Source organism: Armigeres subalbatus, chromosome 3 (assembly GCF_024139115.2).
Source record: "Armigeres subalbatus isolate Guangzhou_Male chromosome 3, GZ_Asu_2, whole genome shotgun sequence".
Taxonomy (NCBI): Eukaryota; Metazoa; Arthropoda; class Insecta; order Diptera; family Culicidae; genus Armigeres; species Armigeres subalbatus.
Window position 1 is genome coordinate 289,711,097 of NC_085141.1, and position 72,089 is coordinate 289,783,185.

The window sequence follows — 72,089 nt, forward strand, 5'->3', positions numbered from 1 at the left end:
AATTCTAAATGATCGAACGCATTTTACTGAATGATCGTCAACAACCTTGCTATTAGATTTTTTTTTGTCAAATCCTAGTCCACCTCAATTTCCACAGCATTTTCATTACTTTTTTTCTGTTTTTGTGACTTTTTCGTGAGATCAATCAATGTTTTAATAAATCCAAAGGTCAAAAATTACCAGAAACAACCAAAGTATAAAAAGCTTGAAATCAGTTGCTTACGAGTCTTTTAAAATGTTCGTTAGTCATGTTCGGATTCACACAGAATATGTACGGTATCGTTGAGAATAACCATTCCTTTACATTTTCTCATAGCGGTGCCACACTACAGTATTAGCAATATAGCCGTAATAAGAAAAACATTTATGCTCAATACAGCAAAACTATTTGACATTAACTATTGATAAGATTTTGAAGTTTATTTCATAGTAGTTCAGTACATTCTGGATGAATGGCAACCAACCACGGCAACCGGTATGAATTTAGTTAGGGTACGGCACTATATTCCTAACCGTGTTCTTTTTGGCGCTAAAGAGTTGTATTTATGACAAAATTTTCTTGGATTTAGGACAAATCTGGAATACATTTTGTATTATGATATGTCATTCTAATATATCATCATCATGGTGCCTCGATCTTAACTTGACTGCAGTGATATAATTTTAAACTAATTATTAAGCGATTCTCCAAGAACTGATAAATCCGTAGAATAAACCGAAATAGTCCCCATCCCTAAAACACAAACACAACTTACGCGAATTGCGACAGACCCGTTATTACCAACAAGACCTATTACAGCACTCGGTTGAAGGCACTGGCAGTAAACCATAACGAATCAAATTGCCAAACGAAGGCAGCCACTCGGGTTCATGTGCCAGATTCCACCACGTGTCACATCCTTCGTAGTAACCCCGGCGGTTGGCGTGCGCAAGGCATATCGTCTGGGCCGACCTCGCATTCCGCATTATTCCACGCTACCGTGAACACGTTACACCCGCCGTTCCAACTTTCTGGTGACTACTTGTCCTAGGTGTGTGTGCAAATGTGAGATACAAAGAAAGTATATTCTTAGATTCCGTAAAGCTCAATTGGAAGCAAGTGCTTTGCGGAAGTTATTTATTTGTGCGTTCCCGGCGGCAGCGGAAGTGAACTGGAACTGGTAGCAGGAAGGAGCCAGACGTTTGCTGGTTGTTCTTTTGTTTGTTGGAACCGAATTGCTCAATTCACTACCAGTCATGAATGGGAACGGGTTGGACGTTTTTCCAAGAAGACGATTCTATCGGTGCAGTGAAATAGCAGTGTTATGCTCGAAGAGAAAAGAAAGATGCCACTAGTTAATACCAACATGTGCGCCGATTACCTATTCTACGTTAGCCGGGCGGATATCTTTTCGGTTTATCCCTCGATTCTGCACGAGATTCTGTTACTGGAGGAACTGTTCCGGACAAAAAAGGTTTCCCCCTTCGGATTCACGGTTACGACAGATCAGTTAAGATTGCAATTGCCGAGCGAGTTTGAATGGCAGTTGAAGCAGTACTTCCGATTGCTGGAGCAGCAGAAGAAAATTAACGCGGCAACGGAAAGTGGAATGTGAGTATATGAAGTCGAGCACCATGCGTCTCCATCGAATTGCTCCAATCAGCCAGAAAATATCGTTGGATGTGTTCGCTGTCAAGCATTTCCAAAGGTTCGTGCCTGGCACATTGTCACCAAATGGCAAGCCGATAAAAACAAGAACTAATCATCACACAATTCCAGCAAACACCTACCTAACGTATTAAGTTTTTTTACTAGTCATAAGTTTTCTCACACTGTCGGCGAGTGTCATTATGATTCAAATCGTCTGAGCACAACCTCATAAACCAAGTTTGTGGCGTGATAGGAGCTCGTTGTGTCGGTGTCGAGACGATTATCGCACCGTCGATAAACATCTGCAAGTCATTTTACTTTCTCAGAGATGTGCTGGAAGACCATGCGTTCATAGTAAAAATAGACTGAAATATAATTTAGGAATGGTTAATGGTAAGAACCCGATCAAAAATGCGTAACAAAATTATAACAAGGGGAGTTATTTATTTCACAAAAATATTGTAACAAAATGTGCTATAAATTTTGCTGGTTAGTTGTTAAAATAACAAAAATTATATCAAAAATACCTCTAGCCGTAACATAATTAAAACAGAGGTTGATACCTTCATATCAACATTATAACAAACGTTGATATGATTTTTCTATACACAAATCTACTTTCAAGGTAATTGCCTACATCACGGATAGAAATCTGGTACGCTACCACGCTACCACTACCATCCATAATGTAGGCAATTAACTTTGTTCCAGTTATGTATTAATATCGAGCGGGTTCAAGTTATACTGAAGGTGATTACCTCCGATTTTTTTCCAATGTCTACAAAAAATGTAGGCAATTATTTTGTAAAAATATTTATAACTAATGTTGTTATAATTTTGATATGAAATAAAACCGGCCTAAAACACATTTTTATCGAATTATCTAATTATAACACACGTTGTTTTAAATAACAACAATTGATAGAATTGAGTTATAATTTTGTTATGCATTACTGATCAGGAATGGTTAACACGGCACAACATATGTAAATTACACTTAACGTAAACTATCGGTCATATGAACTACAACGACATTCCAGAAACGTTTTGTGAAAAAGTTATGAATGATGTGGGAATCGATTAATTACCATTTGGATTTACATAATAGATCGTGCTTATGTACATAAAATGCCATGGTCCAATTATATGCATGACCAACATCAATTTACAAATTTTATTCGAATTCGTAGCTAGGTAAGCATCCCTTCAGTTCTGATTTGCGAAGTGTCTCATTCTAATTTTACCACAAAGCGTATTTGAGAAAAGCTCATGGATTTTTTTAACAAATTTTATTTGCTAATTATCTATGCATTCTTTAAGACCAAGCAGCCAAAAGTTCGAATAACAGCATCGGGTGTCGGCACCCCGACGCAACTTTTGACACAAATCAAACGTTTTTGTTTTTTAATGACATGTACTTCACATTTCTTCACTTATTATGACACTGGACACTGTTGACGTGGGGTTTGAGTAAAATGCCTTCAGCGTGTTACAATAGATTTACACATCAGACCCCCGCTGCGTGCACACGCATCCACGGAGAGTCGCCGTCATAACTTCGTTTCGGCCATTTAGGGCCACACATTTTAGCGATCCTGCCAGTCTATTTTTTGGATCCTGTCGCTGATTTTATGAGGTGAGTTGAATTCAAGTGGTTAAATTGTGACGAGTGATACATTTCAGTTTGAAAAATCACAAGACGCGTCTCGAAGACCGTCGGAAAATGGTTTGTGGTTTGCTAAATCACAAGACGCGTCTCGAAGACCGTCGGAAATTTGTGGTGGCCCGTCTGAAAGATCGCTGAAAAAAATGGTTTGTGGTTTGAAGAACATTAAAGACCGCCTGGAAGACCTTAAGAAATTTGCTTGTGGTTTGCAAATTTACAATGCGCGTCTGAAAGATCGGTGGAAATGGTTTGTGGTTTGGTAAACTATAATGCAACGTACACACCAGTCAAGCAGTTCGACGAACATTGACTCCACCCCAAGAAAACGCTTCGGTTGCTGCTTTGTTGGAACGTGTGAAGTTGTTCGAACAACCATTTGACAGTTGGCGGCTCGGTTGGAAAAAATTAAAACGGTTTGATTTTGGTTTGAGTTGTCGGGGGTGGAGTCAAGGTTCGCCGAACATGTTTGAGCATTTGTAGTGAAGTTGCACAAACTCCCATGTATTTTTTGATGGTTGGTGCTCAAGTTGGCGCTTCGGTCGTTCGTGTGTGATATTGTTGGTCGAATAAATTGATTGTTCGTGCCGCTGTTGGGAAAACTTCATGGATGTTTGAATAAACGGGAGGTGGAGTCAATGTTGGTCGAACTGCTTGACCGTGTGTACGTTCCATAAGGCGTGCCTGAAAGGTGGCCGAAAAAATGTATTGTAGTTTGTGAAACTACAAGGTGTGTATGGAAGACCAACGGAAAATGGTTTACGATCTAGAAAATTTCCTGCGAGCATTGATTTTGATTAGTGCTGTCCAATGAGCAGCTCGAAGTAGCTCGAAGTTGTTCTTGTCCTGCTCGTTCTTTTTTGTCAACAAATGGGCATGAGCAGGACAGAAAGAAACTTCGAGCTACTTCAAGCTCTCATTGGACAGCACTATTAAAACAAGTTTAAATTACATGAAGCCACTTGGCAACGTACATGAGACTACCAGTCGAGCTATTATATAACGAAATCTGAGAGAAATGGAGAAATATTCATGAAATTGCTGTACTGTTCGAAACTGTTCAGAAAGCCAATTATATTATCTAGAAGATTATCTTGAAATGTACTGACTAAGTAGCCATAGCGGGATTACCTGTAGGAGCAGATATCTTGGAATTTGAAAAATTAATAAGGTTGTCGGATTTCACAAAGCTTTTCGGAAGTTAGAATTTATTATGCGTAAGAATAGTTTGGAGTTATTGGCTAGCAATACTAGTTGATGGCAAATGGTTGATGGTGTACTATACGCGAAACTAAAAGTTGGATTAAATGTACGGATTTGGAATGGATTTGAATTGGATTCGGATTGGTTTTGTGTTGAATTTGGATTGGTTTTGTATTGGATTTGGATTGGATTGGATTTGGTTTGGATTAGGTTTGGATTTGGGTTGGATTTAAATTGGATTTGGATTGGATTTGGATTGGATTTGGGTTGGATTTGGATTGGATTGGATTGAATTCGGATTGGATTTGGATTGGATTTGTATTGGATTTGTATTGGATTTGGATTGGATTTGGATTGGATTTGGATTGGATTTGGATTTGGATCGGATTTGGATTGGATTTGGATTGAGTTTGGATTGGATTCGGATCGAGTTTGGATATAAATTAGATTTGGATTGGATTAGCATTGGATTTGATTTGGATTGAATTGAGATTAGCATGAATTTTCTTATCTTTATTAGGTTGTTCTTAAATCTTATTAGTAATGAAGGTCAACACCGCTTAGTTTTGGATTGCATTTGGGTAAGATTTGGAATGTTTTTTGGAAGAAATTGTCATTGTATTTGACAAACGAAGGAAGGCATCGTAAATTTGTTGTTCTCTAATCATCCAACGAAAGTATGGATCACGTTTTATCTTTCGCGGCTCACAGTTTGGGAACCCAAACTCTGAATCATTGTGTTAAAACCATGATGTTGAGTCTAGTTTATTATGGTGTGCAGTTTTCAATGGAGTTAACCGGTTGCTCAATTGCAACCGATGTTCACTTTCGTCTCATTTAAATAACCCAGGAGAAAAACAAGCATTGCATCCTATGCTAGAAGATTTTTTTTTGCGTTTTTAATGAGAGAAGAAGGGAAATGTGGGGTTTGAGTAAAATGCCTTCAGCGTGTTACAATAGATTCACACATCAGCGTGTCAATCGGCGAGCAGCAAGCCATGATTTTGCCTCTTCCAGTCAGACCTCCGCGGCGTGCACACGCATCCACGGAGAGTCGCCGTCATAACTTCGTTTCGGCTATTTAGGGGCTGTCCATAAACCATGTAGAATCTTGAAGGGGGAGAGATTTCGAAAAAGTCTACGATAGTCTACGAGGGGGGACGGGGGGATATACCAAAAGTCTACGTAAACCTTTTCATTTTAATTTTTTTAATCGATTTACACAGCAGCTTTGTGCGGAGTTCACTAGTTTGATTTTTTTAGGATTTCCCGTTTTTTTTGCATGACTTCACTGAAATAACCCTTTGCGCTTTTCCATAAAAATATTATGAATTTAACCAGGAAAGTCTTTGTGAAGTTGTGTTGAGCAGGAAAATTCTCCAAAGTATTCTATAAAAACTTTCGATTTTTTTCAAAATCTTCACTTGGATTTTACTGCAGATTCTACTAGAATTTCTTTTAATTTTCGGCAGGAACTTCTTTGCAAACTATGGAAATTATGTCGTACTTCAACGACAATTTACAAAGGAAGCATTTCGGAATATTCAAGAAAAAGTCTATGAAATGCACAAAAGTTATTCTTTGGAACTTATAAAGGGAATTCTCAGAAATTTCCGCCAGAAACTCTTCGGAATATTCACTGGAGATTTTCTGGTAATCGGGGACTTTTTTTGAATTTCGGAAATTATCCGGAATTTTCCCTGGGAATTCTTTGGACATATACATAAACAAAATTATTCGAAATGTCACTGGAAAATTCTTCGTAAATTTCTTTGGCAGTTCTAATGCAAATTCTTTGGAATTATCGATGGAATATTTTCGGAATTTCTAAATAAGTTGTTGAAAACTTCCACGAGAAATTATTTGAATCTCCCACCAAAAACAGTTTGAGTTTCAACAAAAAAAAATATTTGCATTTTTTTAGAGCCTTTCTAATTTTCATGAAAGTTCATTCGAATTTTTTACGAAAAGTTCACAAAAATTTCAACTGAAAATTCTCCATAATTTCCACCAAAAATTATTCGGAAAATATTCTTTGGAATGCCCAAAAGATTTATTTAAATTTCCTCAAGAAATTGCTTCGAATTTGCAAGAGAAATTAAAAAATATCGTAGGAAACCATCCTAATTTCCACGGGAATGTCCGTCCCAACAAACAATTTAAGTTGAATAAGCTAGTTTTTTAGCTGAACAAGCCAAATTGTGGCGAAATAAGCCCTTTATCAGCCTTCAATGCTTATTGGGGTTTGAACTTAAAATTACCTCGGGAAATAATTCTAAATTTTCACGGAAAATTACTCGGAGTTTTTTAACAGGGAAACTTTTGGAATTTAGAAGAAAAATCTTGGGATTTCAACAGATGATTATTCAGCGGGATATTGCATGGAATTTTCAAGAAAAGCATAGGAATTTTCACGGAGAGTTCTTTGGAGCATTTCAAGGTTATCAATTGGGTAATTTTACGAAATTTCAACTCGAAATTTTTCTGAATTCTGAAAATTCTTCGGTTTTCACAATTTTGAACAGGCGCACAGTGGCTAAAATCGTGTTTAGCGCGTTTATTTAATAGTACCTTTATTATGTGATTTAGCGTAATGGCGTTCTCGAGACATTTTATCAGTAAGTCGATGCGCCTCTTTGGAGGTATTCAGCCTTATGATCAATCCCCTTAAAAGTGTAATGAAAAATATTTTTTTTCCACTTTACAACATGGAAGGTATATGTCTTCGCGAGAGTTGAAACAAAAGTTCTCCTGAAAATTTTTGTCGAAGACACCAAGTTCGTTATTTCATTACTTTCGGAGATTTATTGCTTTTTATGCCAACAAGTTTTGAACATGTTCGATGTATAAGCATGGAGGCGCATGGTGCATTGGTTCATCAACTCCTTGTGAGGAGTGATTGATTTCTACCTGACATAGTAGGAAATGGTTTCTGATGAAACATTCCTTACATTCGCTGCACTGGCGGAGACATAGGTGGGGCACTACACGATGCAATCACACCATTGTTCTCATTCATTTTATTTTCATTTTCATTTATTTAGTTAACATCTAAACAGATAACCTTGAATCAACAATTTGACGCCACAATGCACGGTTCGAGGCCGCATCTCTCCATCGTCGGATACGCCCCACGCTCGCCAAGTCGTTCTGCACCTGGTCTGCCCATCTCGCTCGCTGCGCTCCACGCCGTCTCGTACCTGCCGGATCGGAAGCGAACACCATCTTTGCAGGGTTGCTGCCCGGCATTCTTGCAACATGTCCTGCCCATCGTACCCTTCCGGCTTTAGCTACCTTCTGGATACTGGGTTCGCCGTAGAGTTGGGCGAGCTCATGGTTCATTCTTCGCCGCCACACACCGTCTTCTTGCACACCGCCAAAGATGGTCCTAAGCACCCGTCTCTCGAATACTCCGAGTGCTTGCAAGTCCTCCTCGAGCATTGTCCATGTTTCATGTCCGTAGAGGACTACCGGTCTTATTAACGTCTTGTACATGACACATTTGGTGTGGTGGCGAATCTTTTTCGACCGCAGTTTCTTCTGGAGCCCGTAGTAGGCCCGACTTCCACAGATGATGCGCCTTCGTATTTCACGACTAACGTTGTTGTCAGCCGTTAGCAAGGATCCGAGGTAGACGAATTCCTCGACCACCTCGAAGGTATCCCCGTCTATCGTAACACTGCTTCCCAGGCGGGCCCTGTCGCGCTCGGTTCCGCCCACAAGCATGTACTTTGTCTTTGACGCATTCACCACCAGTCCAACTTTTGTTGCTTCACGTTTCAGGCGGGTGTACAGTTCTGCCACCTTTGCAAATGTTCGGCCGACAATGTCCATGTCATCCGCGAAACAAATAAATTGACTGGATCTGTTGAAAATCGTACCTCGGCTGTTACACCCGGCTCTCCGCATGACACCTTCTAGCGCAATGTTGAACAACAGGCACGAAAGTCCATCACCTTGTCTTAGTCCCCGGCGCGATTCGAACGAACTGGAGTGTTCGCCCGAAATCTTCACACAGTTTTGCGCACCATCCACCGTTGCTTTGATCAGTCTGGTAAGCTTCCCAGGGAAGCTGTTCTCGTCCATAATTTTCCATAGCTCTACGCGGTCTATACTGTCGTATGCCGCCTTGAAATCAATGAACAGATGGTGCGTTGGGACCTGGTATTCACGGCATTTTAAAAGGATTTGTCGTACAGTAAAGATCTGGTCCGTTGTCGAGCGGCCGTCAACGAAGCCGGCTTGATAACTTCCCACGAACTCGTTCACTAATGGTGACAGACGACGGAAGATGATCTGGGATATCACTTTGTAGGCGGCATTAAGGATGGTGATCGCTCGAAAGTTCTCACACTCCAGTTTGTCGCCTTTCTTGTAGATGGGGCATATAACCCCTTCCTTCCACTCCTCCGGTAGCTGTTCGGTTTCCCAGATTCTGACTATCAGTTTGTGCAGGCAAGTGGCCAGCTTTTCCGGGCCCATCTTGATGAGCTCAGCTCCAATACCATCCTTACCAGCTGCTTTATTGGTCTTTAGCTGTTGAATGGCATTCTTAACTTCCCTCAAGGTGGGGGCTGGTTGGCTTCCATCGTCCGCTGAACTAACGTAGTCATCTCCTCCGCTGCTTTGACTTTCACTGCCTGTACTCTCAGCGCCATTCAGATGTTCCTCGTAGTGCTGCTTCCACCTTTCGATCACCACACGTTCGTCCGTCAAGATGCTCCCATCCTTATCCCGGCACATTTCGGCTCGCGGCACAAAGCCTTTGCGGGATGCGTTAAGCTTCTGATAGAACTTGCGTGTATCTTGAGAACGGCACAGCTGTTCCATCTCCTCGCACTCCGCTTCTTCCAGGCGGCGTTTCTTCTCCTGAAAAAGGCGGGTCTGCTGTCTCCGCTTCCGTCTAGAACGTTCCATGTTCTGCCGGGTACCTTGCTGCAGCGCGACCGCCCGCGCTGCGTCCTTCTCCTCCAGAATCTGTCTGCACTCTTCGTCGAACCAATCGTTCCGTCGACTTCGACCCATATACCCGACGTTGTTCTCCGCTGCGTCGTTAATGGCTGCTTTGACTGTATTCCAGCAGTCCTCAAGAGGGGCCCCATCGAGCTCACCCTCTTCCGGCAACGCTGCCTCGAGATGCTGCGCGTATGCAGTGGCGACATCAGGTTGCTTCAGTCGCTCTAGGTCGTACCGCGGCGGTCGTCGGTACCGAACATTGTTGATGACGGATAGTTTTGAGAGCGGTTTAACCATCACCAGATAGTGGTCAGAGTCGATGTTAGCGCCACGATATGTCCTGACGTCGATAATGTCGGAGAAGTGCCGTCCATCAATCAGAACGTGGTCGATTTGTGATTCTGTCTGCAGTGGTGATCTCCAGGTGTACCGATACGGGAGGCTGTGTTGGAAGTAGGTGCTACGAATGGCCATATTCTTGGAGGCGGCGAAATCAATTAGTCGTAGGCCGTTTTCGTTCGTCAGCCGGTGAGCGCTGAACTTTCCAATAGTCGGTCTAAACTCCTCCTCTTGGCCAACCTGAGCGTTCAAATCTCCTATGATGATTTTGACGTCGTGGCTTGGGCAGTTGACGTACTCACGTTCCAGCTGCGCGTACAATGCGTCCTTATCATCATCAGTGCTTCCGGAGTGTGGGCTATGGACGTTGATTATGCTTTCATTGATCGGCCACCACCCGATCACGCGCCTTTGCATGCTGTTCCCAGCTCATGTGTGTTGCCGCAGCTCTGGTAGATGGTATGACCATTGTTCTCATAGGCTATTGTTCTTGCGCTTAGTGGTGCCCCACCAAATAACAATAGCTGGCGCCGCCAGTGATTCGCTGACAACTCTACAGTTAAGGTGATTATAGAATGAAGCCCGTGGTGAATTTCAAATTCACCACACGTTTATCTACATACATTTGCAAAAGCCCAAATCTGGCGTAATAGTTTTCGTACAATGCTGAAACTCAAATTATGATTATTCAGCATAACTAAGCAAACGATCTACCACTATTTCAGCCCCATACGCGTTATGGCTTTTTCATCCCGTGCTCTTGAAGAAAATATTGGAAAAGCACGTGGTTTACAAAATGGCCGATTTCTAACTGTATTGTATAATCACCTTAAAGTATTAATTTTAAGTTCATTACAGTGTACTTTGGTATGCATATGAGATTGACTGTCACGATTTGCCCGGTGTCAAGTAGCAGTTAAATGAAATATGACTATAAAATCAAATAAAACTGTTATAACTTTTATTTTAAGTTTTTAAGTCACAAAAGCCACCCAACGGCGTATTTAATATTATCTGAAACTTATTAAACATGCTAAAAATGCAGAAATGAAAATGAAAAAGATATGATGAAAACCCCATTTTAAGGGGTTGTCAGCATAAAACGTAAAAATCTCCAAAAGTAACGGTTTTTCAAAAAACTTTGCTACAACTTTTATGAAGAATCAAACCTTATATGTTGTGAAGTGGAAACAATAAATTTTTCCTTTTCTCTTTTAAGGGGATTGATCAGTAAGCTGAATACCTCCAAAGAAGCGCATTAACTTACTGATTAAAAATGTCTTAAAGACACCATTACGCATTGTTGCATTGCATAATAAAAGAACTATTAAATAATCCCGCTAGAAACCCGATTTTAGCCACTGTGCGGCGTTGAGAATTATAGGTCGGATGCGTGACAGATTTTATCAGTGGCACGCCGATGCAAAAGTGTCAGCGATGGTGGCGCACACCTCTAGGAGGAATTGAATTTAACAGTCATTAAATTGGCTTTGAGATTTGATTTCAGGAGTTATGGACATAGGATTAAATTTGATTTCGTTTCAATTTGATTTTTATTTTGTTGGATTTTGTTCAGTTTGATTTTGTTATGTTTGAAATTCGAATTTTGTTGTAATGTTAACATGGAAATTGAATAGCTGAATTGCTTAAAACGTTGTTTTCCATATTTTTCCAATCACATATGATGTTTTCTAAATTTAAAAAAGTCTACGTAAACTTCAAGGTGGGGGGGAGGGGTTTCGGAAAAGTCTACGAAAGTCTACTAGGAGGGACGGGGGGGGGGTTTGAAAAAGTGAAATTTCGGTCTACGTGGTTTGTGGACAGCCCCTTAGGGCCACACAACTGTGACATTTTTTTTACGAGGATTTTCATTTTTATTAATCTTTTAATCTAATTTTTTAATAAACGTTTATTTAGAAGGCTCATTTCCCGTGAGGCGTTACGGAGCCGAAATCAAATTTAATAATTCTTTCATTTCTTGATTCTTATACATAATGTTAGTTTTGGGGAACCGAAAGACTCGCGGTTTGGTCGAGTTTAGGGAATACAATACTATAGTACAGCCTAACCTATTTGCCACGAGTCATCATCGAACAAACTATGCAAAATTTAGTCCAATGTATCAAATGATGTTTGTTTACAATCAGTATATAATGTAAAAAGTTGGCAGAAATTTCCATTATTCCGAACTCTGGGAGAGAAGCTTGAAGTAAGGCTTCCGAGCCTCTTGAAAGGAGGCTTCCGTGCCTCTTGAAAGGAGGCTTCCGAGCCTCTTGAAAGGAGGCTTCCGAGCCTCTTGAAAGGAGGCTTCCGTAGAAGGATGCTTTCAATCTTCTTGCAACGAAGCAACTTAGCTTTTCGGGAAAAAAAGCCTTCATGTCTCTCAAATGGTGGCTTTCAAACGTGTAGACTCTAAATTTTAGTTCATAAGCATATTCTTAACATTTTGTTTCAATCAGGTAGATTGCGTAGAAGATTTTTAAAATTTGTTCATACGTCATTCTGTCCTTTTGATCTTTTGTCTCTCAGCCTTTCATCCAATGTGCTGATTGTGGAGGGAGGATTCAATAGTCTTTGAGTTATTGATCATCATGCATATTATGTACAAGACAAAATTTAGAAGTAAAAAATATACATATCGTCGTCGGGGGTGCCAATGGGTTAAATGGGGGTGTGAATGGGTCACTGTTTTAACTACTTAGAATGCTTGTAGAATAGATTGAATGTATCTGAGAGCAAGAAAACTAAATTATAAGAGACCTTTTTGATTGATTTTTCTATCCGAGCTCCAGATTGTCGGTGAGAGCGATGACCCATTCTCACCACCTAGACCCATTGTCAGCCCCGGGTAGTCCTCAAGACCTATACTCCAGGAATTCTTGGTTGACCTGGAACGGAATTTGGTTTGTTATATCAAATAGGGCATGCACCATTTAAAAAAATAGATAACAGCTCTTTCTTTACGCTTGTAGATCTTAGGTCCTTGGTTACGCGTGTAGACTCCAGGGAATTCTTCGATGACTGGAAAAGAACAATTATTGAAGGCAAATGACGAATATACAAAGCATCTACTTTGTTCTTTGAGTTTCTTAGAGTGCCTCCTTATAGGCTTAGTTTTGGATGTCAATAATGTTTCAAATTCTTTTTACGTCACGTGACGTAAAAAGGAGGCCGTAAAACGAAGTGACGTATAAAAAACTGCCGTAAAAAGAGGGTTGAGTGTATACAATGAAGTCGATTTGTACCCGGGAGATATGTACCGCATAAAAACAAATTCCACGAACATTTGTTTATCTCGGTTCTTAAGGATCCCAGCCTTTATGAAAAACGGCATAAAAAACGCAAATCCCAAAATCCGTTTCCTACCAGAAAAATAGGACACCAATTTATTTATCTATCGGATTGTTCTCCGAGGTTTCAATACGCGGTTTGAAAAAAATCGAGAGATAAGCAAAAATTGCGCGAATCCGATTTTCGTTGAAGTTGTCATTTCAAGATTTACGCGGTACGTATCCCCCGCGTAAAAATCGACTTGAGTGTAAAATCAAATGTCAGCGATGCGTCAAAATGATGAGAGATGCGTGAATAATCAATCATTTAGGCTCTGTTAAATAATAAAACTCAAATTAAACTTAAAAGTAACAGTTCAATAATTATCGAATAACCCGGTTCGCAAAGCAAGATTATTTTTGACACATATCGATTCATTTTTGATCTCTCTAAACGGATCTAATCGCCCCTCTTCTCTCCCAGCCTAATGTGCCTCCCAGACTACGAGCTATATCACTTGATATAGAATAGCTTGAGGTTCCTAGTACCGACCCTTTTTTTGTAGTACCGGTACTGCGGTACTGAGACGATCAGTACCGGTAGTACCGGGAAAATACCGGTACTGGAGAATTTTTATTATTGTCAGATTTTGAACGATTTTGTAGATTAATGTAGAGAATCGATTTTGTAACAAGAATTTCTTCGCGACTGATATCCAATTTTGTATTATTTTTATATTTTTCATTATTTTGCCAATTATTGTCGAACACCAGCTTTTTGACTAAAGCCAAAATGCAATCTCCTATTTTGAGGAAGATAATGAAACGAGATAGACTTGCATGATATTGCTTCATTATATACTTCAAAAGTTCTGTTTGCTGTATCCATAAAACTATCTGAAAATATTATGCATAGTATATATCTTGCTAAAAAGTCTGACACCTTATGAAGGAAAAGTGTTAGATTGAAGCAGCTGAAGAAATACATACTTCAAAATCGTTGGAAATTCAGTGTTTGTAATCAAACAAATTAATTAACAGAATGAACAGTGATAAATTGATTGACTTTAATTTCAGTATAGAAAATAATTACTTGCATTCCGGCGTTCATGCAATTTTGATCTTTTTATGATGCAAAATATTTCAAAGTGGCTAGTTGTTTATTATGATATGGAAATGCTAATATCATCTTCCAAACTTAGACGTACATGTTCATGATAGAATTAGAGGCGAAAGTATAGAATTGATAGTTCCGTTAGGATACGGCAGGCATGAAGAATGTTTTTATAGAAGTCGATTTGAAAGCGAGCGGAGGGCAATATTTGTGATGGCACATATCACACGACCTTCCTTCATTGTAAATCGTTTAACTTCACGTAGAAGTAACACACACGAAATCATTAATTTAGTGTACTACCCTTGGTGGGGGCATCCATCAATTTAGCTGTTATTGGTCGACGGTACAGCAGCAGTGCCTTTCTCTGCTTTGTTCTCTCCGAGGCACCTAAGTTGGTTGCAACGAGACGGACGCAATGAGAAAACAGAACTGTGCAATAAAAATCCTATTCGACTAGATGCTGATGTCATATTAGCAATGTGAAGCCAGTACTCGTCGATAGAAAATCCTTTCCGCACGCGATGGCATATATGAGCAAATCAAACCACCTTCCTTTTGCCAGTGGAGATATATCAGCTTCCACACTGATATTCTTCCCTCTCTCTTCATACGGGAGCTTGGCAGAAGGAAGGTCGTGTGATATGTGCCATCACAAATATTGCCCTCCGCTCGCTTTCAAATCGACTTGTGAACATGTGCGTCTAAGTTTGGAGGATGATATTAGCATTTCCATATCATTGTAAATCGTTTAACTTCACGTAGAAGTTACACACACAAAATCATTAATTTAGTTGTTTACTATTAGATCCTTCGCGATTATTTATTGGCACTGGGTAACACTCCCAAGTAATTAGCTGGGAAATATTGATCTGCATTTTTAAGACAAAATCATTTAAGAGTGATAAATTTGCTGGACCTTGAATTACGATGCTCTAATCTAAGTTGTGTATTACGCATGAAAATTCTTTGATTCGTTAAATTAAAGGATAATTGAAAATTGTGATTGTTTGATCACATATTACTGGTCGTTTACAATCATTTACTTCCTACTTACTTTATATTTTAATTATTTGCAATATCAAATTGCATATTTCACTGTTTTTATCAGTACCGTAAATACCGGTTCTCATAGGTGTTCAGTACCGGTATTTTCGATACTGAAATTCGCCGGTATTTCCGTCAACCCTAAGCTTGACATCAAAGTTCACATATCTTATATCACCAGTCTGAACGTAGTCTAACGGTTCTGGCAGCACACACTGGAACTGGACGGATGGTCACTCGCCGGTGTGGTGCGATCGAAGCACGTTGTTGTTGGTGTTCGCGCCGCACTCAACCCTGCAGCTGGGCAGAGGGTGGCGGGACAACAGCGTCTGTGTTGGTGGAGGCGCACGATGGATGATGATGGTGATGGGACTGTCGGCGTGGGCGGTGATGCCTGCGCCTGCTGACGATGGATGCCGATGAAGTTGCAAAACTTATCGCTATTTTGCAAAAATCGACGGAAACTTTGCGAATGGCTACCTAATTGTTTCAATTAAGCACCACTTCCACCCAAGCACTCCGATTCACAAAATCTTCGGTGAAAAAAAAACCTATAGGGGAAGGGGGGGCAATATGCCCTAGCTAAGCAAACACTGCTCTATTGTCTTATTTGTAACGCTATTCATGAGTATTTTTACATTATGCATCAGTTAAACAAGATAGCTAGTTGATGCCATTCAAAAATTGTCAAAAATCTCAATAATACTGATAATATTCACATTTCAAAAAAGTGGTGATATTCTGTTGCCGGAAAACTCATGAGGCAAAACGCCTTTTAGCTGGCAGCTCCTAGGGAACAAAGTACCACGCGTCGGCGAATCAGCATTCTAGTATGGATAGTCCGTGGAGACGCAAGTACTTTGTAGGTTATTGCCACTAGGGCGTTTTGCCTCGCCAAAATGTTAGATGTTTCTTCAAAATGTAGAAATTTTCGGTTTTTCCGACCTTCCCATGCACTATTTTGAAACTTTCTTCGCCTATCCTACATAATTTTAGATCTAGTTTTGTTACGGACACCTTAATAAAGGTAAATATGAGGGAAACCACAAAAGGCGTTTTGCATCGGGGGGCGTTTTGGGGCCTCTTCCCCTACTTTAGTGAAAAAAAGGAACGAGAAACCGTACGCCGTACGCGGACTTAAAACTGTCTCGTACGGATGCTCGACGTGGAATTATATTTGAAATCTAACGATTTATCTCATACAATTCTTTGAATATGGGGAGAGAGAAGCCTAGAAAAGTCTTTTAAGTAATTACTAATTATTGTACTGCCAGTGCCCCTTACTATGCTAGATCCAGTGACGAGCTCGGCTGTCTCGTGTCTACAGCTTCTGCCCTATAAGCAGGGCGACTTTGTATTTCTATCTTAGTTATTTCTGTGACGGAACGAGTAGTTTTCCGGCTGTAGCAGTCTTGTAACGCAGCAAAAACAAGTTTACTTCTGCATCCGACGGTTTCGGTAATTTATTTTACCTTTTTCATTAATTACCGAAACCGTCGGATGCAGAAGTAAACTTGTTTTTGCTGCGTTACAAGACTGCTACAGCCGGAAAACTACTCGTTCCGTTACATACCCACAGTCGTCAAGCATTAATTCGTTATTTCTGTGTTTCACGTTCTACCAAAACGATTCCTAATACTAATGACACCTGGTGGTATTCGTACCATGGTACAAGTTGTACCACAGGTGTGTCTCCTTGTACCATGCTGGTACAACGTGGAAAACCATGGTACAATATGTACTAGGGTACATAACCGTTGTATACCACGGTCGTTGTACCACCAGTGTGTCTTTAGTATAATGTTATAACCTTCCACACTAACAATTTCAATAACCTTCCGTGGCACCAATGCGAGGTCGTAGAGTTCTCTGCATCTTTCTTATGTAGGTGTCTCAGGGCTGGTAGCGAGAAATGCCGTTCAAAATAGTGACTTAGTGACCAACGATGACGAAAAAAGTGACCAAAGTGACTTTCAGAAGCAGAAAAAGTGACCAAATAGTGACTTTTAAATGAGCTGAGGTGCATTCGTATTGTCACTGTGTAACTCGTTGTTACGGAGACACGGAGACGTTCGGAGGGAAACTCGTCCTTTTAGTTCAGAGTAAGCTTTAAGCTGAAATTATTTATTTTTACATTTTGTTTAGGTTTTAATAGTTTTAGGTTACTCACAATATCTAGTCTTCTTCGTTCACAAATCCGTCCTCGTGTAACAAGTTTTTACGTTGAAATAAGTGTCCTTCAAACTATTTATTTAATGAGTGTTGAGTGTACAATTTTAATGTGTTTGCAATACTTACGATAGTAATTTATTAATAGAAACTAAGCAAAACTAACTTTTAATTTATTGAATTTCAACGTGTGTCGTGTGTCTAACAATTTGGAATCACAAATGACAACCAAAATTGTCCTAATTTACTGACATTTGCATGACGTCTTCGAAAAGTTACAGTTTCAGTTAACCAGTCTCAACCGTCCTTAATGTGCGTTACCCGGTGACGAGGGGTTTACAACTGTTGCGCACATACCCCTCCCCGTATTGCTGCAAGTTACTTCAGCCATACCTCCAATATTACGCACGTCCAGGACCGCCAGCTTAGTCACCGGCCGTACGCAAATTCCTGCTGAAGTTCTCACATCTGCACTTCTTATTCGTCCGTCTTTTCCAGGGTGCACTCCAACGACGACTCCTCGATTCCAGCTATTTCTCACCTTTTCGTCGAAAGCAATAACTAAATCGCCAACTTGTAGCGGTCGCACCTCGCCGAACCACTTCGTCTGTCTTGCAATAACGGGTACATACTCCTTGATCCACCTTTTCCAGAATCTATCTAGCATTACCTTAACATGGTTCCAATTTGATCGCAGCACCGATTTTTCGTCCTGTGGTGCTACTGCTGGTTGGCATACCCCGTTGGAGCTAAGAAGCAGAAAGTGATTTGGGGTCAGCGCTTCATCCTCTGCAGCTTCCAATGGTAGATACGTGAGGGGGCGTGTGTTCACCATAGACTCAACTTCTGCTAATGTAGTGAGCAGTGTATCTTCATCGGCATTTCTGGGGATCTCCATAGCAGTCAACCCATTTTTTACTGACTTCACCAGCCATGCCCATATGTTTGGAGCGTAGGGGGAGTTTAGCTTCCACTGTGTAACAACATTAGTGAATGACGTTGATAGTTCAGCGTTCATTCGACGAATTTGTTCTCTGAGCTCTTTCCTTGCTCCTTGGAAGTTCGTTCCTTGGTCCGAATATATTTCCAACGGAGCACCACGGCGAGCTATAAATCTTCGGACAGCCATCTTGCACGATTCTGTGGAAAGAGTGAATGCCACCTCCAGGTGAACTGCCCTGGTTGTGAGGCAGGTGAACAGCGCCACCCACCGTTTGACCTTAGCTCGGCCGATTCTCACCGTCAGTGGTCCAAAATAGTCAAGGCCAGTATAAGTGAATGGCTTCACGTATGGCGCAAGTCGCGCCTCCGGGAGTGAACTCATTCGTGGAACCTGTGGAACAGCTTTTTTCACTTTGCCAGTTGACAATTTCTTGCTACTTTCTTCACCAGAGCTCTAAGAGTGGACACGTGGTATTTCTGCCTCACTTCATTGACGATCGTCTCATTATTGGCATGGCCAAACTTGCGATGAACTTCGTCGATGATCAACGCCGTAACGTAGTGCCCTTTGGGCAGAATCACTGGAATTTTACATCGCTTGCTAACCAGGGGCTGCACCAATTCGACCATCCTTTCGTATCCATCAGCTGCAATGTAGGGGCACAACTTGTAGATCTTACTGGTTTTGTCTAACACTTTCGATACACCGGTTGGAGCCTGTTGGTTTGATTTCAGCAACAAGTATTCGCTAGGAAACGCTTCACGCTGGACCGAGCGGAGTATGGTCCATTCTGCTTTCTGCAACTCATAACTGCTTAGAATTCTGGAAATTGGAAAGTGTACTCTGTTTACTGTCTTATGAAGATTGCAGCAGAAACGCAGAACGTATTCTACAGTACGAACTTATATTCCCCATTTGGAGAAGCGCCTAAAACGTATAGTTTCTTGTGACTCATTCTGTTGGTGAACGTAAAGTGATGCTCGCGTTTCTTCATCGGTGGTCCAGTTTTTGTTTTGTTCGGGCCACTCTGATTCATCTTTGTAGAGGAATTCTGGTCCTTGCACCCACCTGCTTCTTTTAGACGCTTTCGGACCATTTCCCCACTTCGTTGCCTCATCCGCTACGTTCCAAGCCGATGGCACCTTTCTCCACTCTGAAACATCGGTGTCTTCCTGAATTTCGCCAATCCTGAACGCCACAAACTGATGAAATCTTCGCTGGTCAGACCGTATCCAGGAAAGCACAGTGTTGGAGTCACTCCAGAATATTTTTCGGCTGATAGAGATAGTATGGCTGTTGGTGATTGACTTCATCAACCTCGTCCCAAGCACTGCGGCTTGTAGTTCCAGTCTAGGCACGGAAAGTTGTTTGAGCGGCGCAACTTTGGTTTTCGATGATACAAGGCTGCAGCGAATGGTGCCACTGTCGACAATACGAAAATAGGAAACAGCGGCATAAGCTGCTATACTGGCATCCACAAATATATGCAGTTCCAAGGTTTCAAGTGCCATTGGATTATAGCCCGGAAAATAGCAACGATCAATACGTATTTGTTTAAGATCACGTAGCGATCGAACCCATAGTTGCCACGCCGGAAAGATGTCATCAGATATGTTTTCATGCCAGTCGGTGTTTGCTCTCCATACGTTCTGCACTAAAACTTTGCCATGAATAACGAAGGTCACCACCAGTCCGAGCGGATCGAAAATGCTCATCACCAAGCAGAGTAGCTCTCTTTTTGTAGGGTAGATACTCCCATCCAGCAGTCGATCAAGGTTAGTTCGAAACTAAACAGCAAAGGAAATACGTCCTCCTGCGGTAATAATATCATGCCTAAAACTCATTCGGCACTGCAGTCCTTACCCATAATGAAGTTTTTTGTCGCTTCCGAAGGCTCCTCGCCAATTTTTTCCAAAACTTCCTTCCGTTGGAGAGCCAGTGACGGAGTTCGAATCCTCCATGCTGATGAATTAACTTCACCTCCTTTGCCAGCCGTGTCGCTTCCTCGACCGTATCGACGCTATCCAGGTAGTCGTCGACATAATGGTTATCAACGACTGCAGTGGCCGCCCTTGGGTACTCAGTTGCGTGTTCACTCGCGTTGATGTTTTTTGCAAACTGTGCAGAGCACGGCGAACAAGTTGCGCCGAATATGGCGACATCCATGACGAATACCTGCATTGGTTCCGTCGGGTTGTTTCGCCAGAGGAAACGTTGAGCTTGTCGATCTTCTGTACGGATGAACACCTGGTGGAACATTTCCTTGATGTCCGCGTTAATGGCCACCTCTCTTTGACGGAATCGGCATAGGACTGTTGGTAGGGACTGCAGCATATCTGGCCCTTTGAGAAGAACTGAGTTCAGCGAAATTCCTTTCACTGAAGCCGCGGCGTCCCATACAATACGCACCTTGTCAGGCTTTTTGGAATTGTGGACTACGCTTAGCGGTAAATACCACACCTGACATGGGACAGCTTGCTTCAATTCATTCATGGTGGCCTTATGAGCATAACCTTTTTCGACATAATCGATCATCTGTTGCCGCACCTTTTCGTACAATTCCGGGTTTTTGGATAGCCGATTCTCGAGGCATCGCAGTCGTTTCTCCGCCATCGGTTTGCTATCAGGAAACGCTACTCTGTCGTATCTCCATAAAAGGCCTGTTTGGAACTTTCCAGATTTCATACGCACCGTAGTTGCTTCCAGGATTTCTCGAGCTCGTTTCTCTGTTTTTGATTCGATGATTGCGTTTGCCTCAACACCTGCTCCCTCGATCGCAAAAAAAGATTTCACCAACTCGTGGATATCTGCATCTGTTGGTTGATGACACACGTGTAAAACTCGATGTGATAATGCAATTTCAAATCCTCCTGACTTCCCGAATACAGTCCAACCCAACCGTGTTCTTGCTGCGACTGGCTCGTCGCCACCACTTTCCCGAAGCTTCAGAGTTGTTTTCAGTTTAGTGTTGTCCAGACCGATGAGTATTCTCGGGATTGCGTCTTTGTAGCTTGATACAGGCAGCCCTTTCAGATGACGAAATTTGGATTGAAGCTCGTCGAAATCCAGCGTCTGCCGAGGAAGGTCTAGGGTTGAGACTGTGTGAACGCCACTCAAAGAATAGCGCATGGAATTATTTCCAGATATCTCCATTTGAACTCGTTTAGAATCATCTTCTGTCCGTGTTACTCCGTTTGTCCACTGCATACAGAGTGGAACCGTCGGCCCAGTAATGCCAAGCTCAGAAGCTATAGAACTTTCCACCAGGGTTGAGTCGGAACCCCCATCTAAGAAAGCAATGGTTTCTGCTGTTTTCCCATTCGCATGAAGAGAAACCGGAATAATACGGAATAAAACCTTCTGATGAGAATGTTGATGAACTGTTACGACTCCAGTGTTTGATGACGAAGAAGCTGCATTTCCCACATTGGTGCCAGGTCGCGGATATCCAGGGTGTAGAAATCTATGGTGGTTTTCCTTACATCCATCTGTTCCGCATGGAGGGGCTTTGCATGGCCACTTGCCGTGGGGATACAAGCATCGCTTGCACAGTTGAGCTTCTTGAACTGTCTTCCATCGATCGTTGATGTTCTTTGCTTTGAAAGTGGGACATTCCTTGGGCTTATGACCGTCCATTTTGCACACAGCGCACGGCCGAACTTTCGGGCTGATTGTCGGCTGTGAGTCGCTCGTCTTTTTGTTACAGCTACTTGCTGCTTCTACTTCAGCGCGCACGGTGTTGACGAACGCTTTTCCTTTCTGCCTATCCAGTTTGGGAATCTCTCCCAAACCGCTAGAGACGCTACTTGCCGCATTGATGATTAAGCTCATGTAGTCAGAAAAGCTGCGAAGATCTGCTTCCACCATCGTTTGTTTATGTAGTGCCCATCCCAGTTTAATGTTTGCTGGCAGCTTGTCCACTAGTTCCTGTAGAAGAATCGGATTTCCCAAATGCATGTGCTGTCCAGATGCGATTAGGTGCGCACACAGATTGCGCACTACTAATCCGAAGTTGACCAATGTTTCCAGCTTCTCTGGCTTCGGCGCTGGAGTGTTCCTGACTTCATTTAGCAGCGAACCGATGATAGCGTCCGGACGACCATACAGAGTGCGAAGCGTTGATATTATCTCCTCCACGTTTGCTGGATGAAGCAGAAAACTATTCACCGCCTTCCGTGCATCTCCTTTCAGACAACTTTGAAGCATCAGCAGATTTTCCCCAGAAGTGTACCCACCCACACATTTGCGTTGATGTTTTAAAACTGCTCCAAACCAATGGCCAATCTGCAGCATTTCCACCAAAGGGTGGACGGTCTTTCGGAACGACGAGACGCGCCGAAAGCTGTTGCGCATTTGGTCCCACATTCACCCCATCTAACGGTTTTCATGGTGGCCCTAACACACTTGATGTTGGATAAACCGAAACGTTCGGGGCCGAACAACCGCTTTGTAATATCCCTGTTGACAACGGTTGAGATGGCGGAATCCTAATTTGATTTCCCATGTGTCCCTGATATACCTGATTACCAGAGTATCCCATCGCGTGTGGTACAGATTGCGACATTGAAGGGTTGGGAATGAAATTCCACAGATTCTGTTGTGTATTTTGCCAATCATTACCCCAGTGTTGATTACTTACCGCACTGACCGAGGGAACATACTGACCAAAACAAGAATTCGCGGCAGCACCTAGCCCTATATGCGATGCACGGTTGTCTGATGTCGTCCGGTGCTGAGCCAGAAAGGGGAACTTCCCCGTCATTCCATTCGTTGTTTGACTTCTCGGCGGTGTGCCTGTTGGTGTAGACTGGTGTGCTGGGGGTGGCAATGATACATTCCAAGGAAACGTAGATGGCTGCACATACGGCACAGATATCGATGGCATTACTGCTGCTTGCGATGTGCGATACTCGGCTGCTGATGTCTGTGGGTGTAGTGGTAGAGTTGATGTGGGCATCATCGCAGTTTGTTTACTATACGATGAGACTGAAGCCGGCGCTATCGTACTACACGATGCTGTAGGTAGTGCGTATGCAACCGTCGTGGATGTTGTTGGTGAGATCACAAACAGACTGTTTTCATGGCTCGTCTGGCGAAACGTAGAAGCTGTGATTGCACTCTCTCGCGTGTTAGTCGACGGAGCGGGTATTGGTTTCCTGCAACACCACATAGTCGACATGTGATTTGTTGGCTGAGTTATTAACGACTGCACTGATAGGGGCTGACTTGGCATGAATGATATTGGGAGCGACGACACACAATTCGATGGAGCAATCAGCGAAAATGTCGGGTGCATTGACTGCATGAGTGGATGTGCTGACTTGGGATGCTGCAGTGGTGATAGGAAGAACCGTGGTAGTTAAGGAGGTGCTTGGGATAGAACTGTGACGTGCCTCTTGCTGTAACGTAAGCCCAGTGGTATTACTACCAGGATTGGTACTTAGGGTTACTGGTGCATTCCGTTCCATCCAGTTGTTTACCTTGCTGGTGCCACTATTTACGCGGCTACGCACACTACGTACATCTCCGTCGTCGCTCAGCTGCGTGTGGAGCAGATTATACTTCAGTTGAATGTGCTCCCTCTCCAAAGCAAGCTTTGCCGCAATCGCCTTTTCTCCGCGTTCCCGCTCCAAGCGTATCGTCATTTCTTGCAGGACCCGTTCTTGATTTTCTCTTTCCTCTCGCAACCTTTCCTGGAGTAGCTTCTCCTCTTCCAAACGTTGCATCTCGAGTTGAATCCTCGCTTCTCGTACACTGTTGGATGTTGATGCCACGGACGGCTCAGGCTGGTTGCATGCCACACACATATAGCTTCGATTTTCGTTCTCGATGCTATCGTTTACGCCGGCGCACATAAAATGAACCCAACGATCGCATACATCGCACTGGACCATCTTTCTATCAGCTTCATTCGGGAGACTGCATACCATACACCGATGCTGTACTGAGTCGGTAGATTGACTCGATCTGAGGTTAGATCTTCCTTTCGGCTCATCACTCGACATGGTTATGAAATATCCGTATAGATATTCTTAAAGTCCTTGTTACGGAGACACGGAGACGTTCGGACCTCTCGAAGGCAAACTCGTCCTTTTAGTTCAGAGTAAGCTTTAAGCTGAAATTATTTATTTTTACTTTTTGTTTAGGTTTTAATAGTTTTAGGTTACTCACAATATCTAGTCTTCTTCGTTCACAAATCCGTCCTCGTGTAACAAGTTTTTACGTTGAAATAAGTGTCCTTCAAACTATTTATTTAATGAGTGTTGAGTGTACAATTTTAATGTGTTTGCAATACTTACGATAGTAATTTATTAATAGAAACTAAGTAGAACTAACTTTTAATTTATTGAATTTCAACGTGTGTCGTGTGTCTAACAATTTGGAATCACAAATGACAACCAAAATTGTCCTAATTTACTGACATTTGCATGACGTCTTCGAAAAGTTACAGTTTCAGTTAACCAGTCTCAACCGTCCTTAATGTGCGTTACCCGGTGACGAGGGGTCCACAACTGTTGCGCACACTCGTAGTAGATCGGAAGGGATATCATGTTTTTTCTTCAAATCCTTATTAGAATGCTATCAGAAATCAAGAAAAGACAAAAATTACAAAAGCATGAGGATTACTACTGCTGGCCGTGTGCATCTTCACCGTAACTAGGGAGAGGATGGATCTTAGCAGGGGGCAACCGACTTGGCGACACCATCATAAATACCACGAAGTTGGATATTGAGGAAGGTATAAGTTGGGACATCCAGAGGCTAGCAATATGACCATGGTAAACCTTATTCAGTAACACACCGATTCTATCACAAACGCCCAAATGGCACTCGCCCGAATTCCATTCGCCCGAATGACAAACGCCCGAATGTAACAGTCGCCCGAAAAGACCATTCGCCTGAATGGACCACTCGCCCGAATGGACCACTCGCCCGAATGGACCACTCGCCCGAATAGGTCATATATTTATGTATACTATAAAAACATGTTATTTTTCCTAATCATATTGTAAGAAAAAATATGCCAATCACCTGGAATACATGAACGTACCAGTTTGTTCAGTTTTTCAATCTTTTCTGCTATTTTAGATGTCTTCTTAGCCTGCAGCGGTCGTAGGGTATCAGTGGTCGCATTTCATTATTCTAGTTGGAACTGTTTTGGAACGCTGTAAAACGGAGGACTTCCTCGTTTCAAAAGCGTATTCCACTTATTATGCCACCCTAACATGTTATTGGAAGTTCGAGGAATACTTTTTAGGGTATTTTCATAGACCGACCATAGTGAAGGGGAGGGTCTCTAGTGGTCTTTTTGTGCGTTGGTTGGCGACCATTCACATCCGCTACGTTAGGCATGAAGGACGTTACGCATTACGGACGTTAGGGATAATGAACGTTAGGCATAATGGTCGTTTGGCATAATTCTACCTTCTTTATGTCATGGGTTGTTCTTTGGGTCATTTATGTATAACGTCCATTATGCCTAATGTTCATTATCCCTAACGTCCGTAATGGGGTGTCCCACCCCATTCACATAATACTTGATTACAAAAAAAACGTTTTTTTGGGCAAGATATTCGAACCTCCTTGAATGCCTTTGTTATATCTTAACATGAAAAAAGTGCTAAGGTAACAAACTTTTTATAGGCAAGTTGAAGTCTGTAATCCTACCCGTATGCCGATTGTTATCCCAATCGCTGATGTTTTCTAAAAACAAACTTTTGGTTGAGGAGAAAGAAACTTGAAACCTGAATTTTTTGAAGACACGTTCCTCAGAATTTATCTCAGTCATCTTGAAATCCAATAGTATATACTCTGGATCTAACATATACTGATAAATTTCATTCCATCAATGTACAAAGGCTGTACCATACGTTCCCGTATTTTAGCATTATTACCAAGGGAACGAATTGACAGTTGTTACCGGCGGGTAACATTTGAACTTTTTTTTCCCTAATTCGAGCGTGAAGATTTTGTTAGATTTGTTTAATCTTCCAAACGGTGGGTTTAAATCTTGCGTTGGGTGGTCGAAACGCAAGCCAAAAAAATGAGCGCCTTGCCCAGTATGAAACGACATTGAAAGGCGGAAATATGGATCGCATGCTTTCTGTGGACAAATGAGTACCAAAAAAAGAGGCTAGAGGCAAAAAACGAAAGCAAGGGACTGGACAGTGAGTCTTCTGGCTTTGAGAGCACGAGAGGTGTTTATGGTGAAAAGTGGTAATTTGTAGCATTGTCCCAAGCCACGAGTTAGTGTATTTCTGACCCCGAATTTTCGGTCGGTCGCCTCGTCGCCTGGGTAGAACCGTGAGCTGCTTCCGAGTTCGGCTACATACCTGGGAGATCGCCAACCGTATTATCGTCCGGCATCTAGTCGGATTCCCGCCCTGTTGGCCCTATTGTCGCCTGGCCACCTGTCGGCCGATACCTCGTCCAGCCGTTGGTCTGTCACATCACCAACGCATCGCAGCCCGTCGGCCGTATTGTTGCCCGATTCTTCATCCGGCCATCCGACTGCCACATCGCCAACGCATCGCCGCCCGTCGGCTGTATTGTCCCCCGGCCACTTGCTGGCCAATTCATCGATCAGCCATCCGACAGCCACCTCACCGAGGCATTGCAGCCCGTCGGTTCTATAATCACCCGGCCGCCCCTTCGTCCGGCCGTCCTGCCACTGCGGAATCGTCAAGCCTCCGTCCGACCGCCTTACCGCATCGTGGCCCTTTTGCTATACCACCGTCCGGCAATCAAATTGCTTGACCATCGCTCGCAATATTCTTCCACCGGCCAACCACAACGCAGTTCGTCAACAAGGCGTTGGCGGCGTCACCGTCCAGCCACACCGATAGCTTTTCTACTCCGCAGCCGACGTACCGGCGTCTGCACCTAGCGGAATATTCGATCGGAAGCCTCCCCTGCTACCCAACCGCCGGCCCTCTAGTCGGCAGCTCCATCGCTCGATCACCCGACGGCTGCATTATTAACACCCACTCGTAAGTGTTTTTTTTTTGTAATAAAAACTTGTATTATCCAATTTCATGGTTAGGTACTTCACGCTTCCGAAAACCTTCCCACACCAGTGACCCTGAGACCCGGAACAAAGAGAGGCCTTTGAGTCCACCCTAGACGGCTGCCGTGGCTAGACCAGCAGCTAGGGGTTTAGGCCAGTTCCTTCTGGAACTGAGCGGTTCCGGGGCCACAAAATTTAGAGTCTTACACAGTGTTGACCTTCACCTATAGTTCCGTGAATTGTGAACACTTGAGCAAATTGTGGTGGAGCAGTTGAGAATGCTCCGTCAATTATCCAAATCTTAGCTTGTGCTTACAACACTGAATGATGTATTGAAGGAAATAGAAAGATCGTCCCATCATTACCATGGATAGTCGATCCCAAGAAAGGTTCTGCGTCCAATGTTGTTATATAGCATCTGTCGATATGCACATATACCGGCGTCACCGGCGTTACATTATACGACGTGGCTCGTTTTGCTTATCTTTAAAACGAATTTAGCTTGAACCTTAATACTTAGGGAAGAAATCAAGTCTTCAATACATTGAGAAAGAACAATGTATGAAGAAAAGAAGGGAGAATTTCTATTTGCGCCTCTTTTTTTGACGATTGGTTTGAATAAATACCCTTGCAACGTTATTTTGCTACAGCTCTATTTATTCCGTCAGGTTTTGATTCATTTCAGGATGTTTGTGGACAGGTGTAAGTGATCAGCATACATAAAACATATTTTAATATCTGATTCTCTCAACAATGCTGAGCGATTGAAACTGACTTTTTTTTCTTTGTGAATGGATTGCAAGACAGTGATGAGTGATGAGTAGATTTTATTTATAATCAATGTTAAATGGGGCTTTACGCTTCATGAAAGTTTTCCGCCGGATTTTGGTCCCTGTACCTTGGGGAAAAAGTCTGCGAGCCGAATCCCCGAGGTGTGGAGCTTCCTTAAAGGGTCAAGTCATTGATTGAATATTATGAAAAAGAAAGAACAAAACGTCGTTGATTTTCTTATTATTTCACATATTGTACGTGGCTTTCCCTATTGGACCGTTAGAAATAGTCGCTCTTTGAACAGTCGTTAAAATCGCCGTTTTCACCTTCACACCAGTTTTCATAGGAAAATCTTTCAAAACTGACAAGTCTGCCACGAGCTTTTTGCTGTTTCCCTTATACTTCTCTTTCTTTTCCGATGTTTTGACATCTGTTTTAATAGACAAGGAGCAAAAAACAAGGTAATCTATAAAACATTTATTGAGCTTGGCAAACCTTGCTGCAAAAGGGAACGTTTGAAATAGGCAAGTGAACAGACCTTCGAGTCCATTGGTCAAGTAAATCCACAATATAAACGAAACGAATATTTAGATACATGTGAGAGACGTGTACAACAAAATATGAGATAAGTATAGGAGATCAAATATAGGGGGAATGACGGCTTTGGCAGATTTTGTTCTATTATTGTCAGCGAGGTTTTCTATACATAATTATGCTGAAAATTTGGCCTAAACATTCTTTGCGTATCAAAGAATATTGTGGCCAAATTTCATAAAATTTGGTCGACAAAAACCCCCTGCCAATAATAGAACAAAACCTGCCAAAGCCGTCTTTCCCCCTATTTCTTTTTTTTAATTACAAAAAATCTTTTCATCAAGTAAGGTGAAGAGTTTATTCTGGCATATAGTCTATTCGGGCGAATGATCCATTCGGGAGAATGGTCTTATCGGGCGAATGGTCTTTTCTGGCGTTTGGTCTATTCGGGCGAATGGAATTGGGGCGTTTGTCATTCGGGCGAATGGAATTCGGGCGAGTGTCATTCGGGCGTTTAATAATGCTACCCTCATAGAATAGTCTTGGCTTGTACCACCTACGAATTCGTGCGAATTGCTCAATAGATCCATAAATTGCTTGGTTGTTTGCATAGCGATCAATCCCTATTTTGAAATCAAATGAATAAATTTCGAAATTAAATATGGAATTGGGATTACAATTCAACCTATTTTTTTTTTTTTTGAAATCCTATCTTATCAGTACAACTGTATGTTACAAGAAAAGCAAAATTTCTAATTTCCACTTGTCCAATGGCCATTCCCAGCCAGCTGAAAACCTCCCTGGACCTGAAGGAGACCACCCTGTGGGAATCGAAAGCGAAATCAATCGAGGATGCATCACCTTTCTCATCGCCATCGCCGGGCGGAGATCTGGCAGCCTACCGCCGTAAGCGTCGCCGCTGCTTCCTGGACAATCCAATCGATTTCTGCAACATCGACGAGTACAATCAGTGGCGCCTGGAGGACATCGCCCGCGCCGGTCGCCTGCTCAAGAAACCACCCCTCGAAGTATCGTTCGACGATGAGTTCGAAATGCGGAAAGTTTTCTCCATGATCTACGACGTGTTTCGGTGTAAGTGGAGTTGTGGGTTGTGGTGTACTAATATGAGTCGAGTTTTTGAAATTGAAACTTTTCAATCTATGAGTTTCATGCTTCGATTTTGATCAATTCCGTAGGCAATTGTGCAATGCCGTTCAAAATTATTCAACCTACATACCGGTATCTATGTGCCACCACCCAATCAATTCAATTGTCAACAAAATGTCTCATATCGTGATTGTAAGTAGGTTTGCCGCATAGTTATTGCCTATCTTTTATGATGGGTCGCACAATCAATCGATGATTTCCATGATTTATGATTCTATTCCTTCCGAAACGGCGCTGTATAGGGCACGGCAGGTATTTCCGTCCATCGTCGTAGGGGCTTAAACCAACGAAAGCAACGTCCACTATAGCAGAACGTTTCTAATGAGCTCACGGTTTGGTACGAATGAGTTTGCCAAAAAGTTGCTCTTTTATTGGTTTTCGAGACTATGACGAAAAGACGAAAATTCCTGCCTTAACCCTTCTCCATTGAGTACAATGGCAATGGCATCTAGCGGTGCACTTAATACGAGAAAGTTAATGGCTATTACTTGAAACTAAACAATTCTTCCGTTCAATTTATTTCAACGCGTAAAGTCAACCAGTCGTCGAATGTTAAATGCACCAACTCAACCGCTTCTTATAGTAATAACTAGATCTGGTTACATAAAAATGTAATTCTTCTTCTATTATTCTTTGTGGGCATTACATCCCCTATACGGGAACATTGCCGCCCGAAAACAGTTCTTAGGCTGGTCCAGAAATTAAAATCAATCATACTCAGCATACTTCTCTTTAGGTCACGTAAACGATGTTCCTTGTAATGAGTGTTTGAAAAGGACTATCATAGAATTGTGCACATAAGAGAAAGGCAAAAGCTTGACATCAACAAACTGGGGCCTCTCAGATGCCTATCAAATAAGTATTTTACATCACATCACTAATAGCCTGGCTAAAATAGAATCGCATTATTGCTTCCGTGTTGAAAATTACCTATACTTAGCTCCACTCTGTTACGAGTCCCCTCCCTAGATTTTCATTCAGTCAATCAAACAACCACGCGTTTATGCTCCAGTGAATCCAGTGAGTATGATGTATTTTTACTCATTCGGCTTTAATACATAGATCACCACTACATGTATCTGAATATAATTGGGGTGTTTCATCCTTCGGCACCTGTTGAATATCCTTCTGCCCTAACTACTGGCTTTTGCGAGCAGAAACCGCCAATAAAAAGGTGAATGAATTATAGTACGATAGAACTGAGAAACAAGGTTGCGGTTTCCAAGTTCAACCACAACCTGTCGATAGGGATCAAATCTTCCTTCCTTCTTTTCTCTTTTCGTGATGTTGTATTGGGTACACGTACAAATTATAATTTACTCCCCAAGTGAAAAGCCAACAAAAGGCGAAGAAAACTATGTTTGGGTGCCCACCAGAAAGGTATTTCGGTAACCGGGTCGGTAACTGAAGTGGAGTAGGTATACTGCAGCACACTACATCAGTCTTGGAAGGAAATTGGAAACGTGATTGTTTGGCGGATTCACGTGGCAAAGAGTAATTGATTGGGTGCATGCAATCATGTGGCGATGTAGTTGCATGGTTATGGGTTGTTATTAATAGATACCACGGATCATGGTGCACCATGCAATGAAAGAAAGGTTGACTGTATTTTTTTATTTTATACTCTTCATACTAATGTTCGGTTTTTGCAATTTCAGTCAAACTTGTCTTACAACAGGCTTTGAAAAATATTCATTTCTATGAGAACTATCCGCAGGTAAGTTTACTTAAAGGTTTCTTACGTAATAAAATCATTATACTCAGTCAACAAGTGTAACAGCAAACTGTTTTGCTTAAAATTTATTAAATCCCGTAGAAAATTGTATTCCGATTGACCTTCTGATAAGACAAATAATTTATCGAAATTGCTATCAGCTTCTTAAAGCAAATCCTAGCTTCATATATGAATCGGGTTTTTATTTTAATTAACTTTTTCTTTTCTGAGCTACAACATATTTTTTCACACTCATAACCCTAAATTTGATGTTAAAATCTATTTTCAAAGAAAAAGCTTATTTTAAAACTTTTTGGAAATTTGACTACTTAGCTCACACATCAACTAACAGTTGGGGCAAGCCAGAGTAAACGCGACGTACAATGCGACGCGACGCGAGAGTGCAATTTGACAGCCTGTTGTATTATTTTGTATTAAGTCTTTGTTTTTATAATAGATTCAAGTTATACAATAATCTCAATACCCATAAAAAACAATTAACGAGAAAAAACAAGTGAGAAGCAGAACAATAAAGTCAAAGTTGATTATAAATTAATAAAATATGCTTTACTCGATTACTTTTGTATATGTAGGGTAAGACGGTATAATATGCCCCCCCTAAGGCAACTCCTTGATAACTTTTTTCTTTTCAACGCAATTTATGCAAACTTTGTGTTATTTGGTAGTCCAGGAAGTCGCAAATGCATTGCCCGTGAGTAGTCATATAAAAATATTACAGAAAACACGTAATAAAGCTTTTTTGAAAAGTCGTGAAAAAATGAATTTTAAAAAGTGCCTGGGCAATACGCCCCACCTCAACCAAAGTCATTTAATAGCCCTTCATTAGTATTTTATCAATCCCATAATAAAAAGGCTACAAATCCTTATGCACTTGACATTAAAAAACCAACATAGGTCCATTAAAGCAGGTATGAATTACATTTCAATATTTTCCATACAATTTTGAAGCAACTGCTGCAGGCTCGCTGCGCTTGTGTCCAGTTGGTAAGGGCATATCGTCCTGCCTACACTGGGGCGTTTTGGCCAGTGAAACATGTTTTCGAAAATCGTTACATTTTTGAAGATGGAAGCAATTTTATATCATATTAACCACTGAGAAAAGTAATTTTGTTGCCCAACTGATTGTTCCAGTGCAAGTTTTGCGGACAGCATGCCAGAGTCGCTCCAGAATGTTCAGCAAACAAACATTAAAAGTTACATCAAAACTGTGACTTTTTGTATTTTGCAAATATTTTCATTGTGTAATACAAAAATATTCTCATATTCACATAGGATGATGGTTTTATAAATATTTATAGGTACCGACTGAATTTGACCCTTAGTTAGTTATAGTTTTCTAGAAATCCAAGGGGGGCGTTTTGGCCAGGTGGGGCGCATTATACCGTCTTACCCTACTTTATCCCCGTGTGACGTTCCATGATGATGGCTATCATATGATGAAAGAGTTTTTGCCACTTTCTTTGAAGTTTAGAGAGAAGTTTAAGTTGATTAGTACCTTGCCTATGATTTCATAGTAATAATATAATCTGAATAAGCAAGATGGCTAAGCGCATTTCCAACATCCAATGTTTGTTGGGAATGCACTTTCGCATGTATTTGAGATGATTTAAAGATTTGAAAATAATACAAAAATTATCGAACGGTATTCCACGTATTCCATACAACACCTTTTTTGCCTTTCTCGTATTTGTATTTCAGCTTGAGCATGAATCAACGCGTGTTTGGCTTCTTCTATACGATATGTACCTCAGAAAGTTTTCGAAGCGGGAACCCGAAATCGTTCGAGTTAAGAATATATTATTTGCGGATGCCGATTTACTGGGTAAGTTTCATCCAATAAGTGCAAAAAGGTTCTCATTCAAATTTTAAGGATTGTGTCAGAAAATATGTGTCAAAAATTTTGTTTTACAAATAATTGGAACTTGATTCGAATTTCAGACATTTTCCTCCTTTTCTTCAAGAAAGAGAAGACCATCTCATAATCGTCATCTTCTCATTCTCCTCATCTTGTCCTAACGAATAAACTGTCAGTTCTTTTCTTCTAAGCGCACAAAATAGATAGCTTTCGTATTGGTGAGTCAGTTTAAAAGACTGCCATAACGACAACCCGTGCCGAAGCCGTCAATGAACGGCGATGTGGATGCTATTTTCGTTGGTTGGTCATCTGTGGGAGAAAAGGTGCCACGATAACCTGTGAAGAACTGAAGCTTGCTTGTGGGACGCTTTGCCCCACAGTACCAGCCGCTGTCGAAACCATTACACTAGTCTTACAATCACCGACCATTACACCATTACACTAGTCTTACAATTGGCGAGACAGTATATGTTCTCGCTTGTAATGAACAACAGCTGTTACCGAAATTACTACACGATTGCATCCAAATCTACCGGCAACAGCCGGCACTGAGAAAAGGGGGACTCTACTTTGTCTTCTTGCTTGGAGCCAGCAGTGTAGAATACCGTTGACCTGCGGAATTTGGTGGAAAGTAGCTTTTGGACGACTGGACGAACTCTATCTGGTGGTGGTGGGTCGTCGACTCGGACACTGTTCGTGCGGTAGACTGAACTGCCAAAATAGTTCGAACGGTATAGTGCCCGCTTCAGCCATGACCGAGTTAATCGGGCTGGTTACGAATGCACCGGAAGCGTAGCGAACCATTGGATAACATGCGGGAGCGAGACTTTGAAGTGTTTCCGGTCCTCCTCGGCTAATTAATCCTATTCCAAAAGTTAGCTTTGTGATGACTAAAGCCGAGCCCACCTGCAGTATATATGTATGTAGAGTCGTGCGGTTGACACTCGGGGGTTTCGCTCCGATCATCTTCAGGATCCTTAGTCGCGACTCACAAGCTTTCTTGGCCATCTTACAGTGCGGTTTGAACGTAAGCGTTCGGTCGAAAGTGACACCTAGGATCCTCAGGCGGTCTTTGGGGTAGGGGATCGAACTATGGTGATGCTCTGCATCGGCTCACGGCGTGCCTTTGGACTACAATAGAAAATTTGCGAATGATATGGCGAATCCAACACTTTTCGCCAACTATCCACTGCCTTGATTGCTGCATGCAGTTTGTAGTGCAAATCTTCCCCTTCGTACTACGAGGAGGATGTCATCTGCATACGGATACTGTCATCAAAAATGTAGAAGATTTCGATTAACTAAACTCAATATGATTCAAGTTTACCGATTAAGAAAAGCTTCAAAACGGAAATCAAACCAGCTTGTCCCTGCAAGACCCTAAAGCCCTTGTGTATTTAGGTGCAGTTCACATTAGTTTGAGGCAGATGTTCTAGGTTCTCCAAATTATTCTGAAATTGAGATCATTTGCTCAACTACGCCTGGTTTCAATCCAAAATCAACCCAGCATGTCCGCACAAGTCCCTAGAGCACTTGCGTATTATGTGCAGTTAATTTTGTGGGGAATATAATGAACCTGAAAAATCATTTGATTTGTTTGGTTACATTGTTTTATAAAGCGATTTCATAATAAAAACCCAACTTAATTCACCGAGTGGTGATACTGCCTTTCTCGCATTTAGACACCATTTAGACAAGACACCAACCTTATATGGCGCTTATATAGTTCGATACCATTTTCTTAATAACTTTTAAACGCAATGCTCGATCGTTATCAAATTCAATAGTGATCAACAAGGGTTGGTCCCCTGTCGAATGCAACTTGTTGCAAGAAAATCGGTTAAGAATTAGTATAGGAAAAAGTGGCTAATTTTTTTCAGTTTTCGTGTGACATGACGAGCCGAGTCGATTGGTATATCTTCTTCTTCTTCTTTTTGGCATTACATCCCCACACTGGGACAGAGCCGCCTCGCAGCTTAGTGTTCATAAAGCATTTCCACAGTTATTAACTGCGAGGTTTCTAAGCCAAGTTACCATTTTGCATTCGTATATCATGAGGCTAGCACGATGATACTTTTATGCCCAAGGAAGTCGAGACAATTTCCAATCCGAAAATTTCCTAGACCGGCACCGGGAATCGAACCCAGCCACCCTCAGCATGGTCTTGCTTTGTAGCCGCGCGTCTTACCGATTGGTATATAACATATTGCAATATAATTATTTTTCAAACATTAAATATAAACACTTAATAACACATTCAACCAATTAAAATAACTGACAATCTCTCTGTGCCCCGAGAGAAACGTCCAATGTGTTACCCATTGCGAGCTATGACGAGGTTTCCTAATAAGATTTTGGTTCATCAGTCAAATCCCGCAAAAGTGTTTTCATTGCGTTTTGCATTTTGTCTACGTCTACAACAGCCAAGTAGTTGTATACAAAGCTCTATTTGGTGTAGGATTCAGATCCTATTTGGCACCTCGATAGAATGTGTGCCATTTGGCATCAGCAATATAAAGTCTGTGTCTGGGAATTCCTCTATTTATAATTTTAATTGCCTATCTTCAGGCCCAAACACAGAACATTCAGAAACGGTACGAACACAATTTCATTCAAACATTTGTCACTTACAGGTAAGATAAAATAAACCGTAACAGTCTCCGACATTTCTATAAAAAGTTCGATGTTGGAGTGAAATGATAGCCTTTCGGTACAACTTTGTTGTACGAGAAAGGCAAAAATAATAAAATAAACTAAAACATTTACAATAGGGGAGGAGAAGACCCCCAACTGTCATCAAGAGAAAAAGTGGACTCATTGAAATTTCACACAGTGTGGTATAGGAAATGAAGTATGTTTTTGTTATAAAACAAAAATTAAAGATGTTTTTAAAAAAAAATCTTGGATTAAGGAATTACAATTTTGAAAGCACACAAAATAGACATGATATCTTGATTTTTATATTTTTTTTTTCGAATAAGCAGTTAACATAGCAGTTAACAGTGGACATAGTTGGAAGAGTACCACGATGGCCGTCAATATGGCACCGGACCCTCTACGGGTCAACCCCACACCTCCCGCACTCCTCTCCCACCAACATTCGAATTCATCGAACAGCTTCGAACAAAAGTTTAATATTCAAATTACTAACCTGTTCACAGCATATTTATTCACTTCCCGTGATAATGAACATGTTTATCCAAAGAGTCCTATTTATTTCGGCTCGAATAATATTCTAAATCAGCAGTTTCGTGTCAATTTATTAGCCGTTCGCGATTTGGTGGGTTTATCACTGCACTTCACTTTTTCTCAAAGGGCACTGAAAAAATCAAGTTTTTTATCACTTCTCCGCACATGAGCAGCCCGAAATGTTGATGGAATGCAAATTAAACATCACTTTTCGAAATCAGTCACTTGTTCAAACCGAAAACCTCATATAAACTGCTATTTTTGCCCGAAAAAAACGATTAAAAACTGACCGCGGAGTGAATGTCAACAACGGCACCGGCAGCAGCAAACTAATAACTAGGGTGGTTCAAAAAATAATTTTGCTCCGCCACGCTCAGTCGAATATGATTTATTATTTGGGTGTCATCCGATGGTTTGGGCTGGTTTGAGTAGAAGCTTACCGTGCACAGGTCGTTTCAGGTTTGTATGACAGTTGATATGGCGAGCTTGAATTTAACATTATTCTGATTCTGGTACTCCGTCATTGGGCGATGGCGAGGGGGGAGACCATATGGATGAAATATTCAAGAGCTTTAACTCCATAGACAATGCATTTTGAATGGTCGTTCCAATAGTTGGGAGTCGATTTTAATCGAGGTTGCGAATCTCAGAAGGCATCAGTGAAACGTGCAATTCAACAAAATATGTACCCAGAATTTGTCTATGATATCTATCGCACCAGGGGCAGATACTTCTAGTCTAGTCTAGTCTACACTATCGCACCAGGGGCAGATGCTTCAAACAAAAAGTGTGACATGGGGGTGAGTGGGGTATAAAATGCTATTTTTGCGTTACTAAATCAATGGATCTTTCCTGCGACGCGGTTTTCGTTCAGTGAAGTCTCTGGAATGTTGCTTTCAACTATGCGGGTTCTCTTTTCGCCAGCGTTTGGAGGGGAGGCACTTTAGCCAGCGTAATAAAAGGAAAAGGTTCAGTTTCCCATACTATTTTTCATATAAACTTGAACCGGCTTGCGCTCAACCAGTTTTTGTTCAAATCGGTTTTTGGAGGACACTCGGAGCATGGGACGGAATCGTGTGAGCGTGGTGGTGCTGGGTCGTTTTTGAAACACCCTACTAAAAGTTTTTGTTTTTATTAATATGACACCAATACTACAACAGTATATGAAATTTGTTATTACACCAATACTTTCAATGTTTTGTTTTGGTACTCAACCCACCTTCACCTTAAGATTGTTAAATTTCTAACCCCACAAACTAAAAATTGTTTGACTAATTTTTTTATAATTTTCTAGAGGCATTTAATCGCCATGTTCTTTATCACACTCACACCATGTCAAATTTCCATGATTCTACTTTTTCTCGAAACATTTCCAGGTGGCAGCACTGATGAAGGAACCGCCCCCATTGTCAATAATAAACAATGATAGCAAATTTGAAATCCAATCATAGTAGGCATGTGATATGACGGCATACTACGAAGCTCTACGAAGCAAATGAAAAAAAATTGAAATTCAATCTCAGTAGGCTTGCATGGGATGCTAATTTTTTCAGACTTTTTCAAACAAATGAAGATCATTCAGTGTACGATTATTGATGCGTAAAGACGCTTTCTAATTTTCACTAGCTATCTTTCTGCTCAAGATTGTACCGAGCTAAAATTTGATTGGCTACGACACACATTAGTATGATGCAGATGTTCTTGGTTCTTCAAACTGCTGTGGATTTGGGATCAATCGGTCTACAAGGTCAACTACGCCTGGTTTCAAACCGAAATAAACCCACAATTTAAACACAAGTCCCAAGAGCCCTTGCGTCTTATGTGAAGTCCAAATAAGTTTGATGCAAATGTCCAAGGTTCAATAAACTGTTCTTCAAATTTCAGATCTTTTGATCTAGCAGGTCAACTACGCCTCTGGTTTCTAACCCTTGCGTATCATGTGCAGTTCAAATTAGTTTGATGTAAATGTTCTAGGTTCTCCAAATTATTCTAGAGTAAAGATCATTTGGTCTAGCAGGTCAACTACGCCTTCAAACCAAAATCAACCCAACATGTCCACACAAGTCCCTGGAGTCGTTGCATATTATGCAGAGCCCAATAAGTTTGATGCAGATATTCTGGGTTCTCCAAATTGTTCTGGAATTCAGATTATTTTGTCTGCAAGATCAACTACGCCTGGTTTCAAACCGAAATTAACCCACCATGTCCACGCAAGTCCTTAGAGGTTCTCCAAATTGTTCGGGAATTCAGATAATTTTGTCTACACGGTCTACTACGCCTGGTTTCAAACCAAAATCAACCCAGCATGTCCACACAAGTCCTTACAGCTCTTGCGTATTATGTGCAGTCTAAATTAGTTTTATGCTATAGGTTTTTCAAAATGTTCTGATTTCAAGATCATTTGGTCTACAAGGAATGTGTATGGACATTATTTATTATTATTTAATCAGACTAAGGCCGAAGTGGCCTGTGCGGTATATAAGAGTCTTCTCCATTCGGCTCGGTCCATGGCTACACGTCGCCAACCACGCAGTCTACGGAGGGTCCGCAAGTCATCTTCCACCTGATCGATCCACCTTGCCCGCTGCGCACCTCGCCTTCTTGTGCCCGTCGGATCGTTGTCGAGAACCATTTCACCGGGTTACTGTCCGACATTCTGGCTACGTGCCCGGCCCATCGCAGTCGTCCGATTTTCGCGGTGTGAACGATGGATGGTTCTCCCAACAGCTGATGCAATTCGTGGTTCATTCGCCTCCTCCACGCACCGTCCGCCATCTGCACCCCACCATAGATGGTACGCAGCACTTTCCTTTCGAAAACTCCAAGTGCGCGTTGGTCCTCCACGAGCATCGTCCAGGTCTCGTGTCCGTAGAGGACTACCGGTCTAATTAGCGTTTTGTAGATTGTCAGTTTGGTACGGCGGCGAACTCTATTCGATCGGAGCGTCTTGCGGAGTCAAAGTACGTACGATTTCCAGCCACTATGCGTCTCGAATTTCTCTGCTGGTGTCATTTTCGGCAGTCACCAGTGAGCCCAAGTACACAAATTCTTCTACCACCTCGATTTCGTCACCACCGATGCAAACTCGCGGTGGGTGGCTCACATTGTCTTCTCTTGAACCTCTTCCTATCATGTACTTCGTCTTCGACGTGTTGATGACTAGTCCGATCCGCTTAGCTTCCCTCTTCAGTCTGATGTAGGCTTCCTCCATCTTCTCAAAGTTACGTGCCATAATATCTATGTCGTCAGCGAAACCAAATAGCTGGACGGACTTATTGAAAATTGTACCACTCGTGTTAATACCTGCTCTTCGTATTACCCCTTCCAAAGCGATGTTGAATAGCAGACACGAAAGACCATCACCTTGCCGTAACCCTCTGCGGGTTTCGAAGGGACTCGAGAATGCCCCTGAAACTCGAACTACGCACATGCCCCGATCCATCGTCACCTTGATCAACCGTGTCAGTTTATCCGGAAATCCGTGATCGTGCATTAGCTGCCATAGCTGGTCCCGATCGATTGTATCATATGCGGCTTTGATGATGAATAGATGATATGCAGGCACGTTGTATTCGCGGCATTTCTGCAGTACTTGGCGAATGGCGAACACCTGGTACATGGTGGAGCGTTCTCCCATAAATCCCGCCTGGTACTGCCCCACGAACTCCCTTGCAATTGGTGCTAGTCGACGGCATAAAATTTGGGAGAGTACCTTGTAGGCGGCGTTCAGCAATGTGATTGCTCAGTAGTTGCTACAATCCAGCTTATCGCCCTTTTTGTAGATGGGACACACGACACCTTCCATCCACTCCTGCGGCAAAACTTCCTCCTCCCAAATCTTGGTAATGACCCAGTGCAGCGCTCTAGCCAGTGCCTCACCACCGTGTTTAAATAAGCTCTCCTGGTAGTTGGTCAACCCCAGGGGCTTTGTTGTTCTTCAGCCGGCCAATCTCCTCCTGGATTTCCTGGAGATCCGGAGCCGGTAGAATTATGTCCTGCGCGCGTTCTCCCAGGTCCATCACCATACCGCCATCTTCGTCTGCCACATCGCCATTCAGGTGTTCTTCGTAGTGCTGCCGCCACCTTTGGATCACCTCACGCTCGTTCGTAAGAAGGTTCCCGTTTATGTCCTTACACATATCAGGCTGTGGCACGTGGCCCTTACGTGAACGGTTTAACTTCTCATAGAACTTTCGTGTGTTATTAGCGCGGTACAGTTGCTCCGTTTCTTCACGGTCTCGATCTTCCTGCTGGCGCTTTTTCCTCCGGAAAATCGAGTTTTGTCTGTTCCGCGCCCGTTTATATCGTGCTTCGTTCGCCCTCGTGCGATGTTGCAGCAAACTCGCCCATGCTGCATTCTTCTCTTCCACTAAATGCTCACATTCGTTGTTTCTCTGATCCGGGGCACCGTGCCAAGTGCAGCGGTTGCGGTGCTACCAATGGCGGATCGAATATCTCTCCAGCCATCTTCAAGAGACGCTGCGCCTAGCTGCTCTTCCGTTGGAAGTGCCACTTCCAGCTGCTGCGCGTATTCTTGGGCTAGTCTACCATCTTGTAGCCGCCCAATGTTAAGCCGCGGCGTCCGACTTCGACGCGTGTTGTACACCGTCGAGAGTTTTGAGCGCAGGCATACTGCAACGAGGTATTGGTCGGATTCAATATTCGCACTGCGGTAAGTGCGGACGTTCGTGATGTCGGAGAAGAATTTACCGTCGATTAGAACGTGGTCGATTTGGTTTTCCGTTTCTTGGTTAGGTGATCTCCATGTGGCCTTGTGGATAGTTTTGCGGGGAAAGAAGGTGCTTCGGACTACCATTCCGCGGGAGGCTGCGAAGTTTATGCATCGTTGGCCGTTGTCATTCGATACGGTGTGCAGACTATCCGGTCCGATGACCGGTCTATACATTTCCTCCCTTCCTACCTGTGCGTTCATGTCACCGATGACGATTTTAACGTCTCGCAGTGGGCATCCATCGTATGTCTGCTCCAGCTGTGCGTAGAACGCTTCTTTCTCGCCGTCGGGTCTCCCTTCGTGTGGGCAGTGCACGTTGGTGATGCTATAGTTGAAGAAACGGCCTTTAATCCTCAGCTTGCACATCCTTGCGTTGATTGGCTGCCACCCAATCACGCGTTGGCGCATCTTACCCAGCACTATGAAGCCGGTTCCCAGCTCGTTGGTGGTGCCACAGCTTTGGTAGAAGGTAGCCGCTCGATGCCCGCTTTTCCACACTTTCTGTCCTGTCCAGCAAATCTCCTGCAGCGCCACGACGTCGAAGTTGCGGGGATGTAATTCATCGTAGATCATCCTGTCGCAACCTGCGAAACCTAGCGACTTGCAATTCCATGTTCCAAGCTTCCAATCGTGATCCTGTATTCGTCGCCTAGGTCTTTGCCGATTATATCGAGTCGCATTATCTCTTATATTGTTCGTAATGATTGGTTTTCTAGGCGGCTTATTGGGCCAGCGCAAACCTCCTGTCTCGTCGGAGGGCCGTCGTGTCAGGGCTGTTTAGCGTCCCACCTAACACCAGGACTTGGGCTTGTGCGCTTTGAGCGGCACACGGTCGCTTTGGTGGGGCCTACTTGCGGATACATGCAGCTTTTATAGAGGTTTAACAGGGCCCACTGTCAAACCCCACCACATCCTAGGTAAGCCCCACAACTCGCAGATGGCCTGGGGAGGGATCGTCAAGCCCTTGGACATAGTCCCTGCTGCCCCCCGATGTGTATGGACATGCTGGGTTGAATTCAGTTTGATACTAGTAGTAGTAGACCTTGTAGACCAATTGAGCTGAATTCCAATTTGGAGAACCTAGAACATCTGCACGGCACGGCACGGCAAATGCTGGGTAAAGCGTACAATTGGTACTTCGCGTACCTGAAGGAATAAAATAGACCCCATCTCGCGGTCCTTAGCCCCAGCAACTCCTATCCCTACCTCTTCGTGGTGCTGGCCGGGATACGAGCAACCTTAGAGAGGATCGAGTAACCAACCCCGGTGAGAACTATGGTCGTATGCTGACAGGGCACCTCTCCGGAGGTGCAAATCTTATTGAGCGTCTGTTCTCCATGTCAGGATCGGCTCACAACAGCGTCTGTTCTCCATGTTAGGGACGGCTGATCATCGTCCGAGTGCCAGCGAGGGACTCTAAGTGAAACTGTGCACCATGGTCCACCGGAAATAAGGAGGAATGGTCCTCCGGAAATTTAGGGGGTTTGGTGTCAGGCCCTGCAAGCCAGCCTTTAAAAATCATAAGCAACGAACAATCAACAAGAGAGTACGGACCGGAACCATCGGCGAAGACCACTGCGACGAAAAGGGACTAGCGATTGGAAACTCGGTTCGTGGAACTGCAAATCTCTCAACTTCATCGGGAGCACACGCATACTCGCCGATGTGCTCAAAGACCGTGGATTCGGCATCGTGGCGCTGCAGGAGATTTGTTGGAAGGGATCAGTGGTGCGAACGTTTAGAGGAATCATACCATCTACCAGAGCTGCGGCAACACACACGAGCTGGGAACAGCTTTCATAGTGATGGGCGATATGCAAAGGCGCGTGATCGGGTGGTGGCCGATCAATGAAAGAATGTGCAGGTTGAGGATCAAAGGCCGGTTCTTCAACTTCCAGCATAATCAACGTCCATAGCCCACACTCCGGAAGCACTGATGATGATAAGGACGCATTCTACGCGCAGCTGGAACGTGAGTACGACAGCTGCCCAAGCCACGACGTCAAAATCATCATAGGAGATTTGAACGCTCAGGTTGGCCAAGAGGAGGAGTTTAGACCGACTATTGGAAAGTTCAGCGCTCACCGGCTGACGAACGAAAACGGCCTACGACTAATTGATTTCGCCGCCTCCAAGAATATGGCCATTCGCAGTACCTACTTCCAACACAGCCTCCCGTATCGGTACACCTGGAGATCACCACTGCAGACAGAATCACAAATCGACCACGTTCTGATTGATGGACGGCACTTCTCCGACATTATCGACGTCAGGACATATCGTGGCGCTAACATCGACTCTGACCACTATCTGGTGATGGTTAAACTGCGCCCAAAACTATCCGTCATCAACAATGTTCGGTACCGACGACCGCCGCGGTACGACCTAGAGCGACTGAAGCAACCTGATGTCGCCACTGCATACGCGCAGCATCTCGAGACAGCGTTGCCGGAAGAGGGTGAGCTCGATGGGGCCCCTCTTGAGGACTGCTGGAATACAGTCAAAGCAGCCATTAACGACGCAGCGGAGAACAACGTCGGGTATATGGGTCGAAGTCGACGGAACGATTGGTTCGACGAAGAGTGCAGACAGATTCTGGAGGAGAAGGACGCAGCGCGGGCGGTCGCGCTGCAGCAAGGTACCCGGCAGAACGTGGAACGTTATAGACGGAAACGGAGCCAGCAGACCCGCCTTTTTCAGGAGAAGAAACGCCGCCTGGAAGAAGCGGAGTGCGAGGAGATGGAACAGCTGGGCCGTTCTCAAGATACACGCAAGTTCAATCAGAAGCTCAACGCATCCCGCAAAGGCTTCGTGCCGCGAGCCGAAATATGCCGGGATAAGGATGGGAGCATCTTGACGGACGAACGTGTGGTGATCGAAAGGTGGAAGTAGCACTACGAGGAACATTTCAATGGCAGTCAGTGGAAGTCAAGGCAGCGGAGGATATGACTCCATCAGTTCAGCGGACGATGGAAGCCAACCAGCCCCCACCTTGAGGGAAGTTAAGGATGCCATTCAACAGCTAAAGACCAATAAAGCAGCTGGTAAGGATGGTATCGGAGCTAAGCTCATCAAGATGGGCCCGGAAAAGCTGGCCACTTGCCTGCACAAACTGAGAGTCAGAATCTGGGAAACCGAACAGCTACCGGAGGAGTGGAAGGAAGGTGTTATATGTCTCATCTACAAGAAAGGCGACAAACTGGAGTGCGAGAACTTTCGAGCGATCACCATCCTTAATGCCGCCTACAAAGTGATATCCCAGATCATCTTCCGTCGTCTGTCACCATTAGTGAAAGAGTTCGTGGGAAGTTATCAAGCCGGCTTCGTTGACGGGCGCTCGACAACGGACCAGATCTTTACTGTAAGGCAAATCCTTCAAAAATGCCGTGAATACCAGGTCCCAACGCACCATCTGTTCGTTGATTTCAAGGCGGCATACGACAGTATAAACCGCGTAGAGCTATGGAAAATTATGGATGAGAACAGCTTCCCTGGGAAGCTTACCAGACTGATCAAAGCAACGGTGGATGGTGTGCAAAACTGTGTGAAGATTTCGGGCGAACACTCCAGTTCGTTCGAATCGCACCGGGGACTAAGACAAGGTGATGGACTTTCGTGCCTGTTTTTCAACATTGCGCTAGAAGGTGTCATGCGGAGAGCCGGGTGTAACGGCCGGGTACGATTTTCAACAAATCCAGTCAATTCATTTATTTCGCGGATGACATGGACATTGTCGGCCGAACATTTGCAAAGGTGGCAGAACTGTACACCCGCCTGAAACGTGAAGCAACAAAAGTTGGACTGGTGGTGAATGCGTCAAAGACAAAGTACATGCTTGTGGGCGGAACCGAGCGCGACAGGGCCCGCCTGGGAAGCAGTGTTACGATAGACGGGGATAACTTCGAGGTGGTCAAGGAATTCGTCTACCTCGGATCCTTGCTAACGGCTGACAACAACGTTAGTCGTGAAATACGAAGGCGCATCATCTGTGGAAGTCGGGCCTACTACGGGCTCCAGAAGAAACTGCGGTCGAAAAAGATTCGCCACCGCACCAAATGTGTCATGTACAAGACGCTTACAAGACCGGTTGTCCTCTACAGACATGAAACATGGACAATGCTCGAGGAGGACTTGCAAGCACTCGGAGTATTCGAGAGACGGGTGCTTAGGACCATCTTTGGCGGTGTGCAAGAAGACGGTGTGTGGCGGCGAAGAATGAACCATGAGCTCGCTCAACTCTACGGCGAACCCAGTATCCAGAAGGTAGCTAAAGCCGGAAGGGTACGATGGGCAGGACATGTTGCAAGAATGCCGGACAGCAACCCTGCAAAGATGGTGTTCGCTTCCGATCCGGCAGGTACGAGACGGCGTGGAGCGCAGCGAGCGAGATGGAGCAGATCAGGTGCAAAACGACTTGGCGAGCGTGGGGCGTATCCGAGGATGGAGAGATGCGGCCTCGAACCGTGCATTGTGGCGTCAAATTGTTGATTCAGTGTTATCTGTTTTTAGATGTTAACTAAATAAATGAATGAGAACATCTGCACCAAACTAATTTTAATCAATAGTTTGAATGGAATTATAAAATGGCTGGAGAATTTCCGAGTCGATTGATATGAAAATCTCGGAAATCCACCGAAATGAGAGCTACTAGCATTTGGAATCTCGCCTAATTTCGTGGCGGTTTCAAATTTGGAAATTTTCATTTTAAACCCTGTATCCTGACATCTTTGTGACGATTCTCCACACAGTGCCCATATACAACAGTCTGAAACTCTTGGTTTAACCGACCCTCTGGGGATTGAAATTATAAGAGCTCTGATGCCTAAGAAATTAAATGCAGAACATCTTCACTAACATTACTATTATCTCTTTTACAGAAATAGAGTACTGTTTGGAGAGCAACAGCGTTAAAATTGCCGCTGCCCTTACACGCATTCGTATCCAGAATAGCGCATACAGCTTGATCACGCTTCTTCCACCGCATCTTCAGGACGACAAGGTCGCCGTCGTTGTGTCCAATCCGATCATCACAGGATGGATCAACACTTTCCGTCTGAAAACCAAACGGCAAGCAAATGAACGAATGAGATCAATAGGTTTTGAACTGATCGAGGAACCAACCATATCGCATTCAAGTATGTTGAACCTCTACAATCCTAAAGACAGAATCTACATCCCACTCTCGGTGGGTAAGTACAAATGGGACAAACTATGTCCACAGGTTATTTCCCTTTACCCAGAAAACCGAACTGAATTCATCCGAACGGAGGTTTTCGCACAACACGAGATCGTAATACAGGATCGATCATTCATGATTGGTCCAACGATTTTCACAAATTTGCTAGAGTTTTATGAACTATACGGAGATGTGGTTCAAACGCACATTTCCTCTCCTAGATCTACTGCTTTCCTGGCATCGCTATTAATCAACTGCAAACGATGTAGAAACTTCATCGCATTCGGCTGTGGCAGTAAACTGAGCAGCTACCGTGCCTATATGAATGCGCTCGGAGTCACTAATGTGAGGCTGTATGCCGAGAACTTCGTGGACGTTCCACATGGAGCCAACATGATCGACAAGGTGGTAGGCATCTTCGTGAACCCCCCAAGCTCATACTCGGCCGTCAGCGACCCGATTGATCTCATTTGCAGTCGCGGTGGTGATCTGTCTATGCTGGAAGTATTATCCGAATCGGAAATGACCGACGAAAGTAGAAAGCGAGTGGCCACGCTTCTTGAGCAACAACGTGAATCGCTGAAGCATGCCATGGCTAGACCCCAGGTGCAGTTCATTCTGTACCAAACACATTCGATCGTGCCTACCGAAAATGAAATCATGGTTGAGAAAGTAATTGAATACATCAATCAAAGGGCGTACGATGTGCATTTCCAAGCCGCAAAAGAGAAGGAACAGGCTGCTTTGGCAGAAGCTGCCGGGAATCTGATTGTGAACCGTCTTATGATGGGTCGTCAAGATACAAGCAAGAAATCAGAGGAAACCGTAGCAGCTTCCGGTGAGAATGATTCCGAGTTAGACGGAGAGTCACGAAAACCATCCGAAGAAGAAATCGAAGTTCCCCTGAGCGATCAGTTTGAAACGGCAGAACTTCCAGACTTTTGTCCGAACCGTGATGCTTGTCTAGATTTTGAAGAGGATGGTGTCTACTTGTCGTTGATTAAACGAAAAGAGGTCATCCAGCTAAATTCAAAGTATTTGATCAAAATTGCTGAGGTTCGGGGAATATTCGGCGACAACAGTGAGAAGGAAGCGCGGACTAATGTCAAGATAACGAAGCGATCAGAAAAGAAATCCGAAGAACAGGAGGCAATCGAGATAGGAAATCGCAAACGACGGCTCAAGCGACGTGGGAGTAACATGGATTCATTGATCAGTAGGTTGAACACTCCGACTCAAGCATCGTTGAAGCGAAATCATCACCATCGAATGTCCTCCGTGGAGCATAAATTTATGTTTTCGATCCATACCAAGAATGGTGCCCAAAATATGCTGGGACTCGAAGCGAATACAATCTCTCTGTCCTTAGTGATGAACGGGTGTCGCTACATTCAGTAGATGATACATCACGAGCGAGGATTTGGTGGCGAGAAACAATTGAACACGTTAGAAACAAGATTCGACAGAAGAAGCTCGGCAAAGAGGTGGATATTCCTGCATTACAGCTTAAGAGGCATATTGGACACGGCAGACTTGGAGGCTGAATTTACTAAACGATTCCGGAGCGTATTGTAATCGTGTTCCGTACCCTTTACCCGTTCGAGTTCTGGAGTTTAGACAATACAACTCTGAGAATAGGTAGATTATATGAAATATAATGCTCAATCGAAACTCATAAAAAATCATTGCAATTCAGTCTTCTTTATCGTACAGCACCGAACTGTAGTTCTGTTATCAAGGCGGCCAGATTAGATCGACAGAATCCATTTCCGGTAGTTATGGACGAAGGTTCGAGTCCGATCTATCGTGTTGAAGGCGCAATCGATTTATTCGATTGCTTGATTTGTGGTTATTGAGAGTAATCATTATATGCTATCAGCAAGTAGACAATCAAATCAGATTAAAAATACATTTTAGTAGTTTGAAATGTGTTAGGAGGATATTTCAAATCTTTTAGAACAAAAAGAAATCCAAATGAGCGGGATGAATTCGTTTCACTGACCGAGCCAGAACAGGATGCTAATTTTTGACGTTCTGACAAGTGGTGACCATTAAATAATGACTGGCGCCGTCAGCGATCCGTTTTGAGATTTGTCCTTGCGATTGCGTAGGAAACAGTAGTCTGATCATTTGAATTAGGAGAAGAACGAGCCATGATAAATTATCGGATTTTCAAAAAAATAAATACTGGAAGGTATATAGTAAAATTATTTTAATCTGAACAAACGGAATATCAATTCGGAACTCTTACAAACTAAATATCTGACGCTGAGCATTTTTCCATTGTTTAAAATGGTCATATGGAAAGGTACATTAAGGTATTTACCAAAATTCGAGCTCTTCTTAATACTCCTGGCTCGGGCCATTATCACTGTCATTGTGGTGCGCACCGACTTTTTATTTGGGTGCCCTTGGTAACAACAACGGTTAATGTGGGCGACCCCTCCTGGAAATGCTCACATCCTTAAGCAGCTGGCTGAGCTCTTCATCGTTCCGTACGCCACTAGATGTGACGCGGAAGAATGCTGAAACCGAAAGCCGTTAGGGATACTAAAATCCTGCTTTTATGGTCCTATTCAACTTACCGCATCGTTTGTTATCTCGCAGCCTTTCCAGCCAGCTCAGCACCTCGGATCAGATATTCCAGTGTGGCCGCCAAATAAATACCGGCACCCGCCCAACACGATCAGCGTATTTGCCATGCTTCAGAGCAGTCGTAATTCGACCCACCGGAAACGTTAAACCAGCACGGTCGATTTAGTTATCTTTTCTTACTGGAAGTATTGTGTTTTGGGACATTTTTCACTTTTCTTGACTGAATTACCTCAAAATGTAAAACAATATTCAGCTGCACAATGATCGGATCGCAATGGTTTCCAAACTTTGAATGTGGCGCAAAAGAACAAACGATAAGTTTTCTAAAACTCAAACGAAAAAAGATAAATTCAGGGTGGAATTAATCAGCTAGTGGCTCAAAACTTTTCTCAAACTGTGCATTCTCAATTCAAGCTCTGGTCTGGAATTAGGCAAATGTCGCAACCCGGATAAAGTGTACCATAGGCTCAACAGTGTAAACAATTGAATTACCATATGCTCTACGGTATACAATAGGATATTGTTTCTCGATAGTTGTCCATATTGTATCAACACCTGGATATAATATATTAACATTGTTCTCTAATGTAACAATACTTTGTTGTTTTAGAACATTTTAGTGCATAAATTTTAATCTTTGATAACTTGAAAATTTTGCCCAAATTGCATATTAGCAATATAACAATATTTATCCTATTCCGCAAATATGCATTATTTTTCTTAAAACTTCATTTTGTCCGTAAAGCTGTCATAATTAAGAAATCAATATCGTATTGTTTTACTATAAAATACAATTCAACCTAATGTAATTTGAACGGTTTTCTTCGATATTTTAACAATATATTTACGATACACTCTATTGTTTGACAAAAAATATGTATGAAAAATATCAGATTTTGTATAGTTACGATGCTTAACAACCCGTACGTTCTAATGCGAAAACTTCATTTACAATTTAATGAATGGTTCATAACAATACATTCTAATATATTTCTATTATTTCATCTACATTCAAATTTATTGTAAATTTATTTGTTTTATAGTGATTTACAATACATTGTATTGTTTTTCTATAATACTTTTATTCGGGAAGAGAATCCCTTCGTCTTCCCTTTTTAAATAAGTGACATGCAGCAGTTTCTATAATATAATTTATCACTTCACAAGTCAGTTCAGTTCAATCAAAGTTAATTACCTATTTCCGGGATTAAACCACTCGATTTGGACACTAATTTACAATGTTGTGAAAACTCATATGTGAATGCGGTCGGGTCTGAGCTTGACGACCGACTGGCAAATAGCTTATACAGCCTCACTTGATCAGTACAGCTGCTGATGAAGAATGACATTCTAAATACTCACGCTCCTCTAATGTGAATGTGTAATACACATGTAAGTGTTGACTTAAGAACTGAATTGCGAGCAGGGCTTGGATGATGAAAAGCAGAAGATGAGGACCGATGCTTGCACCAGATATACTCCGAGGAAGGTAGCTTCATGGAGAACAGTTTCAAAGTGCTTAGTGAAGAATGCTTCCTCGCTCTATGACTGCTGTACGAAACAGTTGGAGTGAAATCAAGCACCCGCTTGTGCAGAGAATATTTAACTCTCTTGCCTCACTTTTACTGAGTTGCGCGTTTCTGTTGGAATGAATGTGTAAAGGAAATATAACGCAGGCTATCTCTTTCCCGCTAATGTGGTTTTATTTACACAACACTCACTCACATGAAACACCCGATGAACGAAAAGCATCCTCATTTCACGCTTCCCTACTAGACGATGCCTCTTCGTGAGTACCCGGCTGAAGATGCACGTTCAAAACTCCCTCTTTCAATGTATAAAACGAATGTTTTGTTACCTCTTCCTTGTTCGTGCAGTAAGCAGCGTCATGGAAGGAACATCAATCAGTGTACCGAAATTAAAACCTCACTGTGGGCTAAAACGAAGCATTCGTTCGTTTTGAACGATTTTTCAAGGCCTGATTGCGAGTGATTTGACTATGCGTCTGTTTTGGGAATCTCAAGCTCGTTCAGTAGCCGCTAGGTTGCGAAAGCCGACGGAGGTCCTTCATAGTTTAGTTGTTAAAGCACCAGTCTAGCGTGCTGTAGGGTTATGGGTTCGAGTCCCATCGGAGGAAAGTGGTTACCTCAAATACATTTTCCAAACCAATATCTTTCACATAATGTGGATTGAATAATAGCAGATAATTTTCAGGAATTTCGGAATGCCGAGAAAACTCGGAATTTTCGAGAAAGTCCATAAAACTAGAGAAATCTCAAGAATTTTTGTGATGAAATTTGAAAGAATTTCCGACGAAATTCAGAAAATTTGACGAGGAGAGTCCGAAGCACTTTCGAGTAAATTTTAATATGGCAGGAAAGTCAGATGAAATTCAAACAATTTCCCAGTGAAATCTGAATGAAATTCAGAGAATTTGCAAAAATTTCCGAAGAATTTACCCGAAACATTCGAAGAATTTCCCGAAATAAACGGAAATAAAACGTCGAATTTGCTGAAGAAATTTTCCAAGATCGTCGAGAAAATTTGAATCTAAAATTTCAAAGAAATTTTGAAGAATTTGCCGGGAATCCGAAGATTTGGCCAATAAAATTCAATCCCATTTACCCCTAATCCTAATCCGAAGAAATTCGAGGTGCCAAAAAATTTCCGAGGAAATCTCAAACAATTTCGAAAAAATCCGAATTTTTTTCCTGGAATTTCAAAGAATTTGCTTAAAAGAATAAATCTAAAAAAATATGTTCAAAATTTGACGATTTTTTTCCAGAAATCCTATAAAAAATTCTGAAGAAGATTTGTTTTATAGATTTTTTTCAATTTCAATTTCAATTTATTTATCTTTTTGATCATTCATTTACCGAGATGGCGATGCCTGACACCAGTGATAATTTAAGCGTAACTAAGAAAAAAATTAACATTTTTAACATGTATCTCGAGAAGAAAAATGTTACTAGAAAAAAACCTTCGTAATTGCAATAGAAATGGTTAGTCTAAGGAAATGGGTGTTAAAAAATCTAATTATATATCACGGGTTCTAGTGTACCAAATGTTGGACAAGGTTTTCCAGATTTTCGCATCGAAGATGGAATTTGGTGAGAAGCCGTTGAAACCAGTCGTCGATTTTTCAATACCTGCAAGCTCGTGGAGGTCATCAGTCAGATGTAGGAAGTCCAGATTCATCATCGTTTTGAGGAGACGGTTCTGCTTTCGTTGATTTTAATCGATAACTACGAGCGCAAGTATCCACGCTTGGAAAGCGTAAGTCAAAGTTGGTCGGAAAACGGTTTGTACAGAAGCAGTTTGAACGTACATCTAGTTTTGATCGACGATTGATCAGTAGATATCACGTTTGCTAGCTTGTCGCATTTGTTTATACTCGTGGACATATGTTTCGAAAAGTTCAGCTTCCGATCCAGGATAGCACCGAGGTACTGAAGTCTTATTTTGACCATTGCTCTGATCTCACCTTTGGCAGGTTTAGAGGACTTCTTCTTCTGGTGAAAAAGATGGCTTGAGTTTTGTTGATCTTGATCTTCCATTTATGGTTGTACGATTCGAGTGATTGCTGAGCTTGTTGTAGTTTCTCCAGCACAACCGCGGCATTACGATGCGATGCTAGGTAGTTCGTGTCATCAGCGCGGGTAGTATTCAATGTCATTGATCATTATCATATTGTCCCTTATCTTTTATAGACTTTCGCGGCGGTCTTACTCTCGCAGGCTCGACTGCGAAGCGACTCAAGATAGTCGGTTAAAAGATAGGAAGATTTTCCTCTCAAAACAAAACCACGTGCTTTTCGCAAATGACAGCAGTACTCGATTGTATTAGTGAGAGAACCGAGTCACTGAGTACATGAGAGTGTTTATCATGGAAGTGCATACGGTGGGTAAGATTTTTTGACTCTGTCGTGTTTAGTGACTGTTGCGATTACCTGAGAAGCAGCCAGCAGGACGCCGCAGTATTCTATTTTTCTCATATTATCTGCAGTGAATATGTTGTAGAAGTTGGACTAAATACTGCTCCTTGAGGTACGCCGATGGAATGAGTTTCTTCTCTGATTTTTCGCCTCACGGCTACATGGTAGGATCGATCGTTAAGAAAACTCGGATAATCTTGTGTGGCAAATGGAAAGTATGAGTTCATTTATGAAGAATGCTATCTTGCCAGACTGAGTCGTAAGCTTTTTCTACGTCAAGGAGTATCATTTCAGACGATCTTCCTTGAGCGAAGTTACTACGAACGTGTTTTACTAGACTAATTATTGGAGCGGTTGAGTTGGCCTCTTGAACCCAAATTGTTAATCAGGAATGATTCGTGTAGTTTCTGGTGAGCTTCGACCAATGTATAATCTTCCAGTAGCTTACTGATTGTTGGAAGAAGGCTTATCGGGCGATAGTTTGAAGGGAGCGGGGCACCTTTCTTTGGTTTTGAGATTGCAATTATAACGGCGTGCTTCCATTGAGTAGGGAAGTAGCTGGTTTTAAACATGCCGAAAAACTTTGCAGAAAATTATACCCTTTCGAGGAAGATTTTTAGCAAGACGATCCGTATCTGGTCGTAACCTGGTGACTTTTAGTTTCAAAGAATGAATAAGTTTTTTTTCTTTTGGACGAATAAGCCATGAGTAGTCTGGTTCTGGACAGGCATGGTCCAGATAGTTCAGGGTACGATTGACACTTTCAGTGGTTGCAAAGTCACTTACCATTGAGTTATTATGTTTTTGCGACGTTTTCCATATTTGAGCCTTCTCGCAGGAGAAGAAACCAGCATAGTGTTACCGAGGAGGGCTGTACTTACAATTTTTGCAACGCCTTCGATATTTTCCAGAGCTGATTGCTCCCGTACTCTACGATTGTAGTTTCACTAAATTTGCGGAAGTGTGCCTGATTGCATTCATCCACAATTCTACGTTCAGCGCAGAACGATGTTCTTGTATTGTTGAATCCTTGTCCTAATCCATTAACGCCGACGTCGGTTACGTAGCGCGATAAGCAGTCGAATGCATAGGAACTCGTTATGGAACTTTCCAGGGAACAGCAGCAGTTTTACCTCTAGCAGCATCTTAGTGAAGAACTCAACTGCTCTGTTAATATCTGCTACATTTTCTACAACAGCAAAAAGGGTCCACAGGTTTAGTGGTCATCTATTTTTTTAAACATTCCCAGTTAGCTCGGCTGTAGCAGCGAAAGGGCGCATTTGCATCGGGTTCGGCGTCAAGGTGCACAAAAGTTACAGGTAGATGATCGGACGATAGCGTTGTGAGTTAGGTTTCGTCATGTCAATAACATTGTTGGACAAACTAAGTCTAGTGTGAGTCTTCCGGCCTACGGGTGGAATGAAAAGTCTGGTGTACTGGAAATTGTACTGTGAAACAATTTTTGGAGTATTCCTGCTTTTTGCTTTCATACAGTTCCACTGGCGATTTCTTGCGTTCAGATCACCGATAACAAACGCCGTGTCCGTTATAACGCATTAAACTTTTAAGATCGTCTTTGTACTTATTCCAACATAATGATGATTTGGCTCTCGAAGTAAGCCGCAATGAAGTGAACGTTGAATCCGCGTCTTGTTGGACGTATTGCTCCTTTTCGGATAGCGATTAACATCTCTCCCCTCGTTCGTTTTCACCAGTGGGACGATCAGATCGAATACAGTTGTCGTGGGTGAACGAAAGAAAATGCAGGGCGCAACCAGGGGTGGCTTGCGCATCTCGACTCGAAACAGGCAAACCACAAGCATCTTACAATACAGATCGTCGAAAGGAGATGAATGGGGCCCCAGGTTTCAGTGACGATTCCACTTGATTTTAAAACGAAGCAGGAAGTCGAAGAATTTGATTTTTTTTGTTCGATACAGATCTGCTGTTCCAGTTAACCACATTTAAAGTTTGTGGGTTGAACATTGTGACACATATTTTATAACTCAGATAGAGCAATGAACTGTTTTTATTGCGGCATCCTTTCAAGCATGTGAATAGGTCCCTAGCTAGACACATAAATTCCGATAAAGTGAAAAGATCATTGGTACTGCTCTCTTCAGTAGAATTGATTAGTACTTCGGAATATGAGTGCGACTCTCCAGCTGCTTTTGGAGCTGAAACGGTTGGGACGCATTTGATCACCACCATGTGAAGGCCAGTTTGCTGTTGTTGTTCTGTTCGAGAAGTTTTGAATTAGCCTCTGTTTTGTGAAGATTATTCCTGGCAACACATCCTTGGTAGTTAGCGGTATGATTACCAGGTTTACATCACGCACTTTTGAACGGGTAATGGCTGGATCTAACATTTCGAGGTCTGCCGTGGAGGTTGCATGCCGCCGAGAGATTTTATCCCCACTTGACGCAGAGCAGAGTGGTTTGCGATTTTGCATACCATGTCCAAAGCGTTGACAACGAAAACATTGTACCGCATCGGAGGATTTTCGAGTAAAATATCGCCATTTGACTACGATACTGAACAGTGTTTTAATTTTCTGTAGTTCGAGTAGTTTCACTTTACCTTTCTCAAAAAAAGAAGATAAAGGGTGCTTTCTACAGCACCTGATCTTTTCCTTGAGAAGGTTTTATTTCCTTCGGTAAAACGTTGTGCAACCGAGTTCCTCTGCAGCTCCTGCGGTGTAGTCCGGGAGGCCAGAGAATTATCTTCAATGATTGGTTTTCGGCTGGGTTACCTGAAGTACTCGATGTTTGATGTATTCAGTGCTGCGATAATGTTTTGGTGCTGAAGTTGTCCATCTTGGTGGCCATGGACCATAAGTTGCACGCCAGCTTTCACTGCCTTCAGGTGATATGCTTGCTGGGGATATTAGTAACATTGAGCAACTCACGAACTTCTTCGTGCCTTTATTTAATGTTGATTGGGGCAAGTGTACCGTTCTGTTGTGGCACTTGAGATCATCATCGAATCCGCGAGGAGGCCGAAACCGTTATGGTAACATTACCTGGTAAGGGCTGGGAGAATCTTCCGTTTTTAAACAGCATCTTGGTTTGAGGGTTATGTCGCACGAACCTTTGTAATCGCGACGAATCATTGCGAAGGGATCACTTTGTGGACAAACTTTAGACCCTGGCATTTTACAGCTCCCTGTATGCTGCTTTAGCAAAATTGACGATAAGAGATGAGTGAAAAAAGTTTGTTGCATAAAAGATACGCAGGACTTTCGTTAGCTTTAAACACGATTCGTTTCGTGAAAGTTCACCCTTTATAGAATTTGCCGAGGAAATCTCAAAGTTTTGAAAAATTTATTTAAAAATGTTGGTTTCTGAAGGTTTACATAACTGAAGACTATCCGGAAAATTACGGAGAATTTTCAAGGAGTTCAGAGAATTGGAAAGGGCTTGCAAGTTTCGGAGAATCTGAAAAAAACATGGGGAAGACGGCTTTGGCAGGTTTTGTTCTATTATATTCTAATTTTATGAAATTTGGCCACAATATTCTTTGATATGCAAATGTTTGATATTTAAGCATAATCGATCATAAAAACCCCTCCAATAATAGAACAAAACCTACTTCTCATTAAATCTAAATAATCCTAAAAAAATCTCATAAATTTTATCCAACAATCAAATGCGATAAAAAAAAATTACAATGCCGAATCACACCGACGCTGGGCAAAATCACGGAAAACGCCGTCGCCGATGATTTATAGACCGGTGTACACCCTCTGATGACCCGAGAGCTGGTTTAATGTGTATCTCAAGATTAACAAAAATGTTTCGGTTAAAAATTCAAAAAATATTTTTTGTGTACACATTTTAACTTTGTCAAAATACATGTTTTCAATCATCATTTCAACAAAACTTTGCTCAAAAGTAGCCACTTGTCAACAACAGCTTTTCGAGAGCACACTTGAACTTAAGCGAACCAAATGCATGAAGATAACACAAGCCAATAATATAGATGTCTGAGGTAAAACGTACGTGCGAATGGAAATAGATAATTGGATTCAGTTCATTCCTCCTCAAGAGTAAGATACAGTCATATTGCTAACCTAGTCAGCACAAACGATAACATATAGCAATGGGTACCGTAGAAAGCGAAAGTCATTCCAACGTGCCTTACAATCGTGTTGGAGAATTCCATTCTTGTAAATATTATTTTCGTTTAAATATTAAGGAGAAATGTGGCTTTCTCTGGTTTGGTTCTGTTACTATCAAGTGGAGACATATTATTATCAATTTTGACCTAAACATTGTTTGTATATAGAATTTTGTGGCCGAATTTTATGAATCATGATCAATAGAGAACAAAACCTGCAAGACTTATTTAAAAAAGAATTACAGATCTTTGATCTGTGATATGATCATGATCGATTGATCGATATATCGATAACTGATCGTTTCATATCCAACCCTGCTACGTCTTCAATCGATAAAATCGACGAGTTAAAATGTCAATCCTTCGATCTGTTTGTTTATTTTTCATGCACGCACACAGCTGATTCGCTAGAAAGTGGCGATCCTCAATCGCTCGGATTCTGAAACGCAATCTGTCCATAATCAAGCCAGTGATAACAGAAAACGTTCTTACACTACTGAAGTGATTGAGCTTATCAGTGAACCGGCTATGGATGAGGTAGAAGCAGATGAAATAATTTCGGCTGCGGACGGATTTAGCGCTGCCACGGACGCAATCTGCTACCAATAAGCAACAGGTGTGCAGCAAAATTCCACGACGACGAGGACTGCAGCAGCAACAACCCAAAATGAGCAAAAACTGCTTCTGTGAATCTGTTGGCAAACTTTCTAATGTTTGCCATGGCCGTTCATCACCTACCACTGTTTCAACAAGGCCACCGTACTGTTTTCATGGCATCCGTCTCTGATGAGCATCGGGGTAAGTAGCTTGTTAAATTTTGGGTAGTAATCGTCCTGTGGCAGAAAATTCATCAAGAATAATCATAAATTCCAATTGTTTTCCTTTTAAATAAAAAGTAGCACGTCATATTCGCTGTTCGCTCAGCGCGTAAATGTATGTGTCGGGTCGAGTTGTTTCTGATGTGAATTAGATCAACTCCACTAGTGGTTTAAAATTATAGGCTTTCAGCGATCGTGTACGTACACACGTTTCACTCACACTTTTACTCGGTTTGTTTGCACCACGAGCAACTGTCGGCAAAATCAAATGGGATTGTTTGCAACCACAACCGTGCGTTCGTGTTGGTGAGAAATGTCGGCGAGACCCTAATTGTTATTACAGTCTTAAAATCTGAAGCCTATGAAACATGACATGTAGGGTAAATCACTACTTGGGCCTATGGACCCCATTCGGCTCACTGCACAGAAAGCTAATGATTTATACTGTTTAGTAGCCGTAGGTTTATGATTGATCATTTTAAAAAGTCTCCTATTTATCTCGCACAATACTCAATTTTTTCAACCATTTATTTCACTCCTAACGATCAATTATAGAAAATAAAATGTAGATTTCAAACTTTTGCTCTTCGTTCAACACCACTGAGCGAAGTGATTCTTTCCACTTTACAAAAGTATCATCAAATAAACACCTACCTGAAAATCGTCACAGTGCTCGATACAACGTTGCTTCAGGCTGTTTATCACCACACAATAATGCTAAACTCAGCACTTTAATCTTTTGTAATTGTTCGTATCACTAGATTTTTATAAACATTTGGAATACATTTAAAATGTATCCTCAAACCGAACAAAAATCACCTCGGCCAAGAACTTCTAGCTGTACAGTGTTGCCAAAGGCCATAAGTCTTATTTTAATATGAAGATAATCCTTCATCGTTAATAGGAAAACTGTCTAATACGTTGAAGCTATCATGTTATTTATAATTCTCTCGATTTCAAAGGTGGAAAGATATTGTTTTAAGTGTTTGGAAGAAATTTGGATGAGTAAATATATCTTCTTAACCAAATAAAAATGATTATGAATAATACCATCTGGCATCTTGTTGTCGTGGAACGTGCATATTTTTGTTTACGTCGCATTTCTACCGTCCGAGAGAGAGATGAGTAAGATGTTGAGAGATTGAGTAAAATATTGCGTATGCCGAGGAGATTTGGGTATGCCGGACAAGCAATCGCATATGACTGAAATAGGTGCTCACCATGTTAATTTAAATCAAATAAAAGCTTTTTCAAGCGGTGTTTAGCAAGAATAACTATTTTTGAAGCAGAGGTGAACCCCATCGCAATATTACACGCCCACAAATTCAGAAAAGTTGCCCTAGCCATAAATATCAATTAAATAATGCAGTCGTGCGCATGTTAGGCCGGGAATGGGGTGAGAAACCCTATGTTATGATATTGGCAACTATGTAGAATTAAGTACTCGTCTATTTCTTCTTATATACAAAACAAAGTTGAGATTTTTACGACCGCGCATTACTTAAAAATGTTACGGTTTAAAATTCAAAAAAATAGTTTTTACTCAAGAATAGACAGCCCAATTTTTGTTAATTTATATTCGTTATCTTCTTTTATTTGATGTTACTATGTCTGAAACTCGATTTGTGCAATTGCACAACATCGAAAATTGAGTTCGAAAAATGTATTGGTGAGGTAACTTCCTTCGGTAGGATTTAATCCCACGAAACAGTACGCTAGGCAGGAGTCTTATTAAGCTACAAGGACCTCCATCGTCCTCCGCAGCTCAGAAGTACTAATGAGATCAAATTTCCAACACCAGGCATAGGCCAATAATCGCAATCTATTTTGAAAACCAACTCTTTTTAGTAACTCAGATTAATATTTATCATATTATCCGCTCTATTTACGAGGAAAAATGTTGTGACAAAACTTAAATACTTTGAAAATTAAAACTCAAACTTTTCGATGAAATGGTTTTCGTACAATTTGCATGAGATTTTGAAAATTTGCATGGAATTTAATTTAAAAAAACGATTTGCGCCAATTATTTGTTTATTTAATAAATAGAAAAAAAAATGTCACGATAAAAGCGGAGTAACGAGACAATAAACCATAAAACGCTTTCAAATACCCATCGTGGAAGAATTTAGTTTTTCAAAACAACTACAATCGATAATTTTCACTTTATAATAGTTTTCATTAATTGACACTGATTGTTTCTTCTCCCCTTCCAGTATTTCATCTTGATGTCCCAAGCTGTACTTACTCTATCCGGAAAACCTACTGACCTATCGGAGCACCAGAAAACTCGAGTTTTCGTTCACTGATCCTACAGGCACTGGCTGGTATCCTCATCACGATCGCTTCCGTGTGCATCTTCCTGAAGGTCCGCATGGGAAGGCCCACTATCAAACTGTCCTGCCATTGTGGTCTCATTACTGTTATCCTTACGCTACTGTCCATTGCGGGAGCATTTTCACCAAATATGGCTACCAACTGCGACACCTGGTGCGACCGATCTCCAAGATCATGCACGGGATCGCCGTTGTGACTTACATCATGGGATCGGTTACGATCGGTCTCGGCGTTTACTCCGCGTGGTTCCAGGAGGACAACGACGGGCACGTTAGACTGGCGCTGCTTTGGGATTATTGCCGTTACGTTGTACGTCAATCACCATCGCAGCTACAATCAGCCGAACCAAGACTGCTCTTCGAAGCACTATGAGCATCATTAACCGTTATTTATACCACCCATTCTCATATACACAATTTGGGAAAATTGTTCGACAATTTAAAACCTGCAACCTAATCAATCACGCTATTATTAACACTAGGTTGTAAAATTTTGGCTTTCGAAGAATATATTTTTGAAACATTTTAAACCAAATTTATTAACTAATGTAATTTTTATCCGATTTGTCCGATTGCTTTCGTCATCGGTCATTAGAAAAAAAGTCGGCCATCACCAGAGTTGTTCCAATCCACCAGATAATGGAAGTTTGCTCCCGATATTAACCACCCAAGCAGGGCCTTCGTTGCAGAATCAATCAGAATGCCAAATTTGAAAATAGAACAGTGGGAAATCGCGAAAAAGACTTACCGACACGGTGTAGTTCGATGCAGCGCTGACCAGCGATGCCACAATTCCCCGTTGGTGTGAAGAGCCTTCACGAAGAAACGCCATACGCACGCGTTCAGGAGTACCATTATGACGATGCACAGAACTTTCATTAGCAGTTGCAGCTGAAATGGAGGGCAGACTATGATCATCAAGAGTGTTGAACGATATTCATATTTGTTTAAAAAGGTAAGTACCAGTGGCGTAGCCACGGGGGGTTTTTGGACATAGCCCCCACCCCCCAGACAATTTTTCTCAAGAAATTTTGTTTTCAAACCCTCAAATAAAAAATAAAAAAAGTTCTGTCCCCCCCCTCAGACCAATTTTCTAGCTACGCCACTGGTAAGTACTTAAATAAGTAAGTAAGTAAGTGGTAAGTAATTCAATTTGATTGTATTCCATTGAAAATTATTGCAAATCTGAACTCGATAGATATATCCGAATATACACGCAACCCCAATCCAATCTAATCCTGAATCGAAATTGAATCAACGTTGAGATATCCAATAAAATTTATATTTATTTTATGTTATTGAAGTATAAGGGAACCAAGGGCCAAGTCATTGATTTAGATTTTCAATTTACATCGTCTACCGACTGCGCCATTGTCGTTACCAGGACGAGTTCCAGGCTCTACCGTTCGTCGCAGCAACCCAGCAAACTGAATATTATTCCACTTTGACACGATCATTCCGAAATGTTTACGTAGTGGATTAAATCCAACTGTCTCGCTACGTGTTCGTTAAAAATACTCTACAAGAATATATTCTAACTGGAAATTGGATTCCCAAAACTACCAGGCCCTAAGGGTAAGGCGTCACAACATCTTCACCCATGGGGGTTTTAAGTTTTGTGGAATCCTAAGGAGTTTGGACAGGTTGGGGATAGTTTTATGATAAATATTTAAGATGTGGCACGGCAAATGCTGGGTAAAGCAGGGTTAGGGACAAAAGGTCAAAAGACATAAGGTCGAAAGGACAATAAGTCGAAAGACAAATGGTCGAAAAGGTCAAAAGGTTGAAAGAGACAAAAGAACGAAAGGGACAAAAGGTCGAAAGGGAAAAATTCCGAAAGAAGGAAAAGATTGATTAGGTCAAAATTACACAATTTTTAACAATTAATTAAAATTCATTGTGAGCAAACTAATAGATTGATGTTTGGGTTTTTAAATATCATTTGATCAATGGTAATGCGCCGCACATAAAATACATCAATGCGCGAGTGCGTGCCGCATTTGACAGATCTAGTGATATTAGAAACACTTGACATCCATCTATTATTTGCATTCATTGAAAGCATTTCATTTAATTGTTAAAAATAGTGAAAAAATAAAGGCATTTTTGCCAACTGTATAGCACAACTCTGTCTCGCGCAATACAAGTTTTATTCATTTTCAAATCAACAATCTGCTTTATCTCTAACAAAACTTTTTGAACATTCATAATATTGTTTCAAGTAATTTCTCCTTCACTGAAAATGGCTCATTCTTCAACTTTGATTAATGAGATGAGTGTGTTATTATTTCTGCTTGAAGTTAAATGCATAGCACAAACCAGCTTGTTATCAACTTGTTCTCGATCGAAATGTTGTCCCTTTCGACGTTTTGTCTTCTGACCATTAGTCCTTTTCAACCTTTTGTCTTTTCGACCTTTTGTCCTTTTCGACCTTTTGTACCTTTCGACTCTTTTCCTTTCGACCTTCTGTCCCTTTCGACGTTTTGTCTTTTCGCCTTTTGTCCTTTCGACCTTTTGTCAAGATTCGAGGCGTCCATTGGTACTTCGCGTACCCCATTTCGATCCTTAGCCTCTTACCCAGCAACCTCCTACCTCCTTGTGGCCTGGCCAGATCGAAACAACCTTAGGGAAGATCGGGTAACCAACCCGGTGGGAACTAGTCGTATGCTGACAGGTAGGGGATTTGCTAGTCTTCGAGTGCAAATCTGATCAGAGCTCTGTCTTCCATGTTAGAGCGGCTCCAGCGTCTGTTCCCCATGTTAGGGCGGCTGATCAGCGTCCGAGTGCCAGCGAGGGACTCTAAACAAAACGGTGCTCATCATGCTGCATTGTGTCAGCATCGAGAAGGCAGCCTCTTCAATGCAATGTGAGGGCGCAACCCTGGTAGGGCCTACCGAAGATTCTACAGTTAACAGGAAAGGCAAAAGTAGGGCAAACGGATTGCTAACTGTAAGCCCTGGCTTGCTCAATGGGAAAATTGTGGTTGGGAACCTCGAGCACGGGTCGCTTATTTTGTGCAACTCACAAACCCTTACTGCTCCTTCGCCACTCACCTGTCAGAGTTGGATTCTGTTATCAGTTGTCACTTTCGATGGCGGGCTGAGTTCCAGCAACCAAAGTGGACACGATCAAGGTGGAACTTATTTTCTTGGGACCAGATAGCTTAAGGTCTGGATCCCTCGTTTAAGGTAAAAATCAAAAATATTCAAAGTGTATACCATACTGATGAGTCTTCGAATAAGGCCAACTACCAATTACGCTTACATCATTATTGACCCTCGCAGAGAATAATCAAAGAAGTGGAATGACATTTTAGGTGTCTGGGTTTGATTACAGCTGTTCGTTGGCTGGCTTTCGATGACGTCGTTGGAGCCCTCGTTTGGTCGATGTTCTTCGGAGTAGTTCCATCCGGCGTTTGGGACCGATGAGTCCAGCACTCCAATGCATGGCTCCCTTGAGCGGCTTTGGATGTCCGACGTCCGACTGGTATGGCGATGGACGGATGATCACCAGGCGATCGGTTGATCCGGAATGGCCACGGTGGTTTGTGGCTGGATGATTTGGCACGGACGCGCTCCCTTGGAGCTGCGTCAGGCGTCCGGCGGCTGGTCGGAATGGTGGCCACGTGTGGGTTGGCTGGAGGTATTCGATGCGAGAAGGACGACTTGGCTCCTTGGAGGCTTGCTCCGGCGGCTGGCCGGAATGGTGGCCTCGTGAGGTTGGCTGGCTGAATTCGGTACGACGATTTGGCTCGGATTACCGTTCCGGCCGGAAATCTCCGAGTCCACTAAGGTGGCCGAAGATGCGATACAGTGATTGATGGTCGTCTCTAAGCCGAGTCACGTGTCTGTCCGAGCTGTCAATTCAAGATGGCGTAAAAAACCGTTCCTTCACGATTGCCTTCTGATCTCTATCCACCCAAAATGGCGGTCTGTAGAGTACTGCGTAGAACGGAACCACTCCGAGCGTCGAAATAAAAGAAAGGCCCAATGGACCTTTTCTTGTAGTTTACCGTCTTTTTTATAACCTCTTAGTGGATTTCTTTTCTCAAGGCCTATTTTTACAAGCCGTACTAATAACTTTTAGGAACAACTTTTTAATCTGTACTGTATACGTTTTTTTTTTAATTTTAACTGCCTTTTTTCACCATCAGTAGCTGCGGACAGAAAAGAAAGTTCGCTCAAAATCGTATTTTTATCTTCGATAGGTAAAAAACCTCCAACACGAAATTTGACAACTATCTAACTCTTCGCTCAAAGTTTGCACACTTCCAAAAAAGATTTAGGTCAACTTCTGAGTCTTAGAGTTACTCTACCTTAACCCATACCGCCAAATGAGTGTGAGTGTGAGTGCTTGGCACGAATGACTTCAAAAGTAAGACAGCTCTGCGCATTTTTCTGACAACTAAGGATGGCCACCAGTGAGGCTGTCAGTTTGATTAAGGTGGACCATGGAATTAGGTTCTGAGGCAGGGTGACGTTTAAGAAGGAAGAGTTGTGGAGGAGCCACAAATTACAAATTTGGGACCAACGGTTACGGCAACGAACCCGACAACGAATAGAGGACAACGATTGGAAAGTCGGATCTTGGAGCGTGAGAACTTTGAATGAATTTGCACGTTTTGGGCTCATGGCTCGTGAGCTGCAGTGAGTGTGAGTGTGTTAGCAATCCAGAGAATACGGTGGCGAACTGAAGAACGTGAATTCTGGGCGATGGATCCCATAGCAGACACTTCATACAAGTACCACATCTACTTTAGCGATGGTGACAGACAGAAAGAAGAGTTGGCTTCATGTGATCAGGAAGCAGTTGAAGCGTGTAGTCCGGTGGAAGACGATCGACCGCATTTGCGTGTTGAGATTAGTGTCCGATCACAGACGGTTAGCGGTCTGTCGGAATATTGAACTCGACAACGGCAACCTTCCCACTGAAGTATTACCTGGACAGCACCAGTTGCCTCGGTAGGGGATGTGGATTATGTCTATGCCCTGCGGCTGAAGGACCTTCAAGTCCGTACGATAGCGACTATAGAAAAAATATTCCTTAACTCTTTTTTAGCCTTGAGGAAGGCTGGTTATTTCTAGTCCAGAAAAGTAGCTGTTAATTTCGTTCAAAAGTATATTTCATGTCAATGGTTTACAAGCAACTGAATGCTCTTAAGCGAATGCCAATTTCTTATCATGATGTTGAATCCTATCTGTCTCCTGATTGGTCGGCCAATCAGCGTGCGTACTGCGTAATGTATCCTAGGCATCATTGCTGTCGGTGTTCTCGTCTTGGGCTTCCTATTCTTCTTTCTCGCTGCTGGCGTCTAATTCATAACGGTTCTTTTCGCTCGGCAAACACCAGCAAGCCAAAAAGCGAGTTAAATTATCATTCGAGTGGGTAGTAGTGCGTGTTTTGTTAAATATGAAATACATAAACAAAATCCGAAATGCTCACATGTTCGCATTGTGCGCGGACAATTAGAATAAAGGGCAAATTCTTCACCTATAGCCTGATCAGCATCTATGCTCCAACGAACGATGAGCTTGATGACGTGAAGGATGAGTTCTATGAGAGCATTGACATGGCCGATGGAGAGTGCCCAACACAATGAAAAGATTGTTATCGGGGATGCAAATGCGCAGATCGGATGAGAAAGTTCCTTTCGCCCTGTCATTGGACGGAAAGCCTTCTTCCGCTACCAACGATAATGATCTCGACTTGTAACCTTTGTTGCTGCTAGTAGAGATGGTAATCAGTACCTACTTCGCACGTAAGAATATCCGAAACACACCTGGCAACATCAGTGGAACGCTTGCTCAAGATAGACCAAGTGCTGATCGACGGACGATATTTCTCGTGTAGAGGTCCTTCAGAGGTCCGAACATTGACTCAGTAGTTGCAAAATTCGGGCGCGACCCAGCATCACGAGTCACGAAACAACAGAACGGTGCGTTTCAATACCAACGCTTGTCAGTTGAAGGTGGCTGAACAGCGACGCAACGAATGGTTGGTTTGATGAGGAGTGCCAGTGAGTGACAGACGAGAAAAGATGCTAGAGTCGAATCACAAAACAGATAGGTATCATAGAACAACTGCAAGTTTCAAAGTAGGCTCTGTGAATCAACAATCGACGAACGCCCTCCCGTATATCCATTCCAGCAAAGAAAGAATCTGCAAATATGCGTGCTGCTCTGTCTTATGCGCGTTGTACAGTAAAGCTTGACTTCCACCTTAGGTTCGCTAGTGTTTCAAAATCAGGAGGACCACATTCCTCAGCAAGATGCGTATATGTTATGTGAGTCGAATGCTAATATGGCTCGTACCCGTTCAACAGAGAGCGGTACAGTGTAGCAAAGGCAGAATAGAAACGAATCCACCGGAGAAAAAGGCAACGAAGAGAGTCGATAGCTGGAGCGCAGGAGAACATGGATAGGAACGATATACGGAGTTTCACCAACTGTCAATGGCGCGCGGCATAAGACTGCCATGTGCAATGACGAAAGGGAATTTGCTGAAGACAAGACTATGCACTATGGGGAAAGGGTGACCGTAAATCGAAAAGTTTACTATCTCCAATTTGTCTAATTTATATATCATATGAAGATAAGAGAATCGGAAATATTGAAGCGATGTTTTATTCAGTATAAAGATATGGGCTGGTGAAGAGAAAAGCTGATAAAATAAAAATCATTACTTACTTTGATTTGTATGTCATGAAGTCATTCTTTCCCCAAATATAAGGTTTTATATACCATTCCAAAGCTTAAAACTTTAGCTTTCCGATAGAATGGTTAAACGCGACGTTTAATATCAAAAATTTGTACAAGAAAAACTTTAATTATCATAATTCTTTGCTTTTGAATGGTCCCGCAAACCTAATGTCCCCAAATGTTTCCTGATCTGAAAATGAAATTGAAATATTTATAACCCTAGTACCACCTTCTAGTGAGTGATTTTCTTGCATATTTACGCTTTTCGAGAGCACTGCAATCAAAGTTTTCTTGAAAATTGTGGTTTCTTTCTCCATACCTCGTAATGATTGGAAAATTAACACTTACTAGAAATGGTTGTTTGCTATTTTATGCATGCTGTTAGAAACAAAAAAAATTCACCGAAATTTATTTTTTTTTTTGTTTTTTTTTGCGCGTTTTTTTTTCGCGCATATTCATATTTGGTGACAGTGAATGTGGTTGTTTCTGCAGTGCAGTGATAAATAAAAATCAATTAACGTGTGAAATTGATCAAGTGCCGCGGAAATCATTTCCTTTGCGTGCCCAAGTGTTTTCTGCATCGAAATAACTAGCCGACGTTGTCGCTGCTGTTATTTTCGTTTAATTGTGGATTTTCTGCCCCAGCGGCAGCTGGCGGAGTAACATTTTGCGCCTTTATTGTTTCTTTGTGTTTTGTGTCGTCTGCTTTGGTACCGTTTGAGCTGTGTGAAGGTAGTAGCGAGATGGTTGAGTGCAGTAGTGCGGTATGGGTCCTGCCCAGCGATTTGCCTATGAGTTGTTCAGGTTGTGGTGTGGTTGCGCTAAAGTGTACCACTATAAGGCATTTTATGAGACGTTTCGCGGTGGCCCGTTTATTTACTTTGTTTTGTTTGGTATGTTTCTGCGTGAACATTCCGTTAGGTCCGAACACAAAATAATGTTTGTAACGTTTTACTTCATTCGTGTTTTCTTCAGCATTTCATGCTTAGAATGCAATGGCATGAATTATCTAACGATACATTTTAAGAATCATATAACAACTATGTTCTAAAGCCCTGGTAGACGAAAAGTAAAACAGGCAGATATGAGTGGGACCCATTGGAATGTTCGGCGCATACCAAACAAACGGGCTCCCACTGATTGTCAAAGTAGATAAACACGAGAAAACAGCTGTTTCGATCTGTCTCATAAATGCCTTATAAGTGCACTTCCATGACAAACCTTGGCAAAGCTGGTCACGGAGAATGTAAATGTTGTGTTCAATGATCAATGTTTATCAAGCAGTTTGTGGCGAGAGAATATTCTGTTCTCGAACACACAAAGTTGGAAGAAGAGATGAAGAGATTTTCTTCACTCTCTGATCTGATCGTGGTATTCGAGACAATATTGTGCTCAGATAAACATCGCGTTGAAAGACGGGATGGAGCAATTGGGGAAAAATACAAAATGCCTTAGACAATGCAGTCTCTGGTTTCGGGATTTAATTGGAAATGAGTTGGAAAATATGAAAGGTTCATTTTACAATTTGATGCGCGCAGTAAACTAGATGCAATGAATGTAATGCAAGGTTCATCTCGTTCGACTTCGAGGTCGCACTTAATCCCAGAGGTAAAAAGCGAAAGGTTCAGGAAGCAGACGACGCGTCTGATGATGTTTTTAATGAAAAGGTTAGATTTCGGGATATTGTTAAGAAGAAGTGCACTGAGATGAAAAGTAATAGTAATAATAAAGCTAAGACAAAAAGTATGACCGCTAATGATGTGAAGGTTGTTCGTAAGGCTCGTCCGGTTAAAGTGATAAAACCGAAAGAGTCCAACCAGAGTAGCGATGATACTCGGTACATCAAATTGAATCCAAAACACACAAAATCAGTAACTTTAGAAACGGAAAACGGCTCTATTATTGCTGAGTGTGCAACGGATATAGTATTAATGTTGTGAAAGAAGGCATTCAAAGCGAGTTGGGTGAAAATTACAATGCTGTTGTTCCTCATCGGTGCCAAGGTTTAAAAGTGATGGGCATGAGCGAGAACTTTCCTCGATGACTTCATTCAGATTTAAAGATCAGGAATGAAGACATCGCTATCAATGATGTAAAGTAATACGGTTGTTTGAAAATCCTCGTTTCAAATACAAAAAGTCAACGTTGTGATTGAAGTCGATAAAGACAGTCTTAGCTGTTTGTTGACCGCGAAGAAAATAATATAAGGTTTGATCGGTGCCTTTTGTTTCCTGAATTAGTATTCTTAGGTGTTTCCAATGTGGAGAATTTGGGCACATGAGCACAGATTCAAAAACTATCGCGTGCTCTAAGTGCAGTGGACCTCACAAGATCTGGACACGTCATCTGTATTGAAATGTGTTAATTGTAATAAAATGAATCAAGAGCGTAAAACGAATTAGGACGTTAAACACGGGCATTCAGTACTGAATGCAAAGTGTATAAAAGATTGATTGATCAAAAAGAGCAGCTTGCATTTCAATGAATAGCAACCAAGTTCTAGTATGAATGTAAATAAATTCGATATTTTGTATTTGAACATTGCGAGTCTCTCTACAAACTACGTTGCATTACGTCAGCTTTGAAGATACGTCCATTTTAGTCTTTTATCTGAAACGCATATCGTTGACAGTGATTCTTTCGAACAGTACAGTATCCGGGTTACGAGTGGCGCTTTATCACATTCAGAACATACTGGCGGTGTTGCTATTTATGTCAAAGAATCGGTTCAATTCAAGCTTCAATTGAACGAAGTTTGTGATGGTAACTGGTTCTTAGGCATTGCAGTTGAACGTGGCATGAAGATGGGTAACTATGGAGTTTTATCACTCTCCCAGTTCAAATGACCAGCGATTTGTTGGAAATTTTGAGAGACTGGTTGGAGATATTCATAGATCATTAAATTAAATATACTCTGGCGATTTATATCAATTGGTGTGACATCCATAATTCAGATCATTTGAAACGGTTAGCAGACTTTTTGATTTGAAACAAAGGTCTTCGATTACACACGTATTTCTCAGCACAGTAGAACTTTAATTGATCATGTATATCTAATTTCGATTCCGTTAGTACGGTAACGATTTGTGATTTGAAAATAACCGATCATGAAACTCTAGTAATTAACGTAGATGATAATGTGATAATAATAGTGATCTTATCAAATTAAAGTGCTAGAAAATATTCAAAACAAGCTATCTCAGTCTTGTCGCAAGAAACGTGGATTTTCAATCAAACGTCGTTCGTTAGATCAAAAATCAGCTGTTCTTACTGACGTTTTGAAAACCTGTACCAATAATCTAATACAACATAAATATTATCTCTGAAAACTCGAACTAGCTGGTACAATCTGGATCTTTTACGATTCAAACGTAAAAGGGACAAATTAGCGAAAATTTTAGAAGTAATAATGCTATTCATTGGAAGGTATCAGGTCGCGCGTAATAAATATTCGCATATGTTGAAAAAACGAGATGCGAATATATTCAGAGGAAAATTGATCAGCATCAAAACAACAGCAAAGAGTTATGGAAAATTTTGAAATCCTTGTTAAAACCTAATAGTAGCAAACCGATCCATAACCTTCGATGGCACATTAGAACAGTCAGAACAAGTTGTGCAGATAAATTCAATCAATATTTCGTCAACAGTGTCTACTGATTAACCATCAATTGAGTTAGTTGATGAGCCTGACGAAATAAAACAGCGATTAATTTTAATTGTGTTGATGGATTTCACCCAATAACATTAGAAGAACTTGAAAATATTTGCTTTTCAATTGGAAAACGGCTGGAGTCGATAATGTTAATGCGAAGGTAATACAAGACTGCTTTGATGTCATCGGACACAACCTGAGCCTTATGTGAATCTTTACAGACTGGGCACGTGCCACAAGTTTGGAAGAATCTCTAGTGATTCCGATTCAAAAGTTGCTGGGACGATTAAAGCCGAAGAGTTTCGTCCTATCAATATGTTGCAACAATTAGAGAAAATTTTGGAACTTGTAGTAAAAGGCCAGCTGCTTGAGTATTTGAATAGAAATAACTTGCTGATACCGGAACAATCGGATATCGAGAAGGTCATTCTTGTAAACCGATTGAACTTGGTATTAGCTAAATGGAAGGAAAATGTAGAGCGAAAAGATACGATTGTTGCTGTGTTCTTGGATCTAAAACGCGCTTTTGAGACAATTTCTCGCCCTTATTGTTGAGCACAATCAAGCGCTTTGAGATTTCGGAATCTGCATACAATTGGTTTGAAAGCTATTTGTCTGACAGATCTCAAAGGACTGCTTTTAATGATTCTGTTTCTAGTCCCGTGGAAAACACTAGGAGTGCCACAGGAAGTGTATTAGGGCCTATTTTATTCATTTATTTATATACATGACATGCGACAGGTCTTACGATTTTGTGATATAATCTTTTGCTGATAACACCGTGATATTCATTCATGACTAAAATTTAGCAGATGCCGTTTCACACGCTTGAACGAGGATTTACACTCTCTAAGTAGATGGTTGAAATACAAGCAATTGAAATTGAATATTAATAAAATAAAATACATGGTAATTTCGCGAACCGAGTAAATGAGGATGTCTCTGTAAAATTGATGATGAGACAATTGATCGCGTCCGATATTAAATATCTTAGCGTGATTATTGATGACAAGCTAAAATTTGACATACATATTGACAATGTTATCAAGAAAATAGCCAAGAAGTATGGAATGCTCTGTCGATTAAAACACGATTTGACTATTGGTAGCAAATACTTGTATAAATCAATCATCTCTCCTCATCTGGATTTTTGCCTTCCATCCTTTTCTTGGCTAACGAAACACAAATATTGAAGATTGCAGCGCTTACAAAATAAAATAATGCGTTTGATTTTAAAATGTGATAGATTCACTTCCTCAACTTTTCCTGTTGGACGCCTTACAATGGCTGTCAGGTGACAAAAGAATAGTGTACTTGACTATGGTGTTCATTTTTAAAGTAATAAACGGTTTACTGCCTCGATTTGTGTGATCGAATTGAAAGAGAAGCGATATTCATAGTTATAATACTAGACACGCGGATAATGTGAGAACAC

At 42.0% G+C, this 72,089-nt stretch overlaps 1 protein-coding gene and 1 pseudogene across 1 annotated transcript; both read left to right on the plus strand.

Moving 5' to 3' along the window:
- Positions 1 to 974: 974 nt before the first annotated feature.
- On the plus strand, positions 975 to 48,022 carry LOC134224794 (uncharacterized). Its single transcript, XM_062704375.1, has 5 exons — positions 975 to 1,591; positions 29,430 to 29,737; positions 31,471 to 31,529; positions 33,246 to 33,369; positions 46,201 to 48,022. Exons 1-5 carry the CDS (start codon positions 1,305 to 1,307, stop codon positions 47,895 to 47,897), a joined length of 2,475 nt encoding a protein of 824 aa, XP_062560359.1. The 5' UTR covers positions 975 to 1,304; the 3' UTR covers positions 47,898 to 48,022.
- Positions 48,023 to 57,129: 9,107 nt separating this feature from the next.
- LOC134222546 (uncharacterized) lies at positions 57,130 to 60,790 on the plus strand (annotated as a pseudogene).
- The last annotated feature ends 11,299 nt before the right edge of the window (positions 60,791 to 72,089 follow it).

Bases quoted from the DNA above. Each gene is read 5' to 3' on its own strand.
- LOC134224794 (XM_062704375.1), top strand. From the start codon at position 1,305: ATGCTCGAAGAGAAAAGAAAGATGCCACTAGTTAATACCAACATGTGC. The intron at 1,592-29,429 runs GTGAGTATATGA...GGCCATTCCCAG, and splicing joins GCGGCAACGGAAAGTGGAAT to CCAGCTGAAAACCTCCCTGG. The intron at 33,370-46,200 runs GTAAGTTTCATC...TCTCTTTTACAG, and splicing joins TGCGGATGCCGATTTACTGG to AAATAGAGTACTGTTTGGAG.